Source organism: Pseudophryne corroboree (assembly GCF_028390025.1).
Source record: "Pseudophryne corroboree isolate aPseCor3 chromosome 3 unlocalized genomic scaffold, aPseCor3.hap2 SUPER_3_unloc_50, whole genome shotgun sequence".
Lineage (NCBI taxonomy): Eukaryota > Metazoa > Chordata > Amphibia > Anura > Myobatrachidae > Pseudophryne > Pseudophryne corroboree.
Window position 1 is genome coordinate 453,054 of NW_026967542.1, and position 60,948 is coordinate 514,001.

At 47.6% G+C, this 60,948-nt stretch overlaps 1 protein-coding gene across 1 annotated transcript; it reads left to right on the forward strand.

Moving 5' to 3' along the window:
- The first annotated feature begins 25,215 nt into the window (after positions 1-25,215).
- LOC134984389 (oocyte zinc finger protein XlCOF29-like) lies at positions 25,216-60,741 on the forward strand. Its single transcript, XM_063949977.1, has 6 exons — positions 25,216-25,307; positions 27,678-27,719; positions 58,810-58,993; positions 60,108-60,186; positions 60,305-60,402; positions 60,540-60,741. Exons 1-5 carry the CDS (start codon positions 25,216-25,218, stop codon positions 60,358-60,360), a joined length of 453 nt encoding a protein of 150 aa, XP_063806047.1. The 3' UTR covers positions 60,361-60,402; positions 60,540-60,741.
- The last annotated feature ends 207 nt before the right edge of the window (positions 60,742-60,948 follow it).

Here is a 60,948-nt window from a genome sequence, read left to right on the forward strand (position 1 = left end):
AGGAGGAGAGCAGGAGTATAATAGAGGTGATGCCTCCTGAAGTATGAGATACACCAGAGAGTGTGGGGAGGAGACTGGTCAGATCTCTGGGCTGGTAACACACAGTGATATGATGTGCGGGGGAAAGCAGGAGTATAATAGGGTCTGATGGCTCCTGATGTATGAGATACACCAGAGAGTGTGGGGAGGAGACTGGTCAGATCTCTGGGCTGCTAACACAGAGTGACATGATGTGAGGGGGAGAGCAGGAGTATAATAGGGGCTGATGGCTCCTGATGTATGATATACACCAGAGAGTGTGATGAGGAGACTGGTCAGATCTCTGGGCTGGTAACACACAGTGACATGATGTGAGGGGGAGAGCAGGAGTATAATAGGGGCTGATGTCTCCTGATGTATGAGATACACCAGAAAGTGTGGGGAGGAGACTGGTGAGATCTCTGGGCTGGTGACACACAGTGACATGATGTGAGGGGGAGAGCAGAAGTATAATAGGGGCTGATGGATCCTGATGTATGAGATACACCAGAGAGTGTGGGGAGGAGACTGGTCAGATCTGTGGGTTGGTAACACACAGTGATATGATGTGCGGGGGAAAGCAGGAGTATAATAGGGTCTGATGGCTCCTGATGTATGAGATACACCAGAGAGTGTGGGGAGGAGACTGGTCAGATCTCTGGGCTGGTAACACAGTGACATGATGTGAGGGGGAGAGCAGGAGTATAATAGGGGATGATGGCTCCTGATGTATGAGATACACCAGAGAGTGTGGGGAGGAGACTGGTCAGATCTCTGGGCTGGTAACACACAGTGACATGATGTGAGGGGGAGAGCAGGAGTATAATAGGGGATGATGGCTCCTGATGTATGAGATACACCAGAGAGTGTGGGGAGGAGACTGGTAAGATCTCTGGGCTGGTAACACACAGTGACATGATGTGAGGGGGAGAGCAGGAGTATAATAGGGGCTGATGGCTCCTGATGTATGAGATACACCAGAGAGTGTGGGGAGGAGACTGGTCAGAACTCTGGACTGGTAACACACAGTGACATGATGTGAGGAGGAGAGCAGGAGTATAATAGGGAATGATGGCTCCTGATGTATGAGATACACCAGAGAGTGTGGGGAGGAGACTGGTCAGATCTCTGGGCAGGTAACACACAGTGACATGATGTGAGGGGGAGAGCAGGAGTATAATAGGGGCTGATGTCTCCTGATGTATGAGATACACCAGAGAGTGTGGGGAGGAGACTGGTCAGATCGCTGGGCTGGTAACACACACTGCCATGATGTGAGGGGGAGAGCAGGAGTATAATAGGGGCTGATGTCTCCTGATGTATGAGATACACCAGAGAATGTGGGGAGGAGACTGGTCAGATATCTGGGATGGTAACACACAGTGACATGATGTGAGGGGGAAAGCAGGAGTATAATAGGGGCTGATGGCTCCTGACTCTCTCACTGGGAAAATACATATTCCACATTAGTTTGTACTGACAGAGGAGGGTGTAGGATAAGCGATTGCTGTAGTGACTGAGGAAGGAGAATATGTGACTCTTTTATGTAATAAGGGTTTATTACTCACCTGTGCTGATATCTGTAGGATTCTCCTCCTTCTTACACTGCTGATCACCCCTCACATACGTCTCTTCTTCTCCTTCTATATCTTCTGCCTTTATATCAGTCACATACGTCTCTTCTTCTCCCTCTATATCTTCTGCCTTCATATCAGTCACATACGTCTCTTCTTCTCTCTCTATATCTTCTGCCTTTATATCAGTCACATACGTCTCTTCTTCTCCCTCTATATCTTCTGCCTTTATATCAGTCACATAGATCTCTTCTTGTCCCTCTATATCTTCTGTCTTTATATCAGTCACATAGATCTCTTCTTCTCCCTCTGTATCTATGACTTTAATATTATTTAATTGGGCTTCACCCTATGTAAACCATTAATAAAAGATTGTAAAAATAAGATTTTACTCACCGGTAAATCTATTTCTCGTAGTCCGTAGTGGATGCTGGGAACTCCGTAAGGACCATGGGGAATAGCGGCTCCGCAGGAGACTGGGCACAACTAAAGAAAGCTTTAGGACTACCTGGTGTGCACTGGCTCCTCCCACTATGACCCTCCTCCAGACCTCAGTTAGGATACTGTGCCTGGAAGAGCTGACACAATAAGGAAGGATTTTGAATACCGGGTAAGACTCATACCAGCCACACCAATCACACCGTATAACTCGTGATACTATACCCAGTTAACAGTATGAAATATAACTGAGCCTCTCAACAAATGGCTCACAACAATAACCCTTTAGTTAGGCAATAACTATATACAAGTACTGCAGACAATCCGCACTTGGGATGGGCGCCCAGCATCCACTACGGACTACGAGAAATAGATTTACCGGTGAGTAAAATCTTATTTTCTCTGACGTCCTAGTGGATGCTGGGAACTCCGTAAGGACCATGGGGATTATACCAAAGCTCCCAAACGGGCGGGAGAGTGCGGATGACTCTGTAGCACCGAATGAGAGACTCACGGTCCTCCTCAGCCAGGGTATCAAATTTGTAGAATTTTGCAAACGTGTTTGACCCTGACCAAGTAGCAGCTCGGCAAAGTTGTAAAGCCGAGACCCCTCGGGCAGCCGCCCAAGAAGAGCCCCCCTTCCTCGTGGAACGGGCTTTTACAGATTTAGGATGCTGCAGTCCAGCCGCAGAATGCGCCAGCTGAATTGTGCTACAAATCCAGCGAGCAATAGTCTGCTTTGAAGCAGGAGCACCCACCTTGTCGGGTGCATACAGAATAAACAGCGAGTCAGTTTTTCTGACTCCAGCCGTCCTGGAAACATAAGTTTTCAAGGCCCTGACTACGTCCAGTAACTTGGAATCCTCCAAGTCCTTAGTAGCCGCAGGCACCACAATAGGGTGGTTCAAATGAAAAGCTGATACCACCTTAGGGAGGAATTTGGGACGAGTCCGCAATTCTGCCCTATCAACATGAAAAATCAGATAAGGGCTTTTACATGATAAAACCACCAATTCTGACACACGCCTGGCCGAAGCCAAGGCCAACAGCATGACCACTTTCCACGTGAGATATTTTAAATCCACGGTTTTGAGTGGCTCAAACCAATGTGACTTTAGGAAACCCAACACCACGTTGAGATCCCAAAGTGCCACTGGAGGCACAAAAGGGGGGCTGAATATGCAGCACTACGTTGACAAATGTCTGAACTTCAGGCAGAGAAGCCAGTTCTTTCTGGAAGAAAATCGACAGAGTAGAGATCTGTACCTTAATGGAACCCAATTTTAGGCCCATAGGCACTCCTGCCTGTAGGAAGTGCAGAAATCGACCCAGCTGAAATTCCTCTGTTGGGGCCTTCCTGGCCTCGCACCACGCAACATATTTTCGCCATATGCGGTGATAGTGTTTTGCAGTTACTGTCAGGAATCGGCGCTCTGCTACGTCTCACCTACCAGCGCGCTGGTGTGCAGGCCTCCGGAGGTCATGCCCCCAGTTGCGGCTGCATGTGTGTATGGACCGCAAGCGTCATCTTCCGCCTTGCTGAGTACCTCTGAGTCTGGTCCTATGTACATTCTGCTGTGTGCCGGCGTCCTGCCTGTGAGGTCGTTGCCATGACTCCTGCACTCAGCTGATCCAGGTGTGCAATCCAGCACTGTGTCTCCACCCAGAGTTCAGTGACCAATCACTGCAGAGCCATGGGTATAACTCCCAGTCCGTGGCTCACTCACATTGCCTCAGACAACGAGTCACATACGGTGCGCCTTGTTCTCCGGACTCCTGTGTTCCTGTTTCCAGCGATTCCCCGTGGTTACCTCCTGTCATCTCATCTCACTACAGCTCTCCTGTTTTCTTCAGACTTCATCCACAGCCAGTTACCAGCTCATCAAGCAGTAAGAGACTCTCCTCAGGTGTTGCATTCATTATTACCTGTGCACTGCTAATTGCATACCATCTGTGCATCTCTGCAAGTATATCACCTCATTGCATAGAGACTGTCTCCTGCTTGGGCCTAGTGTGGCCATATGGACTTTGTTATACAGAAACTGTGTGTTTTACAAGTCTTACCGGAGTTCTGTTTATTTCATTTACATTCAGCATCAAGTCACTTTATATTTCTGTTGCAAGAGACTTTTCAGTTGTTTCGGATTCAGTTACCAATCACTGTTACTTTATTGCCTGGTTTCAGTTTGTCATTCACTGCTATACCATTCACTCTGTGATCCCTGTGTAATAAACATCAGCGCTTATGCGCCGGACTTTCATATTGCCTCCCCGCTTTGTACATCGCACCAACACTGACCCACTAGTGCCCCCGCCGGGGACAGACAAACCCAGAGACCTGACAGTTTGTCTGAGGCCATGGACTCGGACGGTGGTCAGAGTGTGGGGTCAGGGACACTCCAAGGCTTAGTGTCACGACTAGATGGTCAAGAGGCTGCGCAGCAGCAGATTATACAATTTCTGCAAGAAATGTCTTCTCGTCTAGATACTCTGCAACAGTCATTTCCAACTTCAGTTTCTTCAGTGTCCTCATCAGTTTCTGCTCCTGTTCCTAGTTCCACAGTTTCTAGCTCTCCAGTTGCTCCTGTTCCAATGTCTCACATCCATCTACCTACTCCAAGTAAATTTGATGGTAATGCTAAGATGTGTCGTGGATTTTTGAATCAATGCGAGGTTCATTTTGAGTTGCAACCACAGAACTTTCCAACACCTAGAACAAAGGTTGCTTATATTGTTTCTCTTTTAGCTGGCTCTGCCCTGAACTGGGTCTCTCCGCTGTGGGAGCGAGCAGATGCTTTGTTGAACAACTATACAGAGTTTGTTGCCACATTCCGACGCATCTTTGACGAACCTGGGCGTACGACCTCTGCTTCTTCAGACCTCCTTCAGATCCGCCAGGGAACACGTACTGTGGGTCAGTACGTTATCCAGTTCCAGACATTGGCATCGGAGGTAAAGTGGAACAACCAGGCATTGGTTGCCGCCTTCTGGCATGGTCTCTCTGACCGCATAAAGGATGAGTTGACTACCCGAGACTTGCCAGAGCAACTGGAAGCTCTAATTTCCCTATGCGTCAAGTTGGATCTACGTTTACGCGAGCGAGCCTGTGAACGCTCTCGAGGTGATCTTCGCAAGCACCGAGCTATGTCTCCTGTACAGTCTCTACCTATTATTGCTGATGAACCCATGCAGGTAAACAAGTTTCGTTTAACACCTGAGGAGCGGTCCAGAAGATTAAAGGAAAGACTGTGTCTCTATTGTGCTGCTGCTGGTCATCTGATTGGTTCCTGTCCTGCTCGGTCGGGATACGCCAGAGGAGGAGTCAAGTTAGGGACCTTGAGTAAAGCTCCTTCTTTTCAAGACCTTACACTACCTGTCACTTTGGAAATGCCAGATGGACTCCAGTCTCTGTCCGCCTTAGTGGATTGTGGTGCTGCTGGGAATTTTATCACACAAGCTGCAGTGGATAGACTTCATCTCCCAGTGTCTAAACTGTGTCGTCCAGTATATCTCACTGCCGTGGACGGAAGCCGTATTCCTGAAGGTTCCATCATTCAGCAAACCAAGCCAGTGGTTCTGGGAGTAGGCTTCCTGCATTCCGAGCTTATTGAGTTCCTGGTTATACCTAAAGCTGGCTATGAGATCGTACTGGGTATGCCTTGGCTTCAATTGCACAATCCGCAATTTGACTGGTCTACACTACAGTTAACAGCATGGAGTTCCCCTTGTCATCAGTCATGTCTGGCTCAAGTACTTCCAATCAAGTCTTCAAGTGTAAAGTCTCAGTCTGGCCTTCCGGAGGCCTATCAGGAATTCACTGACGTCTTCAGTGAGAAAGCAGCGGATGTCTTGCCTCCCCATCGAGAGTGGGATTGTCCCATTGATTTGGTTCCAGGGAGCAAGCTGCCTAGAGGGCGTACATACCCTCTTTCAGTTCCAGAGACCCAAGCAATGAGTGTATACATTAAAGAAAATTTACAGAAAGGGTTCATCCGTCCATCCTCTTCCCCAGCTGGTGCTGGATTCTTCTTCGTCAAGAAGAAAGATGGAGGACTTCGTCCCTGTATCGATTATCGGGGTTTAAATGACATCACGATTAAAAATAGCTACCCGTTACCTCTCATCACAGAGTTGTTCGACAGAGTTAGAGGTGCGTCCATCTTCACGAAACTGGATCTTCGCGGGGCTTATAATCTTATCAGGATTCGAAGTGGTGATGAGTGGAAAACCGCCTTCAATACTCGTGACGGCCACTATGAATATATGTGTGGTAGTTTACCTCGATTGTTACGATTCCTGTACTCCAGACTGGAGAAGATCTTATGGCAGAGATCTGAGTACAGGAATGAAATACAGGTTGTGGGAGCTGGAGAGCCTAGTAACCCCTGGCGCCCTAACTCCGTTGTCTCGCCCGTGTTATCAGAAATCCCCTGCGAGACTATGGTTGCTTGAGCCCATGGCAGCCGCGTTCGAAGGGCGGATTATGTCTGCCCAACCCCGATGCCCCCGCAGGTCTTAATGGGAGACAAGGGGAAGTCCGAGACAGGGTGATAACAAGGGGCCCTCTGACTAAGCAACCAAGCCAGGGGTTACAAGCTAACTAAACTAAATCAAAAGGTATGTGCGGACTAGCCGCCAGGGAAAAGGACAACCAAAGATCCACGGATCCGACACTCCTATCCGGCACCGCTGGACACCAGAGTGGATCTTGTGGAAGCGGAATCCTCCGCAAAGCTCCAGAACTCAAAATAAACACAATAATAAATAGTAGCGGACAAGCCGCAACACACGGCTGCGCCGCGACTCACGAACGCCACCAGATGTTAAAGGTGCTCGATCAGACTCCAGGAACAGATGGTAACTTCCGAGTACAGGATCACTGAGAACAGGAACAAACGAACAGACCGGGACTGGGAACTCTCTCTGCAGCAGAATCAGGCAAACAGGAAGCTATCACCGGCGTCTGTGAGGAGTCCTGGGAGTGCTTTTAACAGAGAGTCTTCCAATCAGCTGTTTGGAGGCTGATTGGATTAAATGCCATGCAGCTGACAAGCTGCATGGCCAGGGAAACAGATGAGTGATAATTACAACATGCCGTGCAGCTGCATGCTACACAGCCAGGAAACCAGTGATGATATAAACTTAGACCCAGCAACGGGGAACACGATCCGACAGTGGCGTCCCCGTTGCTAGGCGCCGGCCGCACTGACGAGCGGACCCTCGGCGCCTAACAGTACCCCCCCCTTGAGGAGGGGTCAAGGAACCCCTAAATCCGGGTTTCTGAGGAAATTCTTGAAAAAATGCCCTTTTGAGCCTTGGGGCATGAAGGTCCTCATCTAGGACCCACGACCTTTCCTCAGGACCATAACCTCTCCAATGCACCAAAAAATAAAGCCGACCCCGGGACAACTTGGAATCGAGAACCTTCTCAACCACGAACTCCTGCTGACCCTGTACATTAACTGGTGATCTCCCCTGAGGTTTTTTACGAGGAAATCTGCTAGATGAAACATATAGTTTGAGCAAAGAGCAATGGAAGGTATTTCCGATCCGTAACGTTTTTGGTAGCTGTAACCGGAAAGCAACTGGATTGACTTTTTTGATAATGAGAAATGGTCCAATAAATCTAGGACCCAATCTGGCTGAGGTTTGTCGAAGTTTGATATTGCGAGTCGACAGCCACACCCTGTCTCCTACTCTAAAAGTGCACGGCCGCCGGAACCTGTCCGAAAAATCTTTTTCCCTGAAAGCTGCTTTTCTGAGAGCTATGTGCACTTTTTTCCAAATAAGTTTAAGATGAGAGGTCAGGGCCAGAGAGGAGACAGAGGAATGTTGGAAAAATGAATTAGCTCTGGGGTGGAAACCAAAAACTGCAAAAAATGGAGACACATTGGTGGAGGAATGACAGGCATTATTATAAGCAAACTCTGCCAATGGAAGAAACTCAGACCAGTCATTTTGGAGTTTGGCCGAGTACAAACGCAAATATTGTTTTAAGGATTGGTTCACTCGCTCAGTCTGTCCATTTGATTGTGGATGATAACCGGAGGTTAATGATAATTTCATTTTTAACGAAGCACAAAAAGACTTCCAAAACTGTGCAATGAATTGTGGACCCCTGTCAGAAACAATATCAGTGGGTAACCCATGGAGTCTGAAAACATGACGGAGGAACAAGACTGCCAATCCCTGGGCAGATGGCAATCGGGGAAGACCAATAAAATGAGCCATCTTACTAAAACGGTCCACTACCACCCATATGACTGTGCATCCAGCTGACAGAGGGAGATCCACCACAAAATCCATGGAGATATGCGACCATGGTCTAAGGGGAACATTCAATGGCATAAGTTGACCAATAGGCAAAGAACGGGGAACTTTATGCTGTGCACAGACCTGACACGAAACAACAAACTCTTTAATGTCTTTAGAAAGACCAGGCCACCACACTGAGCGGGATACCAATTCAAAAGTTTTAGCGACTCCCAGATGCCCTGCAACTTTGCTATCATGAAATTCCTCCAAAACAGTTGCTCTCAAAAACTCAGGAACAAAAAGACAGCCAGCAGGAGTATTTCCCGGAGCTTGATGTTGAAGCAGCTTCAATTGAGAAAAAACATCCTGTGTGAGACCTGCCTGAATGACTGAAGGCGGAAGTATGAGAGTAACCGGACTGTTGTCTTGAACGGGAAGAAAACTGCGTGAGAGGGCATCTGCCTTGGTATTCTTGGAACCAGGTCTGAAGGTGATAATGAATTTGAAACGAGTGAAAAATAAAGCCCAACGAGCCTGTCGGGCATTCAGTCGCTTAGCTGATTCAATGTATTGAAGATTTTTGTGATCCGTCAAAACAGAAATGGTATGGGTCGCTCCTTCAAGCCAATGTCTCCACTCCTCAAAAGCCCATTTAATAGCCAGCAACTCCCGATTACCAACATCGTAGTTGGATTCAGCAGATGAGAATTTCCTGGACATAAAGGCACAAGGATGTAACTCAAGGGAATCTGGATCCTTCTGAGAAAGGATAGCCCCTACACCAACCTCCGAGGCATCTACCTCAACGATGAAAGGCAATTCTGGGTTGGGATGTCTAAGGACAGGGGCTGAGACAAAGGCTTGTTTCAAGGCCTGAAAAGATACTTTAGCTTCACATGACCAATTGGTAGGATCTGCTCCCTTCTTAGTGAGTGCCACAATGGGAGCAACTATGTCAGAGAAAGAGTGAATAAACCTTCTATAGTAGTTTGCAAACCCTAAAAAGCGCTGAATTGCTTTTAAGTTGGTGGGTTGCGCCCAACTCAGGATGGCTTGGAGCTTCTTAGGTTCCATTCGGAATCCCCGAGGGGAAATAATGTACCCTAAAAAGGATACCTCCGTGACGTGAAATTCAAACTTCTCCGGTTTGGCATACAAGTGATTTTCACGTAATTTCTTAAGTACCTGACGCACCTGGGTAACATGTTGTTCTATAGAGTCAGAATAAATCAAAATGTCGTCTAAATAGACCACAACGAATCTTACCAGAAACTCACGGAGCACATCATTAATGAGATCCTGAAAGACTGCCGGAGCGTTAGATAGGCCGAATGGCATGACCAGATACTCATAGTGACCTGATTGAGTACTGAATGCCGTTTTCCACTCATCCCCTGATCTGATTCTAATGAGATTATATGCTCCTCTCAGGTCAATCTTAGAAAAAATAACAGCCGAACGTAGCTGATCAAAGAGGACAGAGATCAGAGGCAGAGGGTAAGTATTCTTTACTGAGATTTTATTCAGGGCTCGAAAGTCAATGCAGGGTCTGAGGGAACCATCCTTCTTCTCTACGAAGAAAAAACCTGCACTTAAAGGGGATTTAGATGGCCTGATAAACCCTTTCTCAAGACTTTCTTTCACATACTCATTCATGGCCACAGTTTCAGGACCAGACAATGCATATAACCTTCCTTTAGGCAACGTGGCACCAGGAATTAACTCAATGGTACAATCATAAGGCCTATGGGGAGGCAAAATATCCGCATTGCCCTTGGAAAACACATCCAAAAAATCTTGGTATTCTCCAGGAATATGTGCGGACCTGGCAGCAGCTACTCGGATAGGAAGTGTAATACATTCTTTATCACAGATGGTACTCCATTGTAGGATCTCCCCAGACTGCCAATCTATGATGGGATTATGAAAGGCCAGCCAAGGGTGACCCAGAACCACAGGAACTGCTGGACAATGGGTAAGAAAAAACTCAATCTTTTCAGAATGTAGAGCTCCCACCGAGAGCAAAACAGGAGGTGTACATAGAGAAATAACCCCATTGGATAAGGGACTCCCATCTAAACCATGCATGGTGATACACCTACTTAAGGTTAACTGAGGAATACCTAAGGCCTTGGCCCATGTTAAGTCCATAAAGTTTCCTGCAGCTCCACTGTCCACAAAAGCAGAGACCGAGGAACAGAGGCTGTCAAAAGAAACTTTAGCAGGAACCAATAGTGAATTATTTGAGGAGATGAGCTGTAGACCAAAGTGAACCCCCTCACTATTCACTTGGTCAGGAAGTTTCCCGACTTGTTTGGGCAACTACGGGCAAAATGTCCCTTACCTCCGCAGTACAAACACAGACCAGAATTTTGCCTCCTGGTTCTTTCTTCCGGAGACAATTTGGAGAGACCAATCTGCATAGGCTCCTCCATGTCTACCGGAACGGAAGAAACACAGGGAAAAGAAACTACAGATGCCCCTTTCTCAGTCCTCCGCTCTCTGAGCCTACGATCTATTTTAATAGAGAGCTCCATGAGTTTATCAAGGTTCTCAGGAGCGGGATACTGAAGGAGGCTGTCTTTTATAGATTCAGATAAGCCGAGGCGAAACTGACTGCGCAGGGCAGGATCATTCCAGCCACAGTCGTTCGACCAACGGCGAAACTCTGTACAATAATTCTCTGCAGGATTCCTACCCTGTCTTAGAGCACGCAACTGACTTTCTGCGGATGCCTCTCTATCAGGGTCGTCATACAATAGCCCTAAAGATTTCAAAAAGGCGTCTACAGACGATAAGGCCGGATCGTCTGTCTTTAAACCAAAAGCCCAGGTCTGAGGATCCCCCTGAAGCAGAGAAATTATAATTCCAACCCGCTGAGCCTCCGTACCTGAGGAAACTGGTCTTAAACGAAAATACAGTTTACAAGACTCTTTAAAATTAAAAAACTGTTTTCTATCCCCAGAAAAACGGTCAGGCAGATGCATTTTTGGTTCAGGGATGACCCTCGGGGAAGTCCGTAACAGATCTTCCTGTGAGCTTACCCGGAGGGACAGATCCTGAACCATCTGGGTAAGTTCCTGAATCAAAAACTGGCCAGGATTTGGCCCAACACCGGTGGGATTCATGAGGCCGACAAAATTCTCCCAACTGGATAAGTGAAAAAATTAACTCCTGTTGAAAATTTTTTCTTTTGTCTGGCCGGTGATAATGTTACGATTCCTGTACTCCAGACTGGAGAAGATCTTATGGCAGAGATCTGAGTACAGGAATGAAATACAGGTTGTGGGAGCTGGAGAGCCTAGTAACCCCTGGCGCCCTAACTCCGTTGTCTCGCCCGTGTTATCAGAAATCCCCTGCGAGACTATGGTTGCTTGAGCCCATGGCAGCCGCGTTCGAAGGGCGGATTATGTCTGCCCAACCCCGATGCCCCCGCAGGTCTTAATGGGAGACAAGGGGAAGTCCGAGACAGGGTGATAACAAGGGGCCCTCTGACTAAGCAACCAAGCCAGGGGTTACAAGCTAACTAAACTAAATCAAAAGGTATGTGCGGACTAGCCGCCAGGGAAAAGGACAACCAAAGATCCACGGATCCGACACTCCTATCCAGCACCGCTGGACACCAGAGTGGATCTTGTGGAAGCGGAATCCTCCGCAAAGCTCCAGAACTCAAAATAAACACAATAATAAATAGTAGCGGACAAGCCGCAACACACGGCTGCGCCGCGACTCACGAACGCCACCAGATGTTAAAGGTGCTCGATCAGACTCCAGGAACAGATGGTAACTTCCGAGTACAGGATCACTGAGAACAGGAACAAACGAACAGACCGGGACTGGGAACTCTCTCTGCAGCAGAATCATGCAAACAGGAAGCTATCACCGGCGTCTGTGAGGAGTCCTGGGAGTGCTTTTAACAGAGAGTCTTCCAATCAGCTGTTTGGAGGCTGATTGGATTAAATGCCATGCAGCTGACAAGCTGCATGGCCAGGGAAACAGATGAGTGATAATTACAACATGCCGTGCAGCTGCATGCTACACAGCCAGGAAACCAGTGATGATATAAACTTAGACCCAGCAACGGGGAACACGATCCGACAGTGGCGTCCCCGTTGCTAGGCGCCGGCCGCACTGACGAGCGGACCCTCGGCGCCTAACATCGATGACATCTTGATATTCTCTCGTGATTTAGGTTCTCATCGCCAACAAGTAAAAGAGGTTCTTCGACGTCTTCGACAGAATCATCTGTATGGCAAGCTGTCCAAATGCACATTTGAAGCTTCTTCAATATCTTTCTTGGGATACATTATTTCCGGAACAGATCTTCAAATGGACCCAGCTAAACTGGAAGCTATAGAGAGCTGGGCTCTTCCAACAACACTCAAGTCAGTTCAACATTTCATAGGCTTTGCTAATTACTACAGAAAGTTTATTAAAGGCTTCTCTACGTTAATAGCTCCAATCACCTGCCTTACCCGGAAAGGAGGGAATCCTTCCCAATGGTCTGACGCTGCACTGTCTGCTTTTCATAAAATAAAACAAGCTTTTATTTCAGCTCCTGTGTTACAACAGCCGGATGTCAATAAGGCCTTCATCCTGGAAGTAGATGCCTCAACGGCTGGCGTGGGCGCAGTCCTGTCCCAGGTGGGCGTTGATGGTAAGACTCACCCCTGTGGGTTTTTCTCTCGTAAGTTCTCACCCGCTGAAATTAACTATACCATCGGTGACCAGGAGCTGTTGGCAATCAAATTGGCCCTTGAAGAATGGAGGTATCTGCTGGAGGGTACGAGATTCCCTATTACCATCTACACGGATCACAAGAACCTTCTTTACCTGAAAGCTGCGCAGTGTCTGAATCCTCGGCAAGCAAGGTGGGCCCTATTCTTTTCCCGTTTTGACTTTAAGTTAATGTTTAGGCCTGGCTCACAAAACGTTAAAGCAGATGCTTTGTCTCGCTCTATGAGCTCAAATGAGGAATCTTCAGAACAGGCTGCTCGACCAGTATTAAATCCTGTGGTTTTCGCAGCTACAGGGGTGTCGCAAGTTCCACCTCCAGGCAAGATGTTTGTCTCTCCAGAGCTTCGTTCAAATCTCCTGTCTTGGGCTCATACGTCCAAATTTAATGGTCACCCTGGGGTTCTCAAGACTTTCAAGTTCCTGTCCCAAACGTATTGGTGGCCTCGAATGAAAATAGATATTCAAGAATTTATAGCTTCATGTCCCAAATGTGCTCAGCATAAAGTTTCTCGTCAGCCTCCCGCAGGCCAATTGTTACCCAATTCCATTCCCAGGCGCCCTTGGTCTCACTTATCGATGGATTTTATTTCAGATCTCCCTCCATCCAAAGGGTATGACACAATCTGGGTGGTAGTCAATAGGTTCTCAAAAATGGCGCACTTCATTCCACTCATGGGGTTACCCTCTGCTCCAAAATTGGCACAGTTGTTTTGTCACGAAATATTTAGGTTACATGGACTTCCAACAGAAATTATATCTGACCGAGGTGTACAGTTTGTGGCCAAGTTCTGGAGGGCTCTGTATTCTGCGCTACAAGTAAAACTAAAATTCTCTACGGCCTATCACCCTCAAACAAATGGGCAGACAGAGAGGGTAAATCAAGAGCTTGAGACCTATTTGAGACTGTATATCTCTTCTTCACAGGATGACTGGGTAGAATTATTGCCCTGGGCAGAGTTTGCTCATAATTTTCGTTATCATACTTCTACAGATACAACTACTTTTTTCGCAGTTTATGGACAGCATCCTAGAGTACCTGATTTCCAAGAGTTACCCGTCATAGACGTACCTGCGGCTGCTTCTGCTCTTCAGCGGTTCGCTCAAATTTGGAAGAAGATTCATTTATCTCTTAAAAAAGTTTCTCAACGATATAAAATGTTTGCTGATCGAAAGAGACGAGCAGTTCCTAGTTTAAAACCGGGCGACAAAGTCTGGTTATCTACCCGAAATCTCCGTCTCAGAGATCCATCAATGAAATTTGCTCCTCGGTTTATTGGGCCATTCCCGGTGGAAAGTGTTATTAATCCGGTGGCTTATAAGTTAAAACTGCCTGCTTTTTTGAAAGTTCCCAACTCATTCCATATTTCTCTCCTCAGACCACTAATTCTCAATCGTTTCCAGAGAACGCTTCCAGCAGCTCCAAAGGTACAAACTCATCGGGGCGTGGAATACGAGGTGGAAAAGATCTTAGACTCTCGACATCGTTATGGTCATTTGCAATACCTGATTGACTGGTCTGGATATGGTCCTGAAGAGAGAAGTTGGGTTAACGCCACGGATGTCCATGCTCCACGGTTGGTCCAAGCCTTCCACAGACTCTTCCCTGCCAAGCCTCGTGGGTGTTCGGTGCCCACCCATAAAGGAGGGGGTACTGTCAGGAATCGGCGCTCTGCTACGTCTCACATACCAGCGCGCTGGTGTGCGGGCCTCCGGAGGTCATGGTCCCAGTTGCGGCTGCATGTGTGTATGGACCGCAAGCGTCATCTTCCGCCTTGCTGAGTACCCCTGAGTCTGGTCCTATCTGCATTCTGCTGTGTGCCGGCGTCCTGCCTGTGAGGTCGTTGCCATGACTCCTGCACTCAGCTGATCCGGGTGTGCAATCCAGCACTGTGTCTCCACCCAGAGTTCAGTGACCAATGACTGCAGAGCCATGGGTATAACTCCCAGTCCGTGGCTCACTCACATTGCCTCAGACAACGAGTCACATACGGTGTGCCTTGTTCTCCGGACTCCTGTGTTCCTGTTTCCAGCGATTCCCCGTGGTTACCTCCTGTCATCTCATCTCACTTCAGCTCTCCTGTTTCCTCCAGACTTCATCCACAGCCAGTTACCAGCTCATCAAGCAGTAAGAGACTCTCCTCAGGTGTTACATTCATTACTACCTGTGCACTGCTAATTGCATACCATCTGTGCATCTCTGCAAGTATATCACCTCATTGCATAGAGACTGTCTCCTGCTTGGGCCTAGTGTGGCCATATGGACTTTGTTATACAGAAACTGTGTGTTTTACAAGTCTTACCAGAGTTCTGTTTATTTCATTTACATTCAGCATCAAGTCACTATATATTTCTGTTGCAAGAGACTTTTCAGTTGTTTCGGATTCAGTTACCAATCACTGTTACTTTATTGCCTGGTTTCAGTTTGTCATTCACTGCTATACCATTCACTCTGTGATCCCTGTGTAATAAACATCAGCGCTTATGCGCCAGACTTTCATATTGCCTCCCCGCTTTGTACATCGCACCAACACTGACCCACTAGTGCCCCCGCCGGGGACAGACAAACCCAGAGACCTGACAGTTACATCTTTCCTGGCTTTAATCAGCATAGGAATGACTTTCTCCAGAATGCCCTTTTCCTTCAGGATCCGGCGTTCAACCGCCATGCCGTCAAATGCAGCCGCGGTAAGTCTTGGAACAGACAGGAAGCCTGGTGCAGCAGGACCTGTCTGAGCGGTAGAGGCCATGGGTCCTCTGAGATTATTTCTTGAAGTTCCGGGTACCAAGTTCTTCTTGGCCAATCTGGAACAATGAGTATAGTTCTTACTCCTCTTTTCCTTATTATCCTCAGTACCCTGGGTATGAGAGGAATAGGAGGGAACACATAAACCGACTGGTACACCCACGGTGTCACTAGAGCGTCCACAGCTATTGCCTAAGGGTCTCTCGACCTGGCGCAATATCTTTCTAGCTTTTTGTTTAGGCGGGACGCCATCATGTCCACCTGTGGCTTTTCCCAACAGTTTACAATCAGTTGAAAGACTTCTAGATGAAGTCCCCACTCTCCCGGGTGTAGGTCGTGTCTTCTGAGGAAGTCTGCTTCCCAGTTGTCCACTCCCGGAATGAACACTGCTGACAGTGCTAACACGTGATTTTCCACCCATCGGAGAATCCTTGTGGCTTCTGCCATCGCCATCCTGCTTCTTGTACCGCCCTGTCAGTTTACATGGGCGACTGCCGTGATGTTGTCTGATTGGATCAGTACCGGCTGGTTCTGAAGCAGGGGTCTTGCCTGACTTAGGGCATTGTAAATGGCCCTCAGTTCCAAATATTTATGTAGGGAAATCTCCTGATTTGTCCCTGGAAGTTTCTTCCCTGTGTGACTGCCTCCCAGCCTCGAAGGCTGGCATCCGTGGTCGCCAGGATCCAGTCCTGTATGCCAAATCTGCAGCCCTCTTAGAGATGAGCACTCTGCAGCCACCACAGCAGAAACACCCTGGTCCTTGGAGACAGGGTTATCAGCCGATGCATCTGAAGATGCGATCCGGACCACATGTCCAACAAGTTCCCACTGAAAAGTTCTTGCATGGAACCTGCCGAATGGAATTGCTTCGTAAGAAGCTACCATCTTTCCCAGGACTCGCGTGCAGTGATGCACCGAGACCTGTTTTGGTTTCAGGAGGCCTCTGACTAGAGATGACAACTCCTTGGCTTTCCCCTCCGGGAGAAACACTTATTTCTGGTCTGTGTCCAGAACCATACCCAGGAACAGCATACCCTCCAACATTTTACACACAAAAATCGGTACAAACTAGAAAAGGGGCGTGGCTATGGATAAAGGGGGCGTGGCCACGCCCCTTTTCCTATACTTTCAATGGAAGTTTAGAGAGCCAAATATCGGTACAGACCATTAAAAAAAGGTACTGTACCTATTAAAAAGGTACAGTTGGAGAGTATGGAACAGTAGACTCGTCGTAGGAACCAGCTGCGACTTTGGAATATTCAGAATCCAGCCGTGCTGTCGTAGCACTTCCCGAGATAATGCTACTCCGACCAACAACTGCTCCCTGGACCTCGCCTTTATAAGGAGATTGTCCAAGTACGAGATAATTATTCCAGCCATTACCTTGGTAAATACCCTCGGTGCCGGGGACAGACCAACGGTAAAGTCTGGAATTGGTAATGACAATCCTGTACCACAATTTTGAGGTACCCCTGGTGAGGAGGGTAGATAGGGACATGCAGGTAAGCATCCATGATGTCCAGTGATACCCTGAAATTCTCCAGGCTTGCAATAATCGCCCTGAGAGATTTCATCTTGAACTTGAACCTTCATATATAAGTGTTCAAGGATTTCAATTTTAGAATGGGTCTCACCGAACCCTCCTTGTTGAAGGAGGGGTACCTTGATTTCACCTGCTGGAAGTACAGCTTGTGAATTGCCGCCAGTACTACCTCCCTTTCTCCGAGAGCAGCAGGCAAGGCTGATGTGAGGTAACGGCGAGGGGGAGTCGCCTCGAACTCCAGCTTGTATCCCTGTGATACTCCTTGGAGAACCTAGGGATCCACCTGTGGGCAAGCCCCCTTGTCCCCGAAGTTCCCGAGACGCGCCCCCACCGCACCTGTCTCCACCTGTGGAGCCCCAGCGTCACGCGGTGGACTCAGAGGAAGCAGGGGAAGATTTTTGATCCTGGGAACTGGCTGAGCAGCTTTTTCCTTCTTCCCTTGTCTCTGTGCAGAAAGGAAGCGCCTTTGGCCCGCTTGCTTTTCTGAAGCCGAAAGGACTGTACCTGATAATACAGTGCTTTCTTAGGCTGTGAGGAGACCTGAGGTAAAAATTTTACTTCCCAGCTGTTGCTGTGGATACGAGGTCACAGAGACCATCCCCAAACAATTTCTCACCCTTATAAGGCAGAATCTCCATGTGCCTTTTAAAGTCAGCATCACCTGTCCACTGCCGGGTCTCTAATACCCTCCTGGCAGAATGGACATTGCATTAATTCTGGATGCCGGCCGGCAAATATCCCTCTGTGCATCTCTCATATTTAAGACGACGTCTTTAATATGCTCTACGTTGGCACAATATTATCCCTGTCTAGGGTATTAATATTATCTGACAGGGTAACAGACCCTGCTGTAGCAGCACTATTCATGCTGAAGCAATTGCAGGTCTCAGTATAGTACCTGAGTGTGTATATACAGACTTCAGGATAGCCTCCTGCTTTTTATCAGCAGGCTCCTTTAAAGTGGCGGTATCCTGAGACGGCAGTGCCACCTTTTTTGACAAGCGTGTGAGCGCCTTATCCACCCTAGGGGATATCTCCCAACGTGCCCTATCCTCTGGCGGGAAAGGGTACGCCAGCAGTAACTTTTTAGAAATTACCAGGTTCTTATCGGGGGAACCCACGCTTCTTCACACACTTCATTCACTCATCGGATGGGGGAACGAAACACTGGCTGCTTTTTCTCCCCAAACATAAAACCCTTTTTTTTAGTGGTACTTGGGTTAATGTCAGAAATGTGTAACACATTTTTTATTGCCGAGATCATGCTACGGATGGTCCTAGTGGATTGTGTATATGTCTCAACCTCGTCGACACTGGAGTCAGACTCCGTGTCGACATCTGTGTCTGCCATCTGAGGGAGCGGGCGTTTTTGAGCCCCTGATGGCCTTTGAGACGCCTGGGCAGGCGCGGGCTGAGAAGCCGTCTGTGCCACAGCTGTTACGTCATCCAGCCTTTTATGTAAGGAGTTGACACTGTCGGTTAATACCTTCCACCTATCCATCCACTCTGGTGTCGGCCCCACAGGGGGCGACATCACATTTATTGGCATCTGCTCCGCCTCCACATAACCTTTCTCCTCAAACATGTCGACACAGCCGTACCGACACACCGCACACACACAGGGAATGCTCTGACTGAGGACAGGACCCCACAAAGTCCTTTGGGGAGACAGAGAGAGAGTATGCCAGCACACACCAGAGCGCTATATAATGCAGGGATTAACACTATAACTGAGTGATTTTTTTCCCCCAATAGCTGCTTGTATACACATAATTGTGCCTAAATTTAGTGCCCCCCCCTCTCTTTTTTACCCTTTGAGCCTGAAAACTACAGGGGAGAGCCTGGGGAGCTGTCTTCCAGCTGCACTGTGAAGAAAAAATGGCGCCAGTGTGCTGAGGGAGATAGCTCCGCCCCTTTTTCGCTGCCTTTTCTCCCGCTTTTTTATGGATTCTGGCAGGGGTATTTATCACATATATAGCCTTTGGGGCCCATCAGTGACCGGAGTGTGAAGTGTACATGAGGAGCAATGGCGCACAGCTGAAGTGCTGTGCTCTACCTTGGTGAAGACTGAAGTCTTCTGCCGCCGATTTTCCGGACCTCTTCTTGCTTCTGGCTCTGTAAGTGGGACGGCGGCGCGGCTCCGGGACCGAACACCAAGGACGGGTCCTGCGGTCAATCCCCCTGGAGCTAATGGTGTCCAGTAGCCTAAGAAGCCCAAGCTAGCAGCAAGCAGGTAGGTTCGCTTCTTCTCCCCTTAGTCCCTCATTGCAGTGAGCCTGTTGCCAGCAGGTCTCACTGTAAAATAAAAAACATAAAATATACTTTCTTTCTAGGAGCTCAGGAGAGCCCCTAGTGTGCATCCAGCTCAGCCGGGCACAAGATTCTAACTGAGGTCTGGAGGAGGGTCATAGTGGGAGGAGCCAGTGCACACCAGGTAGTCCTAAAGCTTTCTTTAGTTGTGCCCAGTCTCCTGCGGAGCCGCTATTCCCCATGGTCCTTACGGAGTTCCCAGCATCCACTAGGACGTCAGAGAAATTGTTGATTTCAGTAATAGATTAAACAATACAAATATAATGACACACACAGCTGCTCTACACATTATATAGTGACTATAGTCACTTTGGTATATTGGCAAGACCCTAAATCCCACCTACCTGATCCTCCTGTGGGATCCTGTGATTCTCCTCTGTACAATCCTGGTAATACAGGGGACGAGGACATCTCTCTGGGGTATCTCTGTTACTGGGTCCATCTGTAGGAGACACACAGTGACTGAGTACAGTGTATATATGTGATTATCAGGTGATGTGTGTATATAGGGGCCCCCATACCTGCTCTCCCCTGTACAATACATGACAGTGTCCTCTTACCCAGTGATGTGAGGGGCCGGTGATTCTCCATCATCACGTCCTTGTACAGACCCCTGTGTTCCTCTATGTACTCCCCCTCCTGCATGGAGACATAGACAGTGACATCATGACACCTTATAGGAACCTGACACAGAGTGATACAGTCATCACCCAGACACGTCCCCTGGTGTTACTGTATAATGTTCCATTCCCAGCAGCCACCTCTCCAGTCATCACCCAGACACAACCCCTGGTGTTACTGTATAATGTCCCATTCCCAGCAGTCACCTCTCCAGTCATCACCCAGACACATCCCCTGGTGTTACTGTATAATGTCCCATTCCCAGCAGTCACCTCTCCAGTCATCACCCAGACACATCCCCTGGTGTTACTGTATAATGCCCATTCCCAGCAGCCACCTCTCCAGTCATCACCCAGACATGTCCCCTGGTGTTACTGTATAATGTCCCATTCCCAGCAGTCACCTCTCCAGTCATCACCGAGACACGTCCCCTGGTGTTACTGTATAATGTCCCATTCACAGCAGTCACCTCTCCAGTCATCACCCAGACACATCCCCTGGTGTTACTGTACATTGCCCCATTCCCAGCAGTCACCTCTCCAGTCATCACACAGACACATCCCCTGGTGTTACTGTATAATGCCCCATTCCTAGCAGTCACCTCTCCAGTCATCACTCAGACACGTCCCCTGGTGTTACTGTATAATGTCCCATTCCCAGCAATCACCTCTCCAGTCATCACCCAGACACATCCCCTGGTGTTACTGTATAATACCCTATTCCCAGCAGTCACCTCTCCAGTCATCACCCAGACACATCCCCTGGTGTTACTGTATAATGTCCCATTCCCAGCAATCACCTCTCCAGTCATCACCCAGACACATCCCCTGGTGTTACTGTATAATACCCTATTCCCAGCAGTCACCTCTCCAGTCATCACCCAGACACGTCCCCTGGTGTTACTGTATAATACCCCATTCCCAGCAGTCACCTCTCCAGTCATCACCCAGACACATCCCCTGGTGTTACTGTATAATGTCCCATTCCCAGCAGTCACCTCTCCAGTCATCACCCAGACACATCCCCCGGTGTTACTGTATAATGTCCCATTCCCAGCAGTCACCTCTCCAGTCATCACCCAGACACATTCCCTGGTGTTACTGTATAATGACCCATTCACAGCAGTCACCTCTCCAGTCATCACCCAGACACACCCCCTGGTGTTACTGTAGAATGTCCCATTCCCAGCAGTCACCTCTCCAGTCATCACCCAGATATGTCCCCTGGTGTTACTGTATAATGTCCCATTCCCAGCAGTCACCTCTCCAGTCATCACCCAGAAACGTCCCCTGGTGTTACTGTATAATGCCCCATTCCCAGCAGTCACCTCTCCAGTCATCACCCAGAAACGTCCCCTGGTGTTACTGTATAATGCCCCATTCCCAGCAGTCACCTCTCCAGTCATCACCCAGACACATCCCCTGGTGTTACAGTATAATGCCCCATTCCCAGCAGTCACCTCTCCAGTCATCACCCAGACACATCCCCCAGTGTTACTGTATAATGTCCCATTCCCAGCAGTCACCTCTCCAGTCATCACCCAGACATATCCCCTGGTGTTACTGTATAATGTCCCATTCCCAGCAGTCACCTCTCCAGTCATCACCCAGACACATCCCCTGGTGTTACTGTATAATGTCCCATTCCCAGCAGTCACCTCTCCAGTCATCACCCAGACACGTTCCCTGGTGTTACTGTATAATGCCCCATTCCCAGCAGTCACCTCTCCAGTCATCACCCAGACACGTCCCCTGGTGTTACTGTATAATGTCCCATTCCCAGCAGTCACCTCTCCAGTCATCACCCAGACACGTGCCCTGGTGTTACTGTATAATGTCCCATTCCCAGCAGTCACCTCTCCAGTCATCACCCAGACACATCCCCTGGTGTTACTGTATAATGTCCTATTCCCAGCAGTCACCTCTCCAGTCATCACCCAGACACATTCCCTGGTGTTACTGTATAATGCCCCATTCCCATCAGTCACCTCTCCAGTCATCACCCGGACACATCCCCTGGTGTTACTGTATATATCCCATCCCCAGCAGTCACCTCTCCAGTCATCACCCAGACACAACCCCTGGTGTTACTGTATAATGCCCCATTCCCAGCAGTCACCTCTCCAGTCATCACCCGGACACATCCCCTGGTGTTACTGTATAATGCTCCATTCCCTGCAGTCACCTCTCCAGTCATCATCCAGACACGTCCTCCGGTGTTACTGTATAATGTCCCATTCCCAGCAGCCACCTCTCCAGTCATCGTTCAGACACGTCCCGTGTTGCTACTGTATAATGTCCCATTCCCAGCAGTCACCTCTCCAGTCAGCAACTGAATGATCTTGTTGGTGAGTTCCAGGATCTTCTTGTCATTGTGTCTCTCATGTGTCAGTGAGTGAGGTGGAGGCACCGTGATTGGGCTCTGGATTCCACTCAGTCCTCCTGATACACGGGGATGGCTGCTGGGTGTCTCAAACTCATTGGATGTCTTCTTCACTATTGCGTAATCCTGTGTAATGGTGGAAACATCATATATCAATACATACACTCCCAGATCCCCTCACCTCCCCAGTCATGTCCCTGTATTATTACTATAGAAATAAGTGACGTCACTGTGACACTCCCAGATTCCCTCACCTCCACAGTTATGTCCCTGTATTATTACTATAGATATGTGATGTCACTGTGACACTCCCAGATCCCCGCACCTCCCCAGTCATGTCCCTATATTATTACTATAGATGTAAGTGATGTCACTGTGACATTCCCAGATCCTCTCACCTCTCCAATCAGGTCCCTGTATTATTACTATAGATATGTGACATCACTGTGTCACTCCCAGATCCCCTTACCTCCTCAGTCATGTCCCCGTATTATTACTGTAGATATAAGTGATTTTACTGTGACACTCCCAGATCCCCCAAACTCCCCAGTCATGTCCCTGTATTATTACTGTAGATATAAGTGACCTCACTATGATGCTCCGATTGCCTCATCTCCCCAGTCATGCCCCTGTATTATTACTATATATAAAAGTGACGTCACTGTGACACTCCCAGATCCTCCCCAGTCATGTCCTTGTATAATTACTTTAGATATAGGTGACGTCACTGTGACGCTCCCAGACCCCCTCACCTCCCCAGTCATGGCCCTGTATTATTACTATAGATATGTGATGTTATAGTGACACTCCCAGATCACCTCACCTCCGCAGTCATGTCCAGGAATTATTACTATAGATATAAGTGATGTCACTGTGACGCACCCAGATCGCATCACCTCCCCAGTCATGTCCCTGTATTACTACTATAGACTGCATTTGAAGGGGGAAGGGGAAAAGGGATATTGTTGCACAGGAGACTAAATTTAAGTAGATTCTACTATTAATTACAAATGTTGGTTATTTGTCGAAAAAACCCTAATGTCAGTTCTATAATATGTGAATACATAGATAGGGGGTGCTACCACAGATCATGTAATAACTTCTCTCTTCCTTGTTTTCAGTTATTACTATAGACAAAAGTGACATCACTGTGACGCTCCCAAATCCCCTCACCTCCCCAGTCATGTCCCTGTATTATTGCTATAGATATGTGACGTCAAAGTGATGCTCCAAGATCCCATTACCTCCCCAGTCATGTCCCTGTATTATTACTATAGATATAAGTGATGTCACTGTGACACTCCCAGATCCCCTCACCTCCCCAGTTATGTCCCTGTATAATTACTACAGATATAAGTGACATCACTGTAGATCCCCATACCTCCCCAGTCACGTCCCTTTATTATTACTATAGATATGTGATGTCACTGTGACACTCCCAGATCACCTCACCCCCCAAGTCATGTCCCTGTATTAATACTATAAATATAAGTGATGTCACTGTAACGCTTCCAGTTCTCACCTCCCCAGTCATGTCCCTGTGGTAAGTGCTATAGATATGTGACATCACTGCGCCGCTCCCAGATCCCCTTACCTCCCCAGTCATGTCCCTGTATTATTACTATAGCTATAAGTGACATCACTGTGACGCTACCAGATCCCCTCACCTCCCCAGTCATGTCCCTGTTTTATTACTATTGATATAAGTGATGTCACTGTGACGCTCCAAGATCCCCCCACCTCCACAGTCAAGTCCCTGTATTATTACTATAGATATAAGTTACTTATCAGTAATGCTTCAAAATCCCCTCACCTCCCCAGTCATGTCCCTGTATTATTACTATAGATATAAGTGATGTTACTGTGATGCTCTAAGACCCCCTACCTCCCCAGGGACATCCCTGTATTATTACTATAGATATGTGACCTCACGGTGACGCTCCGATTCCCTCACCTCCCCAGGGACATCCCTGTATTATTATTGTAGATATAAGTGATGTCACAGTGACACTCCCAGATCCCCTCACCTCCCCAGTCATGTCCCTGTATTATTACTATAGATATAAGGTCACTGTGACGCTCCCAGATCCTCTCACCTCCCCAGTCAGCAGGTAGATGATTTCCAGGGTGATATTTATTATCCTCTCAGTCCTGTGACTCCTGTCCTTATCCATCCTCAGTGAATCAGAGAGAATACAGAACATGTGATGTGTAGTAAAGACTCCGTTCCCCACAGCTGGAGTTCCTGGAATAAATATATTACATAAAACATATTGCACATGGAACATAGTAAATATGGAATAGAGCGGCCATTAAGTCTCCTATATCCCCACAGCCATAGAGTCCTGGTCAGTGTCTCAGAGGTTCCTGTGATCCAGCCCCATAAGGCTGTACTGCCTAGTGGGCCTGATCTAGAGTGTAGCGCTATTGTGGGTGGAGTCACAATGAGCTGATGTGCACCGCTCATGTGCAGGACCCATACGGAGCATGTGCTTTATGTGTCCTGAGCTGTCAGACGAGTATGGCTGCAGCCATGAAGTGGTGTAAGGGTGAGAATTGGTTGTGAAGGGACAGGGTCTCCTGAGGGAAATTTCATGGACTCATTCATGGAGCTGCGGTGTACAGTCTCCGTGACCTCAGGTTTTACACATCCAGCTGATGATGTAGCAAAGGTGGCAGGAGACAGGCAAGGGGGTAGCAGGAGATAGGCAGGGGAAAGGTGGCAGGAGACAGGCAGTGGAAAGGCGGCAGGAGACAGGCAAGGGAAAGGCGGCAGGAGACAGGCAAGGCAAAGGCGGCAAGAGACAGGCAAGGGAAAGGCGGCAAGAGACAGGCAGGGGAAGGGCAGCAGGAGACAGGCAAGGGAAAGGCGGCTAGAGACAGGCAAGGGAAAGGCGGCAAGAGACAGGCAAGGGAAAGGCGGCAGGAGACAGGCAGGGGAAAGGCGGCAGGAGACAGGCAGGGGAAAGGCGGCAGGAGACATTAGTTGTTCTCAGGAGATTGAATAATTTCTTAATGATTTGTAATAAAAGTTGAAGTTTTATTCTTTGAGAATATCTCATTATTTCTTCACAAGAGTGCACCCACAAAGAAGTCTACTTTCTTTCTCTTGTCACTGTGACACTCCCAGGTCCCCCTCACCTCCCCAATCATGTCCCTGTATTATTACTATAGATATTAGTGATGTCACTGTGACACTCCCAGATCCCTCATCTCCCCAGTCATGTTCCTGTATTATTACTATAGATATAAGTGATGTCACTGTGACTCTCCCAGATCCTCACCTCCCCAGTCATGTCCCTGTATTATTACTATAGATATAAGTGATGCCACAGTGACGCTCCCAGATCCCCTCACCTCCCCAGTCATGTCCTTGTATTACTATAGATATGTGATGTCACTGTGATGCTCCCAGATCCCCTCACCCCCCAGTCATGTCCCTGTATTATCACCACAGGCTGCTTCCTCTAAAAAAAAAATAATAATAACAGGACACCACAGTCCGCTCCCCCTGTAGTAGTAGTAGTAGTAGTAGTAGTAGTAGTAGTAGTAGTAGTATTATTATTATTATTATAATAACAACAACAGGAAACCACAGGCTGCTCCCTCTGTATTATAATAATAATAACAATAATAAGAATGAAAAGACACCACAGGCTACTCCTCTTGAATAATAATAACAGAACACTACAGGCTGCTCCCCCTGTATAATAATAACAGGACCCAACAGGCTGCTCAACTTGTATTATAATAATAATAACAACAACAGGACACCACAGGCTGCTCCCCCTGTATAATATTAATAATAAAAATAATAACAGGACACCACAGGCTGCTCCCCTGTATAATAATAATAATAATAATAATAGGACACTACAGGCTGCTTCCCCTGTATTATTATTATAATAATTATCATTATTATTATAACAGGACACTACAGGCTGCTCCCCCTGTATAATAATAATAATAATAACAGTACACCACAGGCTGCTCCTCCTGCATAATAATAATAATAATAAAATGGCACCAGAGGTTGCTCCCCCTGTAAAATAATAACAGGACACTACAGGCTGCTCCCACCTGTATATTAATAATAATAACAATAGTAATAATTATAACAGGACACCACAGGCTGCTTCTCGTGTATAATAATAATAACAGGAAAGAGGAGGAGGAAAAGGAAGAGGAAGAAGACACCACAGGCTACTCCTCTTGAGTAATAATAACAGAACACTACAGGCTGCTCCCCTTGTTTAATAATAACAGGACCCAACAGGCTGCTCAACTTGTATAATAATAATAATAATAATAATAATAATAATAACAGGACACAACAGGCTGCTCCCCCTGTATAATATTAATAATAATAAAAATAATAACAGGACACCACAGGCTGCTCCCCTGTATAATAATAATAATATTAATAATAATAGGACACTACAGGCTGCTTCCCGTGTATAATAATAATAATTATTATTATTATTATTATAACAGTACACCACAGGCTGCTCCTCCTGTATAATAATAATAATAATAACAACATGACACTACAGGCTGCTCCCCCTGTATAATAATAATAACAAGAAACCACAGGATGCTCCCCCTGTATAATAATAACAGGACACTACAGGCTGCTTCTCGTGTATAATAATAATATCAGGACACCACAGGCTGCACCCCCTGTATAGTAAGACGCCATTACCTGATCTCCACGGACACTGGGAGGCAGCAGCAGTCGATGAAAACTCATTTCCTGCATGTGGAACGCACAGTCCGGAAGTAAGGTGGAACGCACGTGCAGGAAAAAGGGAATGATTGGCAAAGACTGCTTCCTGGTTACTGGCACCTACCCTACGACACCCCGGCCACAGCCCCGCCCTCTGCAAAGATTATTATCATATATGTCCTCAGTGCAGGAGGTCGGCGGCCATTTTCTTGTAGACTAGTTCGGCGGCAGCGGCAGCAGCAATAGGTTCCCTGGCCGTGTAGTGACGTCAGGAGCGGCGGCCATTTTCCCCTGGTCTGAGCTCCGCCTTCCTTCTATCATTCCCACAAGGCAGCAGGAGCAGAGAGCAGCCATTGCTGTGTCTGGCAGCAGGTAATGATATTATTATTATTATTCTATAGGCTGAGCAGCTCTGGTGTCAGGTTCTGTACTACAGGGGGAGCAGCCTCTGGTGCCTTGTTATAGTGCAGCTGGAGCAGCCTCTGGTGCTGCATTATCCCTGTACAGGTGGCTGACACTCTAGTGTCCTATTACCGTAATACAGGTGGCGCAGACCCCGCCGTTACCGTAATACAGGGGGAGCAGACCCCGCCGTTACCGTAATACAGGGGGCGCAGACCCCGCCGTTACCGTAATACAGGGGGCGCAGACCCCGCCGTTACCGTAATACAGGAGGCGCAGACCCCGCCGTTACCGTAATACAGGAGGCGCAGACCCCGCCGTTACCGTAATACAGGTGGCGCAGACCCCGCCTTTACCGTAATACAGGTGGCGCAGACCCCGCCTTTACCGTAATACAGGTGGCGCAGACCCCACCGTTACCGTAATACAGGGGGCGCAGACCCCGCCGTTACCGTAATACAGGGGGCGCAGACCACACCGTTACCGTAATACAGGGGGCGCAGACCCCGCGGTTACCGTAATACAGGAGGCGCAGACCCCGCCGTTACCGTAATACAGGAGGCGCAGACCCCGCCGTTACCGTAATACAGGTGGCGCAGACCCCGCCATTACTGTAATACAGGTGGAGCAGGCCCCGCCGTTACCATAATACAGGTGGCACAGACCCCGCCGTTACCGTAATACAGGTGGCGCAGACCCCGCCGTTACCATAATTCTATACACGGGACATTACAGGTGTTGTGTCCTGTGGCATTGTGCTGTACAGGGGGAGTGGCCTTTGTTGTCATAATATACAGGGGTAGCATCCTGTGCTGTCATAGTATACAGGGGGAGTGGCCTGTGTTGTCATAATATACAGGGGTAGCATCCTGTGTTGTCATAATGCCTGTGGTATGCTACTCTACAGGCGGAGCAGCCTGTGGTGTCCTGTTGTTGTTGTTGTTGTTATTATTATTGTTATACAGAAGGATCAGCCTGTGGTGTACTGTTATTATTATACAGAGGGAGCAGCCTGTGGTGTACAGTTGTTATTATTATTATTATTATTATACAGGGAGAGCAGCCATTGGTGTCCTATTATTATTATTATTGTACAGTAGGAGCAGCCTGTGGTGTCCTTTTTTATTCAGGATGAGCAGCCTGTGGTGTCCAGTTATTATTATACAGGGGAAGCATTATTATTATTATTATTATTATTATACAGGGGGAGCAGCCTGTGGTGTGCAGTTGTTGTTGTTATTATTATTAATATTATTATTATACAGGAGGAGAAGCCTGTGGTATCCACTTATTATTGTTGTTGTTGTTATAATAGTAATAATAATGTCCTGTCATTATTATTATACAGGGGAAGCAGGCTGTGGTGTCCTGTTATTGTTAGTATACAGGGGGAGCAGCATGTGATGTCCTGTTGTTATTATTATTATTAACAGGACATCACAGGCTGCTACCCCTGTATATTAACAATAACAAGACACCACAGCCTGTTTCCCCTGTATAATAATAATGACAGGACATTCTAATATTATTATTATTATTATTATTATTATTATTATTATACAGAAGGGAGCGGCCTGTGGTGTCCTGTTGTTGTTAATAATAATAATAATAATAACAATAATTTCTCTATCGTCCTAGTGGATGCTGGGGTTCCTGAAAGGACCATGGGGAATAGCGGCTCCGCAGGAGACAGGGCACAAAAGTTAAGCTTTAGGATCAGGTGGTGTGCACTGGCTCCTCCCCCTATGACCCTCCTCCAAGCCTCAGTTAGGTTTTTGTGCCCGGCCGAGAAGGGTGCAATCTAGGTGGCTCTCCTAAAGAGCTGCTTAGAAAAGTTTAGTTTTAGGTTTTTTATTTTACAGTGAGTCCTGCTGGCAACAGGATCACTGCATCGAGGGACTTAGGGGAGAAGAAGTGAACTCACCTGCGTGCAGGATGGATTTGCTTCTTAGGCTACTGGACATTAGCTCCAGAGGGACGATCACAGGTACAGCCTGGATGGGTCACCGGAGCCGCGCCGCCGGCCCCCTTGCAGATGCCGAAAAGAGAAGAAGGTCCAGAATCGGCGGCAGAAGACTCCTCAGTCTTCTTAAGGTAGCGCACAGCACTGCAGCTGTGCGCCATTGCTCTCAGCACACTTCACACGGCAGTCACTGAGGGTGCAGGGCGCTGGGGGGGGCGCCCTGGGCAGCAATGGAAACCTGTTATTTGGCAAAAAATACCTCACATATAGCCTCCGGGAGCTATATGGAGATATTTAACCCCTGCCAGAATCCGTTGAAGAGCGGGAGACGAGCCCGCCGAAAAAGGGGCGGGCCTATCTCCTCAGCACACAGCGCCATTTTCCCTCACAGAAAGGCTGGAGGGAAGGCTCCCAGGCTCTCCCCTGCACTGCACTACAGAACAGGGTTAAAACAGAGAGGGGGGGCACTAATTTGGCGTTAGAAATATATATAAAGATGCTATAAGGGAAAACACTTATATAAGGTTGTCCCTATATAATTATAGCGTTTTTGGTGTGTGCTGGCAAACTCTCCCTCTGTCTCTCCAAAGGGCTAGTGGGTCCTGTCCTCTATCAGAGCATTCCCTGTGTGTGTGCTGGTGTGTCGGTACGTGTGTGTCGACATGTATGAGGACGATGTTGGTGAGGAGGCGGAGCAATTGCCTGTAATGGTGATGTCACTCTCTAGGGAGTCGACACCGGAATGGATGGCTTATTTATGGAATTACGTGATAATGTCAACACGCTGCAAGGTCGGTTGACGACATGAGACGGCCGGCAAACAAATTAGTACCTGTCCAGGCGTCTCAGACACCGTCAGGGGCTTGTAAAAACGCCCATTTACCTCAGTCGGTCGACACAGACACGGACACTGACTCCAGTGTCGACGGTGAAGAAACAAACGTATTTTCCTTTAGGGCCACACGTTACATGTTAAGGGCAATGAAGGAGGTGTTACATATCTCTGATACTACAAGTACCACAAATAAGGGTATTATGTAGAGTGTGAAAAACTACCTGTAGTTTTTCCTGAATCAGATAAATTAAATGAAGTGTGTGATGATGCGTGGGTTTCCCCCGATAGAAAATTATTGGCGGTATACCTTTTCCCGCCAGAAGTAAGGGCGAGTTGGGAAACACACCTTAGGGTGGATAAGGCGCTCAAACGCTTATAAAAAACAAGTGGCGTTACCGTCTCCAGATACGGCAGCCCTCAAGGAGCCAGCTGATAGGAAGCTGAAAAATAGCCTAAGAAGTATATACACACATACTGGTGTTATACAGCGACCAGCGATCGCCTCAGCCTGGATGTGCAGCGCTGAGGGGGCTTGGTCGGATTTCCTGACTGAAAATATTGATACCCTAGATAGGGACAAGATTTTATTGACTATAGAGCATTTTAAGGATGCATTTCTATATATGCGAGATGCGCAGAGGGATATTTGCATTCTGGCATCAAGAGTAAATGTGATGTCCATATCTGCCAGACGAAGACACGACAGTGGTCAGGTGATGCAGATTCCAGACGGCACATGGAAGTATTGCCGTATAAAGGGGCTGTCCATCGGACCTGGTGGCCATGGCAACAGCTGAAAAATCCACCTTTTGTTACCCCAAGTCACATCTCAGCAGAAAAGGACACAGTCTTTTCAGTCTCAGTCCTTTCGTCCCCATAAGGTCAGGCGGGTAAAAGGGCCAGTCATATCTGCCCAGGGGTAGAGGAAAGGGAAGAAGACTGCAGCAGGCAGCCCATTCCCAGGAACAGAAGCCCTCCACAGCTTCTGCCAAGTCCGCAGCATGACGCTGGGGCCGTACAAGCGGACTCAGGTGCGGTAGGGGGTCATCTCAAGAGTTTCAGCACGCAGTGGGCTCACTCACAAGTGGACTCCTGGATCCTACACGTAGTATCCCAGGTGTACATTGGAAATTCGAGATGTCTCCCCCTCACAAGTTCCTGAAGTCTGCTTTACCAACGTCTCCCTCCGACAGGGAGGCAGTATTGGGAACAATTCACAGGCTGTATTCCCAGCAGGTGATAATCAAAGTACCCCTTCTACAACAAGGGAAGGGGTATTATTCCACACTATATTGTGGTACGGAAGCCAGACGGCTCGGTGAGATCTGAAATATTTGAACACTTACATACAAGCGTTCAAATCAAGATGGAGTCACTCAGAGCAGTGATAGCGAACCAGGAAGAAGGGGACGATATGGTGTCACTGGATATCAGGGACGCTTACCTACATGTCCAAATTTGCCCTTCTCACCAAGGGTACCTCAGGTTCGTGGTACAGAACTGTCACTATCAGTTCAGACGCTGCCGTTTGGATTGTCCACGGCACCCCGGGTCTTTACCAAGGTAATGGCCGAAATGATGATTCTTCTTAAAAGAAATATGGACGCTTTCCTGATAAGGGCAAGGTCCAGAGAACAGTTGGAGGTCGGAGTAGCACTATCTTAAGTAGTTCTACGACAGCACAAGTGGATTCTAAATATTCCAAAATCGCAGTTTTTTCCGACGACACGTCTACTGTTCCTAGGGATGATTCTGGACACAGTCCAGAAAAGGATGTTTTCTCCCGGAGAAGAAAGCCAGGGAGTTATCCGAGCTAGTCAGGAACCTCCTAAAACCAGGAAAAGTATCAGTGCATCATTGCACAAGGATCCTGTGAAAAATGGTGGTTTCTTACAAAGCGATCCCATTCGGTAGATTTCACGCAAGAACCTTTCCGTGGGATCTGCTGGAAAAATGGTCCGGATCGCATCTTCAGATGCATCAGTGGATAACCCTGTCTCCAAGGACAAGGGTGTTTCTTCTGCGGTGGCTGCAGAGTGCTCATCTATGAAAGGGCCGCAGATTCGGCATTCAGGGCTGAGTCCTGGTGACCACGGATGCCAGCCTGAGTGGCTGGGGAGCAGTCACACAAGGAAAAAATTTCCAGAGAGTGTGATCAAGTCTGGAGACTTCTCTCCACATAAATATACTGGAGCTAAGGGCAATTTACAATGCTCTAAGCTTAACAAGACCTCTGCTTCAAGGTCAGCCGGTATTGATCCAGTGGGACAACATCACGGCAGTCGCCCACGTAAACAGACAGGGCGGCACAAGAAGCAGGAGGGAAATGGCAGAAACTGCAAGGATTCTTCGCTGGGCGAAAAATCATGTGATAACACTCTCAGCAGTGTTCATTCCGGGAGTGGAAAACTGGGAAGCAGACTTCCTCAGCAGGCATGACCTCCACCCGGGAGAGTGGGGACTTCATCGGGAAGTCTTCCACATGATTGTAAACCGTCGGGAAAATCCAAAGGTGGACATGATGGCGTCCCGCCTGAACAAAAAACTAGACAGATATTGCGCCAGGTCAAGGGACCCTCAGGCAATAGCGGTGGACGCTCTGGTAACACTGTGGGTGTACCAGTCAGAGTATGTGTTCCCTCCTATGCCTCTCATACCAAAAGTACTGAGAATCATAAGAGGGAGATGAGTAAGAACGATACTCGTGGTTCCGGATTGGCCAAGAAGGACTTGATACCCGAAACTTCAAGAGATGTTCACGGAAGACCCGTGGCCTCTACCTTTAAGAAAGGACCTGCTCCAGCAGGGGCCTTGTCTGTTCCAAGACTTACCGCGGCCGCGTTTGACGGCATGGCGGTTGAACGCCGGATCCTGAAAGGGCATTCCAGATGAAGTCATCCCTACCCTGGTCGAAGACAGGAAGGATGTAACCGCAAAACATTTTCACAGCATTTGGCGAAGATATGTTGCGTGGTGTGAGGCCAAGAAGGCCCCTACAGAGGAATTCCAACTGGGTCGTTTCCTACATTTCCTGAAAACAGGACTGTCTATGGGCCTAAAATTAGGGTCCATTAAGGTTCAAATTTCGGACCTGTCGAATTTCTTCCAGAAAGAACTGGCTTTAGTGCCTGACGTTCAGATGTTTGTAAAAGGGGTACTGCATATACAGCCTCCTTTTGTGCCCCAGTGGCACCTTGGGATCTCAATGTTGTTTTGAGTTTCCTAAAGTCACATTGGTTTGAACCACTCACCACTGTGGACTTAAAATATCTCACATGGAAGGTGACGATGCTATTAGCCCTGGCTTCAGCCAGGCGTGTGTCAGAATTGGCGGCTTTATCATATATAAAGCCCTTACTTAATTTTTCATTCTGACAGGGCAGAATTGAGGACTCGTCCTCAATTTCTCCTTAAGGTGTTTTCTGTTTTTCACATGAACCAACCTATTGTGGTACCTGCGGGTACTAGGGACTTGGAGGACTCCAAGTTACTTGACGTTGTCAGGGCCCTGAAAAATATGTTTCCAGGACGGCTGGAGTCAGAAAATCTGACTCGCTGTTTAGCCTGTATGCACCCAACAAGATGGGTGCTCCTGCTTCTAAGCAGACGATTGCTCGCTGGATTTGTAATACAATTCAGTTTACATATTCTGTGGCAGGCCTGCCACAGCCAAAATCTGTAAAAGCCCATTCCAAAAGGAAGGGGGCTCATCTTGGGCGACTGCCCGAGGGGTCTCGGCCTTACAACTTTGCCGAGCAGTTACTTGGTCAGGGGCAAACACGTTTGCTAAATTCTACAAATTTGATACCTTGGCTGAGGAGGACATGGAGTTCTCTCATTCAGTGCTGCAGGGTCATCCGCACTCTCCCGTCTGTTTGGGAGCTTTGGTATAATCCCCATGGTCCTTTCAGGAACCCCAGCATCCACTAGGACGATAGAGAAAATAAGAATTTACTTACCGATAATTCTATTTCTCGGAGTCCGTAGTGGATGCTGGGCGCCCATCCCAAGTGCGGATTATCTACAATACTTGTACATAGTTATTGTTAACTAAATCGGGTTATTGTTGTAGTGAGCCATCTTTAAGAGGCTCCGCTGTTATCATACTGTTAACTGGGTTCAGATCACAGGTTGTACAGTGTGATTGGTGTGGCTGGTATGAGTCTTACCCGGGATTCAAAATCCTTCCTTATTATGTACGCTCGTCCGGGCACAGTATCCTAACTGAGGCTTGGAGGAGGGTCATAGGGGGAGGAGCCAGTGCACACCACCTGATCCTAAAGCTTAACTTTTGTGCCCTGTCTCCTGCGGAGCCGCTATTCCCCATGGTCCTTTCAGGAACCCCAGCATCCACTACGGACTCCGAGAAATAGAATTATCGGTAAGTAAATTCTTATTATTATATACATTGGGAACAGCCTGTGTCCTATTATTATTATTTTTTTGCAGAGGGAGCAGCCTGTGTTGTCATTTTATTATTAGTCTACATGGAGAGCAGAATGGGGTGTCCTGTTGTTATTAGTATAATACAGGAGGAGCAGGTTTTTGTGTATGGTTATTATTATACAGGGGGAGCAGCTTGTGGTGTCCTGGTATTATTAATTATTATTATTATTATTATTATTATACGTTGGGAGTGGTGGTGATGTCAAAGTGACATCACTTATATCTATAGTAATAATACAGGGACATGAGTGGGAGGTGAGAGGATCTGGGAGCGTCACAGTGACATCACATATCTATAGTAGTAATACAGGGACATGACTGGGGAGGTGAGGGGGATCTGGGAGCGTCACAGTGACATCACTAATATCTATATTAATAATACAGGGACATGACTAGGGAGGTGAGGGGGATCTGGGGGTGTCACAGTGATGTCACTTATATTTGTAATAATAATTTCGGGACATGGCTGGTGAGGTGAGGGGGATTATGGACCATCACAGTAACATCACTTATATTTGTAGTAATAATACAGGGACATGGCTGGGGAGGTGAGGGGGATCAGGGAGCATCACAGTAACATCACTTACATCTATAGTAATAATACAGGGACGTGAGTGGGAGGTGAGAGGATCTGGGAGCGTCACAGTGACATCACTTATATCTATAGTAATAATACAGAGAGATGACTGGGGAGGTGAGGGGATCATGGGAGTGTCACAGTGACATCACTAATATCTATAGTAATAATACAGGGACATGACTGGGGTGGTGAGGGGGATCTGGGAGCAGCACCGTAACATCACTTATATATATAGTAATAATAATAATACAGGGACATGACTGGGGAGGTTAGGGGATCTGGGAGTGTCACAGTGACAACACTTATTTATTTTTCATCCACTAGGGGGAACTGTAGTACTCTTGGGATATGATTGGTGCGATAGCAGGGATAGGCACATTTAAATATTTAAATGTTTAACCCTCTTCTCCCCCTCCATACTCCCAAGATGCCTTAATGTTTTTTGTGCCTTCACCAGGGAAGGACACATCCTGGAGTAATTCCAGAGTTTACTTTAAATTTTTCTAAATATTTTTTCTTGTATCAATCACACTCCCTTCACAGCTTATTAAGAAGTGTGGGTCCGGGAGTGTGTGCTGCTGTTGTGCAGCGAAGGCTTGTTGGTGCTTAGACAGAGAAGACCCGCTATAGACCTTCATCAGCGTTAGCTGATTCAGACATGGCTGCAGGAGCTGGACGGAGCTTAGAGAGAAGCCCCGTCAGAACCTCCCCATTACACTGAGGTAAGGAGCGGGAGGTCAGCTTATGCTGCCACTGCTCCATTGGGCCTGTTTGTTGCTGTGATAGTGGGGTAGTCAGCTCCTGCTGCCGCCCCTCCATGTGCGGGGAACGTGTTTTGCACGAGCTGCTTACTAAGGTATAGCTTTACTGGCTCAATCTCCCCCGCTTCCCAGCTCCCACCAGCGGTCAGACACATACTGCCACTGGGCTCCTGTGTCGCTCCACACTTGCCTGCTCCCTGGCAGCGCAGCTACAAACAGTGCAGCCTCTGCCCTCTACAATCTGCCCCTCTAGACAACTGGGAAGCCGGTCCCAGCAGCGGTCACATAATGCTGCAGCTGGGCACCTGTCAGGCTACACCTCACTGCTCCAGAGAAGCGGCTCCCGGCAGCGCGGCTCCCAGCAGCGGACATATCACACTGCCGCCGCTGGGCGCCCGTCACATTACACATCTACCCCACTCTCTGGCTTTCACCAGCGCACAGATCACGGTGGGTAGCTGAGGCTGCTGCAGGGCGCCGTCACTCAGAGCCGGCACTTGGTATACAATGCGAGGGGGTGTGGGTGGAAGAAGCTAAGCGCGGCTCACTGCTTTAAGCATTGGGAGAGGTCATGGCGGTCCCTAGTTCAGCGGTTCCCCTAAATATTGGGGATGGTGGCCAGGGCTATAAGGGCATAACAGGCTAGTAAGCCTAGGTTATGAGTGCTTTTGGGGGTACATAGGTTATACATCTAGGGTATAGTCAGAAGTCTATAGGTTAAAAAAATAAAATAAAAGCACATGCTGGGACGCCGTTTTCACACAAAGGTTACACACCTACTTCCTGCTTCTTCCTACAGCAATATGTCAGTCCTACAACACACGGCCACTGGAGGGGGCAGGGGTGTTTAGTAGGTGGCACAGTGGCTATCATAGATTTCCTCTATAACACAGGCCCTCATTCCGAGTTGTTCGCTCGTTATTTTTTTGTCGCAACGGAGCGATTAGTCGCTAATGCGCATGCGCAATGTCCGCAGTGCGACTGCGCCAAGTAAATTTGCTATGCAGTTCGGTAATTTACTCACGGCATTTCAAGGTTTTTTTCTTCGTTCCGGTGATCGGAGTGTGATTGACAGGAAGTGGGTGTTTCTGGGCGGAAACTGGTCGTTTTATGGGCGTGTGCAAAAAAACGCTACAGTTTCTGGGAAAAACGCGGGAGTGGCTGGAGAAACGGAGGAGTGTCTGGGCGAACGCTGGGTGTGTTTGTGACGTCAAACCAGGAACGACAAGCACTGAACTGATCGCAGATGCCGAGTAAGTCTGAAGCTACTCAGAAACTGCTAAGAAGTTTGTAATCGCAATTCTGCTAATCTTTCGTTCGCAATTTTACTATGCTAAGATTCACTCCCAGTAGGCGGCGGCTTAGCGTGTGCAAAGCTGCTAAAAGCAGCTTGCGAGAGAACAACTCGGAATGAGGGCCACAGTGCGGTGCACGTGGTATTATAGACTCTACAGTTATTTTCACTGAGTTGTGCGGACGTTGTCTCACTGTATTATTGTCTGTCTGTCTGCATGACAATATGAGAAACAGCAGCTTGTCTGTGATAACTGTGAGAATGGCTGATTTGCAGTCAGAGTTGTCCGCTGCATGAAAAGACCATGAGGCGGCTAAGTCTGATTCACGGATAATACCGTGTGAGCAGCCAATGTGGGCTCAGGATGTTTCTAGAACTTTGCTGGGTTACAAAGTCCATGTATAATTCAGTTTCTAAGAATGGTCATCCAGTGATCGCAAAAACGCGCTATAACGCGTATTTTACGCGTTATAGGCAGTGGGGGACTCAGTTTTGAAAAAGGAGGTGGTCCTGCGGGACGCGCTGTGACTCCCCTACCAATCACTGCAGGCAGCATCACACGTTTCTTCACCCAGTCATAGCCAGCAGTGTCTCCAACCAATCACTGCTAGCAGCGATTCCTCTCATCCAATCACCGCGGCAGCCTCCGTCCTGACTTCTCTTCCCGCTCTGCAGCTTGAATCCTCCTCCTTGGGGCGGCTCCGAGTCCGGGTGACAGCAGTCGAATGCTGGGGCTGAGACGGGATTTAGCAGCGCTCTCTGTGCCGGCTGCAGGGCGGACTCCAGGTTTGAATTTAAAGGTGAGGACGCGCTGCGCTGCACGGCAATGCGCTGTCAGTATGTGATCCGTCCTCCTCCCTGTCCTTTTAGAAAAAAAGGTACTCCAGTGCTCATGTACTTGCGTATTTAGATTGTCCTAAGGCTGCTACCTGTTTCAAACTTCTATAGGAATATAGTACAGTACAGGGTTAGGTGCACCAGATGGACAATAATCTATTTGTGTAGGAGAAATGATGTGGTGATAATGATACTCAGACTAGATGTTATAGCTAACAAGAATAGTTCTTTATTTATACAAAAAAAATGTGGGGGGGGGGGGGGGGGGGTTTGAGCGGGATTTGGGTACTGATGGGAGAGGGGAGTGAACAGAAATAGATACACTTTACGTGTATAGGGGATTATCCGTGGGTAACGGATTAAATAAAATGTTTTTAAATAGAATGTTTTTGTTGCTGTGACTTTAGTGGGGGGCACTCAGATCGGTGGCGTCCCACCTCTGTAGTGCCTTGAGTCTCGTTATGCTGTCCAGAGCCTAATACAGGTGCTTGTGTTTAGTCAAAAATGTAAAATTAGTAGAAGCAAAAAATGGTGGGGGTCCCCCCGGAGGGTCGGTGCGGCAAGGGATCCCGGTGGTCGCTAATTTGTCAGGTAATTAGGGCTCCGGACATACCGTCCTCCCCTAGGCTCTGACAGTACGTAGTGTCGTTCTCCTGAGCGCACCGCGACTGTCTGTGCCTGTCGGGGAAGTGGTCACCGTCTTGGAGAGGGAGAAAGACAGCTGCTTCTAGCCCTGCTGGGCTATCTGCCGTGTCTTTTCCTCTCCTACAGAGTCCCTTACCTTGTCCTCGTAGCTCCGTCTCGTTCCCACTTGCCGGCGGCCTGCTCCGGTCTCCTTCGGCGGCGTTGTCCTCCTCTTGCTTCCGGGTTGTCCTGATCACGTGATCGGGTTGCGAGGTCGCGGCGTTCTTGGTCCGTGAAGCGGCTGCTCCCCCTCGTCCGTCTTAGCTCCTCTATTTCTTAAGGCTCTGGGGATACCCCTGACTTCTCCTATGGCACTACTAGAGTCAGCAATCCCTCCTCACCCGTCTGTGCACTGCCGCAGGATACGGGGCTGACGCAGCGAGTGAGAGTGAGACACAGCCTGGCAGACGGGACAGTGAGCGGGGCAGCGGCTACTCTGCTGCTCTGTCCGCTCCTCGCCTGGCTCATTACATAGGGAGGGAGGGAGGGTGATGCGGCTGCTGGCGGGCATTGCTACAGCCTGAATAAGTTAATATTGATATGGTGTTGTGAGTACTCGTCACAGGCAGGACACCCCTTCCAGTGACACCTGCAATGACTGGGCACTCCCTTCCTGCACAATCCCCCCCCCCCTTTCCCGCACAATCACTGTGGACACCACCCTCCCTCACTGACACCCGTGATCGCTGTGTCTGGGGGGGTCTGAGGTGGTGGCTGCAAAGTGTATAACGTGCCGTACTCGCTGCAAAGTGTATAAAGTGCTGTACACGGTGTAAAGTGTATAAAATGCTGTACTCGCTGCAAAGTGTATAAAGTGCTGTACCCGCTGCAAAGTGTATAACGTGCTGTACCCGGTGTAAAGTGTATAGCGTGCTGTACCCGGTGCAGAGTGTATAACGTGCTGTACCCGCTGCAAAGTGTATAAAGTGCTGTACCCGGTGTAAAGTGTATTGCGTGCTGTACTCGCTGCAAAGTGTATAAAGTGCTGTACCCGGTGTAAAGTGTATTGCGTGCTGTACTCGCTGCAAAGTGTATAAAGTGCTGTACCCGGTGCAAAGTGTATATCGTGCTGTACACGGTGTAAAGTGTATAAAGTGCTGTACCCGGTGCAAAGTGTATATCGTGCTGTACACAGTGCAAAGTGTATAAAGTGCTGTACCCGGTGCAAAGTGTATATCGTGCTGTACCCGGTGCAAAGTGTATATCGTGCTGTACACGGTGCAAAGTGTATAAAGTGCTGTACCCGGTGCAAAGTGTATATCGTGCTGTACCCGGTGCAAAGTGTATAACGTGCTGTACCTGGCGCAAAGTGTATAACGTGCTGTACACGGTGTAAAGTGTATAAAGTGCTGTACCCGGTGCAAAGTGTATATCGTGCTGTACCCGGTGCAAAGTGTATATCGTGCTGTACACGGTGCAAAGTGTATAAAGTGCTGTACCCGGTGCAAAGTGTATATCGTGCTGTACCCGGTGCAAAGTGTATAACGTGCTGTACCTGGCGCAAAGTGTATAACGTGCTGTACCCGGTGCAAAGTGTATATCGTGCTGTACCCGGTGCAAAGTGTATATCGTGCTGTACACGGTGTAAAGTGTATAAAGTGCTGTACCCGGTGCAAAGTGTATATCGTGCTGTACCCGGTGCAAAGTGTATATCGTGCTGTACACGGTGCAAAGTGTATAAAGTGCTGTACCCGGTGCAAAGTGTATATCGTGCTGTACCCGGTGCAAAGTGTATAACGTGCTGTACCTGGCGCAAAGTGTATAACGTGCTGTACCCGGTGCAAAGTGTATATCGTGCTGTACACGGTGTAAAGTGTATAAAGTGCTGTACCCGGTGCAAAGTGTATATCGTGCTGTACACGGTGCAAAGTGTATAAAGTGCTGTACCCGGTGCAAAGTGTATATCGTGCTGTACCCGGTGCAAAGTGTATATCGTGCTGTACACGGTGCAAAGTGTATAAAGTGCTGTACCCGGTGCAAAGTGTATATCGTGCTGTACCCGGTGCAAAGTGTATAACGTGCTGTACCTGGCGCAAAGTGTATAACGTGCTCTACCTGCTGCAATGTGTGTAACGTGCTGTACCCGGTGCAAAGTATGTAACGTGCTGTACCCGGTGCAAAGTGTGTAACGTGCTGTACCCGGTGCAAAGTGTGTAATGTGCTCTACCCGGTGCAATGTGCATAAGCTGCACTACTGTGTGGTGTAATATGAATTGGCACTATTATGTGGCCACGCCCCTATATCTTTGCGGCGCGCAGTGTCTGTTCCTTGCAGTGTAGGGCGGGGAGCACCAATTCACTTTTTGTCACAAGGGAACCAAAATGTCTAGTTACAGCTCTGGTGCAGTGTCTGTATGCTACACAGCCCAACAGCTTTGTCACTTCCCCCCTCCTGCTACACTTTCGTAGTGTCCAAATCAAGTCTGTGTTTTTATGTTTGAATAGGTAATGAGATTAATATGAACCTTCACTCCAATGGGACCCAGAAAAGGACCGGTAGGACCCCAATTTTTAAAAGTGAGGGGTCCCAGGGACCGATCACTGGTCATCGTTTGTCTCATAATTACATTCTGACGATTCAATGCCACATCTGATATCTCAGCATTGGGTCAGGGGTCAGATAGTGAGGTCACTAATAGCCCGAGCTATGATGATCTCATTAGAGCGGTACGCCAGCTGCTAGGTTGCACTGAAACATATGAGGTTTTATTGCTAGCAGACTATGGGTGACTGCGTGTTTTTCTTATTCATATCTCTTAATAAGCATTTAATAGAAGCATGGCTAAATCCAGTTAAACACTTTTCTGAGACACCACGATTTCTGTATAAATATCTTTTCCCACAGGCTATGACAACTAAATCGCCATCGGTGGAGTCTTCAGTTTCTAAACTTTCACTAAAATTTACTATTCCAGTCCCAGGTGCAGCTACGCTTAAAGACCCCTCGGAGAGTAAGCTGGAGGCCATGCTAAAGTCCATGTATACAGCAACAGGGGTGATGCTTACACCTGTTTGAGTTGGAGTTTGGGTTAACAAGGCTGTAGTTGCATGGGCGAAACAGCTCAGGTTAGGCCTACAACAGGGGTTTTCCTCAGATCAGCTTATATTTCTTACCGGTCACATTTGTGAATTGGTTGAGTATTTAGTTACGGCTTCGTTGGATGTCAGACAAGTTTGTTCTCGGCTTGCGGCTCGATAGCTGCTGTGGTTGCGTTCTAGACAGGCCGAGGCAGAGTCAAAACGAGGAATATAGGCGTTGCCTTCTACTGATGTTATCTGGTCATGAATTGGAGAAATGGAATTCTCAGTAAATGAGGGGGGGATCTGTTTACCTGCCAACCATGCAGAGGGACGGGGTTTTCAACAAACCACTAACCGTCGTCAGGACTCAATCCAGTGGCATTACGGGCTTTCAGCCCATCTAGGCTCTTCAGTTGTGGGAGCACACCTTCAGAAGTTTCCCTTTGCGTGGTTTCAGACATCACAGATGGGTGGATCCGCAGTTTTGTTTTAAAAGGTTTCAATGAGTTTGACTGTCTACCACCGATGTGGTTTTTCAAGACAGGTCTACCTGTGTCAGCAGACAAGTGAGCAGGTCTGCAGACCGCTATTCAGTCTCTCGTACATTCAGCAGTTTTGGTTCAGATTCCAGTACATCAACAAGGTCAAGGGTTTTTCTCTTACGTCCTTGAGGATGCAGGGGACTCTGTAAGGACCATGGGGTATAGACGGGCTCCGCAAGAGACATGGGCACTCTAAGACTTTAGATGGGTGTGAACTGGCTCCTCCCTCTATGCCCCTCCTCCAGACCTCAGTTAGATCCTGTACCCAGAGGAGACTGGATGCACTGCAGGGAAGCTCTACCTAGTTTCTCTTAAAAGACTTTTGTTAGGTTTTTTTATTTTTAGGGAGCACTGCTGGCAACAGGCTCCCTGCATCGTGGGACTGAGGGGAGAGAAACAGACCTACTTTACTGATAGGCTCTACTTCTTAGGCTACTGGACACCATTAGTTCCAGAGGGTTGGAACCCAGGTGTCGTCCTCGCTGTTCATCCCGGAGCCGCGCCGCCGTCCTCCTCGGAGAGCCGGAAGATAGAAGCCGGGTAAGTATATGAAGTAAGAAGACAGCAAAGGCGGCAGAAGACTTCAGTTCTTCAGAGATGTACCGCGCAGCGTGCCATTTCTCCCACATACACACAGGCACAGCAAGGGTGCAGGGCGCAGGGGGGGGGCGCCCTGGGCAGCAATAATTACCTCCCATAACACTGGCAACATTGTTAGATACTGTGGAGGCAGTATATTATAAAACCCCCGCCAGTATAAAAAAATGAGCGGGACCGAAGCCCGCCATCGAGGGGGCGGGGCTTGATCCTCCAGCACTAACCAGCACCATTTTCACCACAGCATGCTGCAGAGAAGCTGCTCCCAGACTCTCCCCTGCTGAACCAAGTAACAGGGGACAAAAAACAAAGGGGGCACATTTATTTGGCGAAAATCATATATATATAAAAAGCGCTGTATAGGCTGGGACTGTGTTTTCAGTGTCTAGTGGCGCTGGGTGTGTGCTGGCACACTCTCTCTCTGTCTCTCCAAAGGGCCTTATTGGGGGGCTGTCCCCATATTCATATATCCCAGTGTGTGTGGGGGTGTCAGTACGTGTGTGTCAACATGTCTGAAGCGGAAGCCTCGTCTAGGGAGGATGCAGAGCAGATGGTGGTGGTGTCTCCGTCGGCACAGCCGACACCTGATTGGTTGTACATGTGGAATGTGTTAAATGCTAATGTGACTTTATTACATAAGAGATTGGACAAAACAGGGAGTCACTCCATGGCTTTGACTGTGTCACAAGACCCTTCAGGGTCCCATAAACGTCCCTTTTCCCAGATAGGAGACACTGATACCGACACATATTCCGACTCCAGTGTCGACTATGTTGATGCGAGGTTGCACCCAAGAGTGGCCAAGAGTATTCAATATATGATTATTGCAATAAAAGATGTATTACATATCACAGATGACCCCTCTGTCCCTGACACAAGGGTATGCATGTTTAAGGAAAAGAAACCTGAGGTAACGTTTCCCCCATCTCATGAGCTGAACGCTTTATTTGGAAAGGCTTGGGAAACACCAGATAAGAGACTGCAGGTTCCCAAGAGAATTATTATGGCGTATCCTTTCCCCTCAAAGGACAGTTTATGGTGGGAATCCTCGCCCACAGTGGACAAAGCCTTGACGCGCTTATCCAAAAAGGTGGAGCTACCGTCCCCGGACACGGCGACACTAAAGGATCCTGCGGATCGCAGGCAGGAAACTACCTTAAGATCAATTTATGCGCATACGGGAGCCCTATTCAGGCCTGCAGTAGCGTCGGCATGGGTTGGTAGCGCAATTGCAGTGTGGGTAGATAACTCGTCATCTGACATTGACACCTTAGATAAGGATAGTATTTTGTTGACCTTGGGTCACATTAAGGACGCAGCGTTATATATGAGAGAGGCTGCGAGAGATATTGGGCTGTTTTGTTCAAGACCCAATGCCATGGCAGTTTCTGCTAGAAGGTCCCTGTGGACCCGTCAATGGACAGGTGATGCTGATTCAAAGAGACATATGGAGGCTTTGCCTTACAAGGGTGAAGTTTTATTTGGGGAGGGCCTCGCGGACCTGGTTTCCACAGCTACCGCGGGTAAGTCTTCTTTTTTGCCTTATGTTTCCCCACAGCAAAATAAAACACCTCAATATCAGATGCAGTCCTTTCGGTCACATAAGTTCAGAAAGGGTTGAGGTAGAGGTAGGGGGAAAAGAATACCAGCTACAGCTAGTTCCCAGGAACAGAAATCCTCCCCGGCCTCTACAAAATCCACCGCATGACACTGGGGCTCCGCTGCGGGAGTCCGCACAGGTGAGGGCACGTCTTCGTCTCTTCAGCCAGGTCTGGGTTCAGTCGGATTTGGATCCTTGGGTGATCTAAATTGTATCCCAAGGCTACAAACTGGAGTTCGAAGATGTGCCTCCACACTGATTTTTCAAATCGGCCATGCCAGCTTCTCCCCCAGAGAGGGAAACAGTTTCAGCTGCCATACAAAAACTGTGTCAACAGCAAGTGATTATCAAGGTTTCCCTAGGGCAACAGGGAAAAGGGTTTTATTCAACCCTATTTGTGGTCCCGAAGCTGGATGGCTCGGTCAGACCAATTCTGAATCTAAAATCCCTAAACCTATATTTGAAAAGGTTCAAATTCAAGATGGAATCTCTCCGGGTGGTGATCTCCAGCCTCGAAGGGGGGGATTTTATGGTGTCACTAGACATAAAGGATGCTTACCTTCATGTCCCCATATATCCTCATCAGGCGTACCTGAGTTTCGCTGTACAGGATTGTCATTACCAGTTTCAGACGTTGCCGTTTGGGCTTTCCACGTCCCCGAGAATTTTCACCAAGGTTTTGACAGAAATGGTGGTGCTCCTGCGCAAGCAGGGGGTCACAATTATCCCATACTTGGACGATCTCCTGATAAAGGCAAGATCGAGAGATCAGTTATTAAAGAGCATGTTTCTCTCCCTGAGAATACTACAACAACATGGCTGGATTCTAAATCTACCGAAGTCACAGTTGGTTCCGACAACTCGGCTGTCATTTTGGGCATGGTTCTGGACACGGAAAAAATAAGGCTTTTCTCCTAATGGAAAAAGCACAGGAACTCCAGAGCATGGTCAAGGACCTACTGAGACCAAAAAGAGTGTCTATGTGTTCCCTCCACTTCCACTCATCTCAAAAATATTGAGAATCATAAGACAAACAAGAGTGCAGACAATACTCATTGTTCCAGATTGGCCTCGAAGGGCCTGGTATTCAGATCTTAAGGAAATGATCGCAGAAGATCCGTGGCCTCTTCCTCCCAGGGAGGACCTGTTGCAACAGGGGCCCTGTGTGTTCCAAGACTTACCGCGGTTACGTTTGACGGCATGGCAGTTGAACACCAAATCCTAGCTAGGAAAGGTATTCCAGGGGAAGTCATCCCTACTCTAATCAAAGCTAGGAAGGAGGTAACGGCGAGGCATTATCACCGTATCTGGAGGAAATATATTTCTTGGTGTGAGGCCAAGCATGCTCCTACGGAAGATTTACAGCTGGGGCGTTTTCTCCACTTTCTACAGACAGGAGTGGATATGGGCCTTAAGTTAGGCTCCTTTAAGGTGCAGATTTCGGCCTTATCCATATTCTTTCAGAAGGAATTGGCTTCTCTCCCAGGAGTCCAGACTTTTGTAAAGGGAGTGCTGCACATCCAACCTTCTTTTGTGCCCCCAGTGGCACCGTGGGACCTTAACGTGGTGTTACGGTTCCTTAAATCACACTGGTTTGAACCTCTTCAAACGGTGGAGTTCAAATTTCTCACTTGGAAAGTGGTCATGTTGTTGGCCTTGGCATCTGTGAGGCGGGTGTCCGAATTGGCGGCTTTGTCTCACAAGAGCACCTATCTGATTTTCCATGTGCATCGAGCGGAGTTGAGAACTCGTCCTCAATTTCTACCTAAGGTGGTTTCGTTGTTCCATATGAACCAACCTATTGTGCCTGTGGCTACGGGGGACTTGGAGGATTCCGAGTCCCTTGATGTAGTCAGGGCCTTAAAAATGTATGTAGCCAGGACGGCTCGAGTTAGGAAAACAGAGGCACTGTTTGTCCTGTATGCGGCCAACAAGGTTGGCGCTCCTGCTTCTAAGCAGACTATTGCTCGCTGGATCTGTAACACGATTCAGCAGACTCATTCTACGGCAGGATTGCCGTTACCAAATTCGGTTAAGGCCCATTCCACTAGGAAGGTGGGCTCTTCTTGGACGGCTGCCCGAGGCGTCTCGGCATTACAGCTGTGCCGAGCAGCTACTTGGTCGGGTTCAAACACTTTTGCTAAATTCTACAAGTTTGATACCCTGGCTGATGAGGACCTCATGTTTGCTCAATCGGTGCTGCAGAGTCATCCGCACTCTCCCGCCCGGTCTGGAGCTTTGGTATAATCCCCATGGTCCTTACGGATTCCCCAGCATCCTCTAGGACGTAAGAGAAAATAAGATTTTAAACCTACCGGTAAATCTTTTTCTCCTAGTCCGTAGAGGATGCTGGGCGCCCGTCCAAGTGCGGACATATTTCTGCAAGGCTTGTATATAGTTGTTGCTTACATAAGGGTTAAGTTACAGTTGAGATCAGTCTCTGGCTGAAGCTGTTTTGTTTCATACTGTTAACTGGTTTAGTATATACCATGTTGTACGGTGTGGATGGTGTGGGCTGGTATGTGTCCCACCCTTAGATTAACAAAAATCCTTTCCTCGTACTGTCCGTCTCCTCTGGGCACAGTTCTTTAACTGAGATCTGGAGGAGGGGCATAGAGGGAGGAGCCAGTTCACACCCATCTAAAGTCTGAGTGCCCATGTCTCCTGCGGAGCCCGTCTATACCCCATGGTCCTTACGGAGTCCCCAGCATCCTCTACGGACTAGAAGAAAAAGATTTACCGGTAGGTTTAAAATCTTATTTATTCCAATCTTTTTGTAGTACCAAAGCCGGATGGCTCAGTCACACAGATATGGAACCTAAAGGGGTTCAATCGGTACGACACTTACTACACATTCAAGATGGAATCCCTACGGTCAGTGATTGCAGGTTTAGAACCGCAGCAATTCATGATTTTGCGGGATCTCAAGGATGCGTACTTACACATTCCTATTTGGCCACCGCATCAGGCGTACTTAAGTTTACAGCACAACAAGCGCCTTGGATATTCACAAAGGTGATGTCTGTGATGATAGTTCATCTCAGATCCCTGGGAGTGATAATCGTTCCGTACTTAGATGACCTTCTCATCAAGGCTTCGTCTCAGCAAATACTTCTTAAACATGCCTTACTGTTGTACTGTGTACTAGTTCTGTACAATTGGATTGTCAACTTTAAAAAAAAAAAATGAAGTCGCGTCCCGTGTCAAAGAATTCAGTTTTAGGAATGATTCTGATTACGGTGGATCAATGCATTTACCTGCCACAACAGAAAGTACATGCTATTCATCATCTAGTACTGCTAGTGCTCAAACCACGGACAGTCTCGGTGCATTTGTGCATTCAACTGGTAAGACAGATGGGGGCATCTTTCAAAACACTCCAGTTCGGCAGATTTCACTCATGTCCTTTTCAACTGGATCTTCTCGCATAGTGATCCGGCTCTCGTCTACAAATTCATCAGATGGTGCGCTTGTCTCCAGGGCCAGAGTATCAATACTCTTGTGGCTCCACATACACAATCTCACTGCGGGAAAAAGGTTCAGAGTCTGGAATTGGATAATTCTGATGACGGACGCAAGTCTCAGAGGTTGGGGAGCAGTGGTCCAACATTGTCAGTTTCAGGGTCTATGTTCAGACCAAGAAAGATTACTGCCAACCAGTGTCCTGGAACTCAGGGCAATTTACAACGCTCTGCATCAGGCAGTTCACTTGCTCCTGTCTCAGACTGTTTCATGTTGGATGATAATTTATATATGTGAACATGTGTAGTTGTTTCCCCTTTCAGGGAATAGCATAACAGTTATGTGTCCAGAACAAGAGATCCAAAGACAGTGGCAGTGGATGCTCTCACCATAGGTACAGCCTCGTGTATCTATTTCCGTTTCCGCTGCTTCCTCAGTTGCTAAAATGGATCAAACGAGAGTCCAAGACCGCCATACTAGTGGCGCCTCGTTGGCCTCAGAGAGTGTGGTTCTCGGATCTCCATGGTCTACTCGCAGACGATCCCTGGCTGATTCCGCTATGTCCAGACCTACTACAGCAGGGGTCGTTCCTTTACCCCGATTTAGCGCGGCTGCATTTTATGGGGTGGCTGTTGAGACCACTCTCAGATGAGAGGGCATTCCACAGTTGGTTCTACCAACCATGTTACGTGCTAGGAAGCCAGTTTCAGCAGCTCATTATCACAGGATTTGGCAAGCTTATATAGGTTGTTGTGAAGCTAGGATGTTTCCGACATCTTCTTTCAAGTTATCACATCTTTCTCCGGCTGGGTCCACAGGTTATCCACAGGATAACATTGAGATATGCCGGAGCGACAGCGGAAATGGCACCAAACGGTCACAAGCATTCTGGCCTCCCAGAATGCATCGGGGCTTCTCCATATAATCCCGCCCACTGACTCAGTCAAATCAGTTTTTTGTTTGTTGCGGCAGGAGCCGGACCATTTTTATAGTCTTAATATGTTTTTTTTCCTTTGAGCGACTTTCCTTAACAGCGTCTTAAACGCATACTAGATAGAGTCTCTCCAACAACTCTCCACTGGGTCGCAACAATGCTTACCTTCGCGGTATAGTGCTATCTCAACGGGCGCCTGTGTCGGATGATTCTAGCAGGTCCAGGAGATGTAACCAGGCTGTGGCCGGAGCATGGGGAGAAGGTAGGGCATCGGTTCCCCTTACTAGAGGGGTCAGGACACAGCTACACTGTATTGGAGGAGACTACAAACAGTGGTTGATGCACCGCCACTCTTAAGTGCAACAGCGCTACGCTTTAGGGATCATAGGCGCCAGGACTAAGTGAGGCCGCGGTCCTTAGAGTTTAAGTCAACAGAGGGAGTTATACGCTCTCCTGGCCACCCCTCCCCCAAGTTCATGACTAGTTTCCGTGCGTCTCCCGTCCATGAACTGATGACCTCACTTCCGGCTCAGACGCTAACACGAGGGTACTTGGTCGCAGCTTAGACGCTGCGATGGTGTACACTAGATTTTCCGCTTAGACCCGGTCGCATACAGGAGCGTCTGCATACACTTATCGTTCAATGAGCGTCTGTGTCCAAAAGAGCGTCTGTGCCTCTCATCAGTCATCAACAGCGGCAGTGTATACTAGTAGCGTCTGAATCCACTCAGCGTCTTGGGAGCGTATTGAAGGATATGGAAGTGTGGTGAGTCTCCTTCTATCCCACTCTATGGAGAAATGGGTTATACAGTACTAAAAATGCTCTCTACTTGTTAGTATGAATTGTTAATTTTTGTTACATATTGCATATGAGGCCTGTATATTACTGTTTTCTGCATGATATGTTTGAAAAAAACTGGTTAAAAACAGAAATACAATTGTACCCACTTACTTGTAAGTTATTATGATGGTGATTGTATTCTCATATGACAATGTCTAATATTTTAACATGTGACTGACTGCTAGTATGTGTGCTGACTTTTATATGTTGTTAGTCCTGTTCTGAACCTCAATTCAGGTGCACGGTTGTGGTCAGATTGATCTCACTTCTATATATTTATATATAGGTGATTTTCAGTCACAAATTGTGTAGTCATAAACAGAATATTACCATGTCTGTGAGCGTCAAAAGTGACGAGGAGAATTTATCAGGCACTCCTACATACTTAACATGTTTATCTTGTAAGAAAGGGTTAATAGAAATAGGTCAGTTGGTCACTTATGAGGGGTTATGTGCAAACTGTTTTGCTTTTCAGCAAAGTAAAAAAGAAGAATTGGTTCAACAACCAGCAGAGCCACCATGGAGTATGTTCGCGCAGACTTTGTCTTCAATAGCGGACAGATTAACTCCTGCAGTTCCACCCCAGAGAATAGGTTACACTATTAACCCATACATGCAGCTCACTTCCTATGGTTTGGTTCCAGTAGCCTCTACAAGTAACCAGGCGATTAACCAAGGGACAGGTAAGACTAAGACAGATACGTCTATGTTGCAGACTACACAAGATGATACAACAGATGATGATACAGTATATTCAAATACACCGTATGATGATCAGTCGCAGAGTTTCAGTTCAGAGGATGTAGCTGAACTTATTGATGCAATGAAGGCTATTCTTTCTTTGGAGGAATCAGCCAAAGCAGTGTCAAAATCTAAAGCACCTGTGTTTAAATGAACAAAATCAGTTAAAACTGAATTCCCAGCATCAGATGATCTGACGGAGATAATGGAAGAACCCTGGGCGACACCCAGTAAAAAGTATAAGATTCCGAAAAAATGGGATTCTTATTATCCATTTCCAGCTGCGGATTGTTAAAAAAGAGAAGTTCCTCCTAAAGTAGATGCACATGTACTGTACTGCTTTGCCATTGTCATCTACCTCACTAAATGATGTCACAGACAGAAGGGTCTCTCTCTCAGGAGCGGTGGTAAGGCCTGCTATGGCTTCGGCCTGGATAGCAAAGGCAATGGGCGAATGGGTAGAGGAACTAGAGAATGACCTCTCTCCTAATAGGGAGCAGGAGTATCATTTAAGCCGTTTAAGACAAGTTGCCCAATATTTGGAAGAAGCAGCAATTGATATAGATACGATTGCTTCTAAAGCATCAGCCTTGACAGTAGCAGCTTGTAGAGCAGTTTGGCTACGCACTTGGAAAGCAGATGCAGAATCCAAGAAAGCTCTGGAAGCATTGCCTTTCATTGGTAATATATTGTTTGGCAAACCATTGTCAGATACTCTGGAATCGGAAGCTGAATCTAAAGTCAGATTTCCGCCTACTTATAACCCTAAGACTAGGGGTACAAAATTTCAGCCATTTCGATGGCAAGGCAAAGCGAAAGCTAAAGAGGAGTCTAAGCAACCCCAGTTCAATAGATCAGCCAATGGTAGGAAGCAATGGGCTAGTAGAAAGCCAGCTTCCAAGCCTGAACAGAAGCCATCAGCCTGAAGAGACGGGCCTCCGCCTGTAGGATTCCAGGGTTGGGGGCCGACTCCTTCATTTTGCACACATATGGCAACAGTCGACAACAGATGCTTGGGTGCAGAAGGTGGTATCTCTCGGTTATGGTTTCCCGTACAGGAGGCAACCTCATCAAAGGTTTTTTTTTGCATCAGCTCGTCTCGTATAGAGTCGAAGGCCAATGCCCTGCAAGAAGCAGTGCAGAAATTGCTTCAGTTTTGTGTGATTATCCCTGTACCCCCATCACAACGGGGACGGGGTTTTTACTCCAAACTATTTTTGATTCAGAAGCCAAATGGGTAATTTCGACCAATTCTCAATCTCAAAATGTTAAACAAATACATTTGGATTCCAAGGTCCCACATGGAGACATTACGCTCCATAGTGTTGGCTATGGAACCGGGAGATTACATGGTATCTCTGGATATACAGGATGCTTGCCTACATGTGCCTATAGCAAGGTCTCATCAGTGTTACCTCAGGTTTGCCATCCTCCAGCAACATTTTCAGTTCCAAGCCTTGCCCTTCGGGCTAGCAACAGCACCCAGGGTGTTTATTAAAATTGTGGTGGTGATGGCAGCTTATCTCCGCAAGCAGGGGATAAGAATATTTCCATACCTCGACGACCTTTTAATCCTAGCACATTCACAGGAATTACTTTTGAGCCATCTTCAACAGACAGTAGTTTGTCTACAGAGACACGGGTGGCTCATAAATTGGGAAAAGTCGTCTCTGAATCCGTCACAGCGGATGGTTCATTTGGGGGCCATATTGGATTCAGGTCTACAGAGAATTTTCTTACCAGAGAAAAAGATAGCCACGGTGCAGGTCATGACTCAGGAGGCGTTGTACACTCAGACAATGTCAGTCCATGCAGCAATGCGACTGTTGGGTCTGATGGTATCAACCTTCGACATGGTGGAATATGCGCAATTCCACTCCAGACCACTACAGCACCTTATTCTGACCAAATGGAACAGAAATCATCTGACAATAAAAAAACAGATGATAAAGTTTCCGGTAAATGTAAAAAGGTCTCTAACTTGGTGGCTACAGAGGGACCATTTAAACAAGGGAAGACCCTTTTGGATAAAAGAATGGCAAGTCCTGACAACAGATGCCAGTCTTCAGGGCCGGGGAGCGGTGCTCGAAAGCCTCTGGTTCCAGGGAAAATGGACCATAAGGGAAAGTCGCCTGCCAATAAATCTGTTGGAAATAAGGGCCATATACATGGCTCTAGTTCAGGCAAAGGACAGTCTGCAAGGAAGACCAGTCCAGATCCGCTCAGACAATGCTACAGCGGTAGCGTACCTCAATCATCAGGGAGGAACTCACAGCAAAAGATTGACGGAGGAAGTAACTCACATACTAAGGTGTGCAGAACTCCATCTCCCAGCATTGTCAGCAGTGTTTGTTCCAGGAGTGCTGAACTGGGAAGCGGATTTTCTCAGTCGACAACCATTCAGGAAACCGAATGGGCATTACACCCAGAAGTGTTTCAGACCATAGTAAACAGATGGGGGTTGCCAGAGATAGATCTCATGGCGTCTCATCTAAACAACAAAGTTCCGATATACGGATCAAAAACAAAGGATCCCGGAGCAATCCTCGTAGACGCACTGTCAGTAAAATGGAAATTTCATCTGGCATATCTGTTCCGTCCAATCTCTCTGTTACCCAGAGTAGTGAGGAAAATAAAGCAAGCAAAGGGAGCGATAATTCTGATAGCTCCATCTTGGCCAAGAAGGCATTGGTACACAGATCTACTAAGGATGTCCATGGAAGCACCAATGCTGCTCCCTCAACGTCCAGATCTGCTAATGCAGGGTCCTTGTTATCACAGTCATCTGGATCGTCTGTCTTTGACGGCATGGCTGTTGAAACCTCTATCCTAGAAGCTAGAGGGTTTTCAAAACAAGTAATCCAGACTATGCTTAGAGCAAGAAAGCCTTCTTCAGCTCGTATTTATCATCGAATATGGCAAGACTATATTCATTGGTGTAGTAAAAAAAAAGTTTGAATCCAAAATCTTTTAAAGTATCCTGGATTTGGGATTTTCTTCAAGCAGGATTGGATAAGGGTTTGAAAGTTGCTTCTTTGAGAGTTCAAGTATCAGCATTAACTGTATGGTTTCAGAGAAAGATTCCTGACTTACAGGATGTGCGTACTTTCTTTCTGGCAGTTGTACACATTCAACCTTCATTTGTTCCTCCTGCAGCTCCCTGGGATTTGAATCTGGTTCTTAAAATCCTTCAATGACCTCCGTTTGAACCACTTAAGAGAGCAGATCTTAAATGGTTAACGGCTAAAGTGCTCTTTCTACTGGAAATGGCGTCAGCTAGAAGAGTGTCAGATTTAGGAGCACTGTCGTGCAAGTCTCCATTCCTAAATTTTTTTCCAGATAATGCAGTTCTCAGAACTAGATCTGGTTATCTTCCGAAGGTGTTTCAAAGTTTCACCTTAACGAAGAGATTGTAGTCCCAGCATTTCAGGTAGAACTGTCTGCGGGAGAAGCATCGCTGGACGTGGTACGAGCATTAAGAATCTACGTAGATCGTACTAGTGCCATCAGAAAAACAGATTCTCTCTTCATCCTCTACGGATTTCATAGAAGAGGATGGCCTGCTAGTAAACAGACGCTGGCAAGATGGCTCCGAATGACAATTTCAGAAGGTTATTCTCGTGCTGATCTCCCTACTCCGGCTAATGTCTCTGCGCACTCTACACGTAAGGTAGGTCCTTCATGGGCCGCACAACATGGTGCTTCAGCAGAACAGATTTGTAAGGCAGCCATATGGTCATCCATTAACACATTCATCACACATTATGCCTTGGATACTTTTGCCTCTCATGACGCAGAATTCGGGCGAAAGGTTCTCCTGTGTAATCGAGAGCGTCCCCGCCACTAAAACTGGCTTTGGGAATCCCAATGTTATCCTGTGGATAACTTGTGGACCCAGCCGGAGAAATAGACGTTATGGTAAGAACTTACCGTTGATAACGTGATTTCTCCTATGTCCACAGGTATCCACAGGGGTCCCACCCTGACGCACCTGATTTGAGGATCTTGACAATCACTAAACCTCTTCCCTCTTGCATGGAAGGTGGAAGGGTGTGCATGTGTGTTCTTATTGCCTGAATAGGTTTCTACCTGATGCTCCTGCCTAATTGCTGTGGAAAGAACTGATTTGACTGAGTGATTTGTGGCGGGATTATATAGAGAAGCCCCAATGCATCCTGGGTGGCCAGAAAGCTCGTGACCGCTTGGTGCCATTTCCGCTGTCGCCCCGGCATATCCCAATGTTATCCTGTGGATACCTGTGGACATAGGAGAAATCAAGTTATCAACGGCAAGTTCTTACCATAACGTCTATTTTGCTCTTTTTACAGACGGGGTTAGATGGAGGATTACGTTTAGCGACACTAACGGTGCAGGTCTCTGCATTGTCAGTTTTCTTTCAAAGGCGTTTGGCTCTTTTGCCAACAGTTTAAAATTTGCTGCAAGGTGTCCTTAGAGTTCAACCTCCATTCATTCCACCTACAGCTCCATGGGACTTGAATCTAGTTTAGCATGTTTTTGCAGTCAAGTTTTGAACCCTTGCAACACGTGGATGTTAAGTTTATAACTTGGAAAACTGTGTTTCTCTTAACCTTAGCTTTGTCAAGGCGTGTTGCACAATTGGGTGCCTTGTCATGCAAGCCACCGTATCTGGTATTTCATACTGACAGAGCAGAACTTTGGAAAAATCTCACTTTTCTACCACAGGTAGTATCTTCTCTCACATCAATCAACCAATCACAGTTCCTGTTTTTCAGAAGATTCAGGAACTCCGGCTACTTTGGATGTGGTACGCACACTCCGCGTTTATGTAGCCTGAATATCAACAGTACATAAAACGGATACTTTGTTTGTTCTCTATCATGCAGTCAAGATAGGTTGGGCAGCTTCCAAACAGACCTTGGCCAGATAGATTAACCTGAGCATTCATCAGGTGCACATTCATGCTAGTCTAACACCGACTGCATCTGTTTCAGCACATTCCACGCGTTCTTTGGGAACGTCAGGGGCAGCAGGTCGTGGAGCTTCTATGACACAACCTTGCCGTGCGGCTACATAGTCATCAGTGAACACATTTGTGCGCTTTTACAAGTTTGATAATTCTGCGGCATCAGCTTCTAGCTTTGGCCGTCTAGTTTCAGGTAGAACTGCAAGTTTCAGGTAGAACTGTCTGCGGGAGAAGCATCGCTGGACGTGGTCCGAGCATTAAGAATCTACATAGATCGTACTAGTGCCATCAGAAAAACAGATTCTCTCTTCATCCTCTACGGATTTCATAGAAGAGGATGGCCTGCTAGTAAACAGACGCTGGCAAGATGGCTCCGAATGACAATTTCAGAAGGTTATTCTCGTGCTGATCTCCCTACTCCGGCTAATGTCTCTGCGCACTCTACACGTAAGGTAGGTCCTTCATGGGCAGCACAACATGGTGCTTCAGCAGAACAGATTTGTAAGGCAGCCATATGGTCATCCATTAACACATTCATTACACATTATGCCTTGAATACTTTTGCCTCTCATGACGCAGAATTCGGGCGAAAGGTTCTCCTGTGTAATCGGGAGCGTCCCCGCCACTAAAACTGGCTTTGGGAATCCCAATGTTATCCTGTGGATAACTTGTGGACCCAGCCGGAGAAATAGACGTTATGGTAAGAACTTACCGTTGATAACGTGATTTCTCCTATGTCCACAGGTATCCACAGGGGTCCCACCCTGACGCACCTGATTTGAGGATCTTGACAATCACTAAACCTCTTCCCTCTTGCATGGAAGGTGGAAGGGTGTGCATGTGTGTTCTTATTGCCTGAATAGGTTTCTACCTGATGCTCCTGCCTAATTGCTGTGGAAAGAACTGATTTGACTGAGTGATTTGTGGCGGGATTATATAGAGAAGCCCCAATGCATCCTGGGTGGCCAGAAAGCTCGTGACCGCTTGGTGCCATTTCCACTGTCGCCCCGGCATATCCCAATGTTATCCTGTGGATACCTGTGGACATAGGAGAAATCAAGTTATCAACGGCAAGTTCTTACCATAACGTCTATTTTGCTCTTTTTACAGACGGGGTTAGATGGAGGATTACGTTTAGCGACACTAACGGTGCAGGTCTCTGCATTGTCAGTTTTCTTTCAAAGGCGTTTGGCTCTTTTGCCAACAGTTTAAAATTTGCTGCAAGGTGTCCTTAGAGTTCAACCTCCATTCATTCCACCTACAGCTCCATGGGACTTGAATCTAGTTTAGCATGTTTTTGCAGTCAAGTTTTGAACCCTTGCAACGGTATCCGGACTCCAGGTCGACAGCACAAAGGTCGACACCATTTGGTCGACACACATTAGGTCGACAGGGTCAAAAGGTCGACCGGGTCAAAAGGTCGACAGAAACAAGGTCGACATGGAAAAAGGTCGACATGAGTTTTTCATGATTTTTTTCTTTTTTTGAACCTTTTCATACTTAACGATCCACGTGGACTACGATTGGAACGGTAAAGTGTGCCGAGCGAAGCGGTAGCGGAGCGAAGGCACCATGCCCGAAGCATGGTGAGCGAAGCGAGCCATGCGAGGGGACGCGGTGCACTAATTCGGGTTCCTGGTCACTCTACGAAGAAAACGACACCAAAAAAACATAAAAAACTCATGTCGACCTTTTTTCATGTCGACCTTGTTCCTGTCGACCTTTTGACCCTGTCGACCTAATGTGCGTCGACCAATTGGTGTCGACCTTTGTGCTGTCGACCCTGAGTCCCAGACCCCTTGCAACACGTGGATGTTAAGTTTATAACTTGGAAAACTGTGTTTCTCTTAACCTTAGCTTCGGCAAGGTGTGTTGCACAATTGGGTGCCTTGTCATGCAAGCCACTGTATCTGGTATTTCATACTGACAGAGCGGAACTTTGGACAAATCTCACTTTTCTACCACAGGTAGTATCTTCTTTCACATCAAGTTCCTGTTTTTCAGAAGATTCAGATACTCCGGCTACTTTGGATGTGGTACGCACACTCCGCGTTTATGTAGCCTGAATATCAACAGTACATAAAACGGATACTTTGTTTGTTCTCTATCATGCAGTCAAGATAGGTTGGCCAGCTTCCAAACAGACCTTGGCCAGATAGATTAACCTGAGCATTCATCAGGTGCACATTCATGCTAGTCTAACACCGACTGCATCTGTTTCAGCACATTCCACGCGTTCTTTGGGAACGTCAGGGGCAGCAGGTCGTGGAGCTTCTATGACACAACCTTGCTGTGCAGTTACATGGCCATCAGTGCACACGTTTGTGCGCTTTTACAAGTTTGATAATTCTGCGGCATCAGCTGCTAGCTTTGGCCGTCTAGTGTTACAGGTGCCAAACAGCTCTCCCGTCCATGGTGGAAACTTTGGTATGTCCCAAGAGTACTCCAGTGACCCCTAGTGGATGACAAAGAAAACAAGATTTTGGTACTTACCAGATAAATCCTTTTCTTTACATCCACAGGTGGCACTGGACACCCACCCAGAGCAGTTTCTCCTGGCTGGTGGTAAGTTCAATAGTTCTTATGGTAACACATTTTCACCGACTTGTTCAAATGTTAAGGTGATTGTTATCTATTGTCGTGTTACCTCTCTAGTTGTCCATTATGTTATAATGTTATATGTAATTCTCCAGTGTTCATCCTCTGTCGCTCCTATTTGGCTCAGCAAAAAAACACTATGCATCTTGGGAGTATGGAAGGGGAAGGAGGGTAACACATTACATTTTTTTAAATGTGCCTATCCCTGCTATCGCACCATCCATATCCCAAGAGTACTCCAGTGCTCCCTGTGGTTTCAAAGAAAAGGATTTATCTGGTAAGTACCAAAATCCTATAGTAATAATACAGGGACATAACTGGGGAGGTGAGAGGATCTGGGCATATTTACAGTGATATTTATGTCTCCCCCATTTCACAGAGGTGTGAAGAAGACCTCTGGTGAGTGTGAGACACCCAGCAGCCATCCTATTGTGTCAGGAGGACTGAGCGTGTCCCAGAGCCCCATCACGGTGCCTCCACCTCACTCACTGATACATGAGAGACACAATGACCAGAAGATCCTGGAACTCACCAATAAGATCATTCAGCTGCTGACTGGAGAGGTGACTGCTGGGAATGGGACATTATACAGTAACACCAGGGGATGTGTCTGGGTGATGACTGGAGAGGTGACTGCTGGGAATGGGACATTATAAAGTAACACCAGGGGATGTGTCTGGGGGTTGACTGGAGAGGTGACTGCTGGGAATGGGACATTATACAGTAACACCAGTGGATGTGTCTGGTTGATGACTGGAGAGGTGACTGCTGGGAATGGGACATTATACAGTAACACCAGAGGATGTGTCTGGGTGATGACTGGAGAGGTGACTGCTGGGAATGGGACATTATACAGTATCACCAAGGGATGTGTCTGGGTGATGACTGGAGAGGTGACTGCTGGGAATGGGACATTATACAGTAACACCAGGGGATGTGTCTGGGTGATGACTGGAGAGGTGACTGCTGGGAATGGGACATTATACAGTAACATCAGGGGACGTGTCTGGGCGATGGCTGGAGAGGTGACTGCTGGGAATGAAACATTATACAGTAACACCAGGGGATGTGTCTGGGTGATGACTGGAGAGGTGACTGCTGGGAATGGGACATTATACAGTAACACCGGGGTATGTGTCTGGGTGATGACTGGAGAGGTGACTGCTGGGAATAGGACATTATACAGTAACACCAGGGGACGTGTCTGGGTGATGACTGGAGAGGTGACTGCTGGGAATGGGGCATTATACAGTAACATCAGGGGACGTTTCTGGGTGACGACTGGAGAGGTGACTGCTGGGAATGGGACATTATACAGTAACATAAGGGAATATGTCTGGGTGATGACTGGAGAGGTGACTGCTGGAATTGGGACATTATACATTAACACCAGGGGACGTGTCTGGATGATGACTGGAGAGTTGACTGCTGGGAATAGGACATTATACAGTAACACCAGGGGACTTGTCTGGGTCATGACTGGAGAGGTGACTGATGGGAATGGGGCATTATACAGTAACACCAGGGGGTGTGTCTGGGTGATGACTGGAGAGGTGACTGCTGGGAATGGGGCATTATACAGTAACACCAGGGGATGTATCTGGGTGAGGACTGTATCACTGTGTGTGTCAGGTTCCTTTAAGGTGTCAGGATGTCACTGTCTATGTCTCCATGCAGGAGGAGGATTATATAGAGGAACACAGGGGTCTGTACAAGGACGTGATGATGGAGAATCACCAGCCCCTCACATCACTGGGTAAGAGGAGACTGTCATGTATTGTACAGGGGAGAGCAGGTATGGGGGTCCCTATATACACACATAACCTGATAATCACATATATACACTGTACTCAGTCTCTGTGTGTCTCCTACAGATGGGCCCAGTAACAGAGATACCCCAGAGAGATGTCCCCGTCCTCTTTATTCCTAGTATTGTACAGAGGAGAATCACAGGATCCCACAGGAGGATCAGGTAGGTGGGATTTAGGGTCTCACCCATTTACCAAAGTGACCATACTATATGATCTGTAGAGGAGCTGTGTGTGTCTTATACACTATTATACTATTAATATACTATTATTAATGTATGTTGTTTTGTGGGCTATTTAGGATGAATGTCTCACTGACATTAAGATAGAAGATACAGAGGGAGAAGAAGAGACGTTTGTGACTGATATAAAGGCAGAAGATATAGAGGGAGAAGAAGAGACGTATGTGACTGATATAAAGGCAGAAGATATAGAGGGAGAAGAAGAGACGTATGTGAGGGGTGATCAGCAGTGTAAGGAAGAGGAGATCCCTATAGATATCAGCACAGGTAAGTAATAAACACTTATTACAGAAAAGAATCACATATTCTCCGTGCTCAGTCACTACAGCAGTCTGTTATCCTACACCCTCCTCTGGCGGTACAAACTAATGAGGAATATATATTTTGCCAGTGAGGGAGTCAGGAGACATCAGCCCCTATTATACTCCTGCTCTCCCCCTCACATCATGTCACTGTGTGTTACCAGCC

Excerpts from the sequence above, each read along its gene's own strand:
- LOC134984389 (XM_063949977.1), top strand. The coding sequence starts at position 25,216 with ATGGACTCATTCATGGAGCTGCGGTGTACAGTCTCCGTGACCTCAGGT. Across the intron at positions 25,308-27,677 it reads GCAAAGGTGGCAGGAGACAG|GCAGCAGGAGCAGAGAGCAG; the intron begins GCAAGGGGGTAG and ends CATTCCCACAAG. Across the intron at positions 27,720-58,809 it reads ATTGCTGTGTCTGGCAGCAG|AGGTGTGAAGAAGACCTCTG; the intron begins GTAATGATATTA and ends CCCATTTCACAG.